Below are 72,089 nucleotides of genomic sequence, written 5' to 3'. Positions count from 1 at the left end.
GTGAAAGGCAGGTAGCACAGGGCTGAGGCAACCGTGTCCACACAAAGCCTTTATGTTGCTGATGAGCATAGCAATGTCTGGAGGAAGAGGTGGGGTCAAGTAAGGGATTTGGAATGGTGTGCCGCAAGTGCCTAATATACCTGGGGACACTGTGGTAAACATGTGCCATCTTGCGTGGCTTCCTTTCTATTTTTGGTAAGAATGTCATCTTATAAGGCCAAGCTTACCTCTTGTTATAGCAGCTGAAAGTGTCAACACCCTAGAAACTAAGTAGGCTGGGAACATAAAAGAGAACATCTGGGCCCATGTGCAGATGTCAGAAGGAGAACCTACCCCAGGCCTAGATGTAACAAATAAGAAATGCCAATATACTGTTCTGGTGTCAGAAATATTGATATAAACAGGCCTCAGGTAGAACAGGGAAGAAAATCACTCCTTTCCCCTGGGTGTCCTGCTCAGTTGCCTCATTTTCTGTTGTTTCCTGATAGGGTTTCTCTGTACAGCCCCATGTACAGGACTGCCTGGCTTAGGTCTAGAACCCAGCACTACCTTCCCTCTGTAGCTCTTAGCACTCGTTCCTGATACAAAGCTTCTGATTGGCCCATCTATTATTTTGAGTCAGGCTACAAGCCTCTCTCTAGCTCATGGATGGACTGCCCTTGGGTCAAGGGTCCATTCTGGCCCAGTCGGTTATATTTGGGAATGGGGTCAGAAGGCATTCCCATTCTGGAGAATAGAGGCTAAGAGTAGAGATTCCCTCAGAAGAGAGGGTACAGAGACAAAACAGAATATTCAAGTAAAGTATTTGTAGCTGAATATTGTGGTGTGCACTAGGAGTCAAGAGACTTGAGTTCAAGATCTGCTTTTGTCACATGCCTTTGTGAACCTAGGGCAATGAGGTAAACTTCCCAATCTTCAAATCTTCCACATAAAAAAAAAAAATACGGAACATGGGTCTGCAAATCTCTAAAACCCCTTCCAACTCTAGGATCTGCAGGACTCACCTAGAACCAAACTCGTCTCCTCACGGTGGAGGCAGAGCTGTGTTGTCACAATCTTGGCCTCTTTTAGGGAAGAGGGATTATCAGAAGGCTGGCACAGGTCCAGAGAAGCCACCTTTCTCCAGGAGAGCTCCCTAGTAGAAATCTGCCAGAAGCCCCTCATCCACTTCTCCAGGACTCAGAAGACCTCACTCTTCTTCCTTCTTCCTCCTTAGAGTCATAAACAAGATGCAGATAGCTCTGTTATTAGTAATACAGGAAGACTTCAGGATGTTCCAGCTTAAATCCAGGTGTCCTCAGCTTTTAAACTCATTCTGAAGAAAATGGACATATTTGCTCCTTTTAACAGTTGCTACCATTTTGGCCATCAGTGAAGGTAAATTCATAGAAGGGAGGCCTCTTGAAAGAGGTGGGAGCCATGGCATTGGTGAGAAAACCTGACATTGAAGAAATCGTTATCACTGTGTTCAGACTGTATGTTTAACTACTCCTCAATTATTTCAACTTGGAATGGGCCCTTCTCGCATTCTGCTATTGCTGAAGAAAGTCTTGATGAGGTTGTAAGACTCAACAAAACATTTTTCATGAGAAATTCTCTCCTTTAGGTAACAACAGCATAGAAGTCATCTTGCTTCACTGTCTGACCTCAATAAGAACACATCTCTCAGCTTAAAAGCAGGGATTGACCCTTTTCCCAGGAAAGATATTCCCATGGTCACTTGAGTCTAGCATCTAAGTCATGTAACCCATCACACAGAAGGCCATAACCTTGTTTTGCCATTGATTCAGGTCATATCACCTTTTTCTGACCTTTCTGACCATTTATTATGTTCTTTACAAAAATGCTTAAGGCTAGAGTCACAGTGTGCTCTGGTTTCTAAGCCAAGGCTACCCACATGTGCAGCTACAGGGGTCAAGTTGTCTCTCAATCATCCCTGCTATTCCTAAAACTGTTCTTTAAGTTTCTTAGGTACTTCATGACAAGGAATTGAGTGAATGAAAATTGCTCTTCTAGAAACCCGACCCTTAGGGAGGGAGCTTAATTTACCGCATCTGCTGTTAGCTCCAGGTGGTGCACACTCCCTCCCACTAATATTTCCAGGAGGTCCAGCTGGCCCCACAAAGGTCTGCATGGACAATGGACACTTCCTTCAAGGGTCCGTTGCCTGCTGAGTTCCTGTCTCCAGGGACTTTCTGGGAAAAGGTCGTCACATGTCACAGGGGTCTCTGTGAATTGTACCACCCACACAAGGTCTCAAGTTGTCCTTGACTTTCCCACCATAAGTTCTAAAATAAGAGGAAAAGCTACCAGGAAATAGGTCTGATGAACTGTCTGACTAAGCAGAGGGGCAGAAATTGGTGGTGAGGAGATAGAGGGCGATAAGCATTGTCTCTGTTCCTGCTCCACCCTGCTGTTCTGGCTGAATGGACAATCTCATCCCCGGCAAAGTAAAAGACTTGGGAGGATCTTGAAGATCAAGTTCATCTTCAAGTTCATTTTACTAATATGACTCTGGAGGCTCCCAAAATTTGTGTTCATGGCAGATCCTTGAACACAAATGGCAGCTTGCAGTTCAGGTCCAGCTCAGGTATAAAATTCTATTACATCACACTGCCCTCTGTATCATGACACCTGCTCCCAAAGGAGGAAGATTGGACACACAAAGCAGCTCCAGGAAGACTCTTTCTAGCTGTTGACTCTTTGTTGACAACGATCAGCCTGAAGCTTTTTTCCCAACATGAACTGTTAAATGTTTGTAGGTCCACAAGACTAAGCCCAAGTTTGGGAGCCATTTCCTTAGCTCTTTCTACCATCCTCCCTTCCTCCACCTTGATCATCTTTTTCCAGGCATTGGTCTATTCCAGTGTGGAGGGAAATGGATCTTGGTGGTAGGGGCATTGGAGCTGTGTATGCAGGGCTCTAGGACAATTTTGCCCATTTCACAATTCTGCTAAATATAGAACATAATTTTCACCCTAATTTGTACTCTCCCTTTCCTATCTACCCCACCTTTGCTAGTGCCAAGGAATTGATGTGATGACACCTCATCTCTTTTTGTTTTCCCTTGTAAGATGGACCTTATCCCCAAGGAAAACCTTAAATAGACTTTCCTTTTCCAAACCATGCCAAAGAGAGTAAAGAGAGACTAGCAAGTATAAAAGGGAAACTTTAATGAAAAATGGGATAGAATTGGAGATAGTGTCTAGTGCAATTTCATATGCTACTGATGAAGAAACTGAGACCCTGAGATGTCATCTGAATTCTGATATAATTAGCAGAGCTTAATAGTTCTCTTTGTACACAGAATGAAGTACTTTAGAGGTAAAGGGCTATTTGTTTCTAGCACAGGCTGAGAAGAGGAGGTGAAATATTAGGTGGCCACTTTCATATTTTGAAAAATTCTAAATGTCTCTTCCATTTTCTCTGACATCATACTTTAGAGTTATTTTTTATATCACAAACATGCTATAGTGAAAACCAGGTGGATAATACCAAGAAAATGAAAAGTTATCATTCTTAATGCTCTTTAGTTTGAAAATATAGTGCAATTATTATTATTACTATTTTATTGTTTTGGTGGAGGCATGGTGAGGGCCAGCCTAAGAGTTACCATATGAACACATTGTTCCCAGTTGACATAGGACCATTAATTTCTTGGACATGTCAACATCACTCTGAAAAGAAGGTATTAGTCCTTGGGGCTGGTGCTGCTATCAAAAAGAAGGTCCTGAAGCCCCTGATTGGCTTGGTCAAGATTTTCCCAGTTAGCATTTGGGCATCTTTCTAGCTCTGGGTGACTCACCAGTGTTTAACACCTAATTTGGCCACCTGTCTGAAGTGAATATGCTTGATCTGAAGGGGAAAGTCAATTTATTATTTTACCTGCAGAAATGTAAGTATCAAGCAAGCTGATATTTCTGTCCTGGCATAACTAGGACATATTTAATAATAGTTTATGATGTGAGCAGCTCTTTTCTAGCCATTACAGGGAATGCAAAGACATATAAGGCATGGTGTCTTACAAAAAAAGCTGGACATTCAGTAGAGCAGATGAAGAGGTTAAAAGCACAAGAGTTGAATGGTAATTATGGTAATATAGTCATTTGAAGAATGACACAAGAAAATAGAAAATAAAGGAGACATTGCAGGGAACTGTAGGGGCTAGATGGTTCATGGAGAAAGTGAGGTTTTGGCTGGGTCTTTGAAAATAAGTAGACCACTGATAAATGTAGTTGCAGGGCATAAGAGGAGTGAGAGGTGGAGGGGAAAGTAATTGCTCTGCCATGTAAGACTGAGCTGGATGAATACAATGGTCTGATCCTTATTAAGGAAGCCGAAAATTTCATCTTCCATCCTTGCAGAGCTAGAGCCTTATCTGAAGAATTGAGAGGGAAACGCATCAGCCTGCAGGCTCAATCACCATCCACTGTGAGGTTAAAACAAAAGCCCTTCCCTAGGCAAACCAATGCTATGATAAAACAGGACCATCACTCTGGCCCCCTATCCTTCTGACCTCTTTTTTGGCTTTCCAGCAATTTAGGAACTCACTCAAATTGGGACGTTTGGAGACCTGTGCCTGCTGGCTGGCTTGGCACAGACAGGCAAGAAAGGATGCTACCTAGAATGCAAGGTAGAGTGGGCTGGTCCATTGGGGGCACTGGGTGCTTCTCAACAAACTGTAAATGAATGAAAGAGGCTCCAAAAAGTCTCTAGTAAAGATGGATGGGGGAAGGGTCTTGGACAATGAGTGTCATTAATCCTTCATCTTTTTCTCTAAGACCAGGGTCAGCAGCCCAAATAAACATGGTGCCCCGCAGAGATGGTGCCACAGCTAAATGGCTCTCAGCGGCTTGACTCAAATTCACCTGGACAGGCCTGATGGAAATGCAGGACAGCCCAGCCCTTCCCTAATGGGTTTTCCAGAGTCAATCCATCATTCTTCCCAGAGAAGGAGAGAATGAAAAATAGATCAGGTGCCACAGGACTGTGACCTGTGTTTCCTTGGAAATGGAAGCAGGTGAAGGAGAGAATGATAGAGTTGGGGGCCCTGGGGGATGCTGGCAGCAACACATTCCCGGGTTCAAATGAGGAGGCTGAGATACTGGCCTGGAGGAAAACTGGCACTGACTGCCTCCAGGCAGGGCTCTTTCTGGGCACCGGGCAAGGCCCGTGGCTTTGGGAGCTGCCCTGGGCTGGCAGTGGTGCCAGGGCTCTATTCACCCTGTGAAATGTATTAATTAGTAAGTGGTTTTGGCCCAGAGAAGGTTGCTGTGGCTTCGGATGTGTATAGCAGAAAAGAGGCAAGTCCATCTACAGGCACCTCTAAGAAACTGCAAGCTCCTGTATGCTGAGAACAGCTTCCACTAGAGAGAAAGTGAGACCCTGGCAAAGCTGGATGGAGAAAATTCAGATAGCCATGCAAAGTAGTACGAGTCCCCCCAATGCAGGGCAGTAAAAACACCAATACCAGCCGAACAGAATCTGTGCTGCAGATAAGTAAGTTTATGGGAACAAAATGCAAAATAAAACAAAAACCCCTGCAAAGGGGGCTTCTCTGAGCTGCTTCTGCCCTCTGCTTCCACTCTCTTTTATAAAATGGCTACAGAAAACGTTTTGGTCAGGTTTAGCCATGGCTTGTCAGAGCTAGAAGACACCATCAAGACCTTCAGTCTCACTTTAACTGTCAGAGGGCAAGCTGAGGTCCAGAGAGCAGGATGGACTTTTCCTAGACCCCGTAACCAGCTAATGGCAGAGCTGGGAGGGGTGGGGTGTGGAAACAAGTCTTCATTCCCACCCCTGGATTCTTTTTCCCACCTCACATTGGTACAATAAATATGTTCAAATTTACCTGCCCAACCGTGCACACACAGTGGTTTCCAGAATAAGTAGGGCAGGATCTCAAGAACTACTGGCCTGAACGTGTTCCTGAATCTCAGGGCTGGGCAGACTCCGGCTGGGCACCCCTCCAGCCCCTCTCTCTGGGCTCCTCCTGGGTCTTGACATTGACATTTTTCAGAACATCTGCCTTAAACGTGTCTTCCCCTCGGAAGAGGCAACTTCCCCGGCATTCAGGTCTACCTCAGTCCGTCCAATTCAAGGACATAAATCCTGCTGAAAACTCCGGCAGCATCTTTATGAGTAGAGAGTAAAGGTTAAGAGAAAAGCAGGGAATTAAGTTATAAGGAAGGAAAAAGAGAAGAGGAGAGAAACAAAGAGAAGAATGTGAGGCAATTCACACTCACTGACTGCTTCATGTACACCAGGCCCAGATGTATAGGTATTTCATTTACTCCTCAAAATAATGCTATTGTCATGTGCGTGATTACAGTTGTAGTTGTATAATTTACAGAAAAGCTCACAGCCAGAAAATGGCAAAGAAGGACTTACAACCAGAGGGGATGGCTTTCTGGGTCTAGTGCTTTTCACAATAACAACGAGGAGAGGAAGGCAGACACCTTGGAGCTAGGACTAAGGCAAGAGAGGGCCGTAGGAGAGAGGAGTGGGGCTTTGGGGCACCTGGGCTCTGAGACTGACCCCTACGTCCTTCCTTCACGTGTGGTATGGATGTTGTCACATGTCTACTATGACCCTGCCTCGTTCTAGGCATGAGGGTTACTGTAGAGACTGAGAGTGATGCTGACGGTGGGAGGAGTCCATCAATATGGTGGCTTGAGTTAAAGAAATAAGAACTTCAAGTCAGGATAGTGCTGTGAAGAAAACAAAACAGGGCAGCATGCCACAGAGAGAGCCTGGGAAAGGGTGTGGGATCACGTTTGGGAAGGTTGTTGGGAGGGACCCCTGGGAAGGTGACATTTGACCCAAGATTTGAGTCATCAGAGTTACTGGACATGTGATGTTGCATCAGAGAATTTCCTTGGAAACGGAACAGCAATGTAGCCTGACCCTATCTGGGGGCCATGCAACCTATCCTGGCTGATGAACTTGGGCACAGGCATGCTAGCTTGAGTGAGATGGGTCTTCCACAGGTGTGGGCAAAAGGGGAGCCTGGTCTGTGGAGAATTAAAGATCAGTAATCAGTTCTAACACCGGGGATGATAACGTATTCCTCCCACCACCTGCCCCATGGAGGAGTGGAGGAGGGCCATTTGCCTTCAGGGGCAGCCCAGCGGGCAGGAGTTGGTACCTGGGGCTGCTTTAGAACCTGCAAAGGGAAAATTACTTAGGGATCTCCCACCCCTTTTTATACTGGGAGGGAAGATTCACTCAAGGCCAGTGAGCCCTAAGGACCCTCGGGAATTGCCTCCACGATGCTGACCAGCCTCTAGAGGAAGACAAGCCACAGAACTGGTCCCTCGGGCCCATGGCTGAGGCCCACCTGCCCATGCTTCCTTCTCAGCATAACTGCTGTGAGAGGAATTTCCCATTCATGAGAGGAAGTCTATTTCTCTTTGCGGATGTCGGTGTAACCGACATGTGTTAAAGGTCCCTTGCATCAGTTCTCTTAAATAGCAATGAAGCAATTGTCTGAGCAAACCAGAGGCATCCGGAGCACAGGCTTCCCTCAAACCTTGGGACCTGGGAGAGGCTGTGAAAAGAAGAAGAACAAGGAGGGGGTTGAGGGGAGGGGCTGCGGCTTCAGGAAACTGAGTAGAACTCCCTGAACCGTGAAAGCAGAAGTGTCAGCAGACGGAGGGGGCCATTCCATGAATGCCTCAGTGAGGCGGCTGAATACCAGACTTTGCCCATCACCTGCAGTCAGGCTGTCCCTCCCTCTGTGGGCCTTGCCCTCCCCTCTCATTCTCTCTCTCTCTCTCATTCTGTTTCTCTTTCCTCCTCATTCCCTCTCCCTCTCCTTCCTCTCTCATCTTCACTCTCCCCCAGATCCTGTTCTACCAATTCTCTCTGGCATTATCCTCTGGAAGGGTCCTGATCCGGAGGGGTCTGACCACCTGGATTTAAATGTCAACTCCACCGTTTTCTTAGCTCTTGGTCTTAGAATAATTTCCTGAGCTGCAGTTTTTCTCATCTGAAAATGAAGAAAATCATGCCCAGCTCAGGGTACTGAGTTTGTTGGGAGGAATCAAACAGGTAACATTTACAAACTGTGAACCACAGTGCGGCCATGCACAATCAATGCTTGTGGATGATAGCTCCTTTCTTAATGAGGCTCAGGGAAGTGTAGCACAGCCTTTGAAACCCAATAAGCATTCAGTGTATCTTCACCAAATTCCCATGAGGGAGCTCAGGATCTTGTCTCTATTTTATGAATGAGGAAACTGAGACTCAAAGACGTTAAGCACCCTGGACAGGTACTTTATATAAAGTCTATTTTTAAATAAATCAATTCCACCTATGATATCACCAGCTAAGGTGCTTAGGGAGACGTCTATGCATTAGGCTCTATTCTGCTTCCCTGATTTCTTCCCCCAAACACCATTTCCCACATATCCAACAATACAGCATTTCAATTACAACCCCAAGTTATGGTAACCTAAGATCATCCTCTTCCAACTCCTGCGTAATTCTTTTTATTTTTGCGGTACGCGGGCCTCTCACTGTTGCGGCCTCTCCCGCTGCGGAGCACAGGCTCCGAACGCGCAGGCTCAGCGCCCATGGCTCACGGGCCCAGCCGCTCCGCGGCATGTGGGATCTTCCCGGACCGGGGCACGAACCCGCGTCCCCTGCATCGGCAGGCGGATTCTCAACCACTGCGCCACCAGGGAAGCCCCCTGCGTAATTCTCGAAGAAGCTAAAACTCGGGTTTCTCACTGGTAAGAAAACTCAGGAAGTGAGCCGACTTCTCACACGCCCCTCTGTCCCCGCCTCCTCTTCTCCAGGCTGAAACAGCTGACTCCTCCGTCTCTGTCTCAGAGACCCTTCTTGGACAATCCTTTCATCCTCTTTATGGTTTCTGCCCCAATTTTACTTATTTTTTTTTTTAATTTAAAATCTTGATTGAATCTTGCAACTGTTTGTATTGTTGCACAACCAAAGTGTTAGTCACAATTTATGGAGCTGATTACATGTAACTGAATTCTACGGTGTTTATTACTGTTAAGTACCTTCTTCCAGAAATTGGAGAGATGCTCCATTCTCTACGACGCACACATCCTCCACCCTGTTCTCTTCCTGTGTAGCCGAAACCACAATTTGTAACTGAGTGTTTATTTTGTGTTTAATGTTTATCTCTTCTCCCATGCTCTAAGGCACTATGAGGGCAGGGATCACATCTGTTTTGTTTCCCCAGCATTAGTTGTATACCCAGCATCTTATACTCAATAACTCAATCGTCTGAACTCTGGCTGCACATTAAATCATCAGAGGAGTTAACGAGTAAACAAACAAGAAACTTACTGACGCTTGTCCAGACCTTCTGAACCAATCAGTCTGGGAGGCACCTGGGCATCTGTAGTTTTAAAGGTCCTGTAAGTGATTCTTCTTGCTCAAGTAGAGCCACTGGTTCTAGGCACAGTGACTTGCTGCTCTGTACGTTTTGTCTGCCTGTCTCCTCTCACCGGCACCAGTTTCTGTTCCTGCGTTGTTGGCTCTGCTCAATCCCTCACGCGCCCGCTTTGGCCTGACACGTTCTTGAACCCACCCTAACACATTGCTCCTTTGCTTTAAACCGCTGTTTACGGCTGGCTACCTCCAAGACGCAGCTCCTGATGAAAACTGTGCAGACCCTGGGCCTCCTGTGTAATTCCGAGCCTGGCCCACCTCCTTAAAATTCTTTTATATTATTTTCCACAAGCATGTGCTTCTGTTGACAGTTTCGTAAGTGCGATTGATCTTGAGTTCCTTGACCTTTGCTGTGGTCCAGATGCTAAGATGGCAGGAACTGCTTCCATTTCCACAGTTTGAAATGTGTAACTGGAAAGTCGGACAAGAGGAGACTCTGGTCAAACCTCAGAAACTAGAGATGGGAGAGCAGGCAGGCAGAGTGGGTGTCTGGAACCGGACTATTACAGATGATGTGCCAGAGGAGGCCGAGTGTGGACAAGAAAAGGGTCTTCATGGCCCTTTCCTGGCTTTGAGGATTTAAATCCAGCCTATGGAAGATCAGACTTTCAGCCTACCACTCAGGAAGATACATCCAATTTAAAGGGTGGATGCTATGGGGGCAAACTCAGCTCAGTGAAAGGAAGCACCCGATTGTCAGAGCTGTCCTGTAGGCCAGTGAGGGTTTCCCAGAACCAACCATTTGCAAACCAGTCTCTCGATTTGTGCCATATTTCTGCACCACCTGTGCTATTATTTACCTAATATTTTATATTTATCTAGTATTTTCTTTAAAGCAACTTTAAACCAATCTGCTTTGTTTTATTTATTCTTGTCTTTAAAAAATACCTATGAAATCATAGGTTAGATGTGTAAGTGACTGATACATACATACGTATAAGGTAATATACACATATATGTTTTTTCTAAATGTACGGAAGGTGATACTCCAGTATAGATACTGGTGGACTTTGATGGGAAACATGGTGGTCTTCTTTACTCCCATCATGAACCTGGGCCAGTGTGATAAGGTCAGATGAATCACTGATTTCTAGCTTGGGGACGTTCCTCAGCGTCCCTGAGCTTCAATTTTCTCAAACACTGTATTCATCTCATGGGTTCTTGAGAGGATGAAAGGAATGAATACACATGTAGCAGGTATCGGTTATTAGCCGTGACACTCAGAGCCCTTGCTGTTCCTCACTTTCTAGCTCAGATTAGAAGGGTGAGGGCGTTCCTGCAGGGGGAGAATACAGTTCTGGAGCTGGTTCTGGTGGGAGTATAGGGGGTCGAGAGCAGAGATTACAAACCAGCCTCCCATCTTCCGCTCTCTGTTATACTTCATTTGGCTTTAACTGTACTTTTAACGTCTCGGGATGTGAACGCATGCCTGTAGCCTGGGTATGCACCTTCCTCCTCACTGCCCTCCCTTTTCCTACTGTCTTTACAGGGGTTGCATCCTTCCTGGACACCCAGCCCTCATGACGTGTGAGTGTGCCTGTGGGATGTTTCTATGTGTGGTGTGTCTGTGCACAGTCTCTGTGTAGTATGTGTGTGTGTATATGGTATGTGTGGTCTTTGTGTATGGTGTGTATGTGTGCTCTGTGGTGTTTTCGTACATGTGTGTATGCATGGTAGGTGCGTATGGTATGTGTGTGTAGTGTATGCGGTGTGCTGTGTTTGTAGCAACCCTGGGGGCAAAATCCCCTGAAGACACAGTTTCGGCCACTTCTGGGGCCTCTGGCCTCCCTTAGTCCGAAGCTCTTCCCAGCCCGTCCTCCTCGGCTTCTCCCACTCCACCCCCAGGAGTGCTCGTCTTTCTGCTTTCAGCCCCAAACCAAGATTCGCTTTCACAGGCCCTTTATGTTGCTGGAGCAGTGCCTCTCCTGGAGCCCAGCCCTCCCTCCTTTTCTGAAGGCCCTCAACCCCTGGGCAGGCTGTCAGAATTTCACTTTGATCTGTTGTTCCCTGGAACCAGAATCACTTAATCTCATCAAGGGGAAAGTCAGAAAGTGTGCTGTTTACCTAATAATAATAATTAGCTCTGAGCAGCTGCTTGTACACACACAATTGTTTAACCCAAATACAAGACAGTTTCGCTGGGGGTCCCCCAGATAGGAAGCATGCTTTAGGGCATCAGCAGGGCCAGGCATGGGGAGCGATTTGCCAGGGTTTCACTTGGGGTTAATAATTCCTCCACCACCACGACCAGCGGTGCTGGCTAACCTCAGGTTTCGATCCAGATTTTCTCCAAACTAGGCCCCCATTTGTCACTTTCCCTCCCTGAGTCCTATGATTTTGTGTTGCTGTTTCTGTGTTTCTAAAAAACTTACTCATGAACTATGTGTACTTTTCCCCATGAAATGCCAATAGAACTTTGAGGACAAAGTGAAGAAGATTCCTCCCGTTTGGATTCCGGGCTGTAAACCAGGTTTCTGTAGAGACCAGTCATTTAGGGGCGATTAAGTGTGTGTGTTTAGAACCTGCACCTTAGCTAGAATGATCGATTAATATAACTCCTGGACTTCATGGTGTCTGGGGGAAAGTTGAAGTCAAAAAATGTTCCACAGGGCTTCCCTGGTGGCGCAGTGGTTAAGAATCCGCCTGCCAGTGCAGGAAACACGGGTTCGTGCCCCGGTCCGGGAGGATCCCACATGCCGTGGAGTGGCTAGGCCCGTGAGCCACAACTACTGAGCCTGCACGTCTGGAGCCTGTGCTCCGCAACGGGAGAGGCCGCGACAGTAAGAGGCCCGCGCACCGCAATGAAGAGTGGCCCCCGCTCGCCGCAACGGGAGAAATCCCACGCACAGAAACAAAGACCCAACACAGCCAAAAATAAATAAATAAATAAATTTATTAAAAAAAAAAAAATGGTCCACACACAAATGTCCAGTACTTCGGGGTTGCAAATAGTTTAAAGACTTTCATTATAGCCTTTGTGAGCTTCCAGCCTGGGGTCTCTGGCTTGTGACCACGGAAGAACCATTGGGGTTGGTCCTGGGAGAAATTCCACTAAAAGGACAAGGGCTCAAGGGAGCTTTCCTGTATCTGTCAGGAATCAGAGACTCGTTTGCTCATTAACTCCTTGGAAAGCACTTTGGGGATGGATTAAGAGTCAGGTACTACAGTGGCAATCATATTGCAATATATAAATTATCAAATCAACATGTTGTAATCCTTAAACTTACACAATGTTACATGTCAAATATTTTTCAATTATAAAAAAATGTAAAAAAATGTCAGGTGCCCTGTGTTCCATAGTCATGGATCTCACTGGAGAAGATGTGGAAAGCGGGAGATGTCACGCAAAAATCTGGATTTCTGGCTTCTTCTTAAAAGTCCTGAAAGTCGAGCCCCCCTGGCCCACATTCCCACTCTCACCCCTAGTAAGATTCCCCCTCCAGCCAGGCATGGACCTGTGGTTGGCCTTGGCTCCCACCCTCCCTCCCATCCCTGCTCTGGCTGGCTCCTCTCCTGGGAGTCTGAGGTCCTACCAGATGAAGCTGACGGGACATCCCCCCCAGGATGAGAGAGTGATGGAAAGTTGTGAGTATCAGAGGCTGAGCGGGTGGTGTTGATGCCCCAGGAATGAAAGTCAGATGTTAAGAAACCACTTCCTGCAGCCAGAATTGTGACAGCCTGTGATGAAAGGCGAAAGGAAAACTACTGAGGGCTCCATCCCTAAAGAAACTTCAGAAAGCAGAGGCCAGCTGTTTGACACGGTCACAGGGAGGTCTTGCCCCGAAGCATGAATAATTCCTCCCAGTTCCTTTCAGCCATAGGGTTCTTTTTTTTTTTTTAACATCTTTATTGGAGTATAATTGCTTTACAATGTGTGTTAGTTTCTGCTTTATAACAAAGTGAATCAGTTATACATATACATATGTTCCCATATCTCTTCCCTCTTGCGTCTCCCTCCCAGACTCCCTACCCCACCCCTCTAGGTGGTCACAAAGCACCGAGCTGATCTCCCTGTGCTATGCGGCTGCTTCCCACTAGCTATCTGTTTTACATTTGGTAGTGTATATATGTCCATGCCTCTCTCTCGCTTTGTCACAGCTTACCCTTCCCCCTCCCCATAATCCTCAAATCCATTCTCTAGTAGGTCTGTGTCTTTATTCCCGTCTTACCCCTTAACGGTTCTTCATGACCGTTTTTTTATCTGCCTGTCTCAACATTTCTCATAGGATTCTTATTCTAAGAGAAATGTTGAGACAGGCAGATGAGAATTTGCTCTGATTTCTTTAAGAAGTTGCTAAATAACCCTTGGTCCCTACACATTTTTCCCTTTTGTGCTCAGCTTAAAAAAAAGACTTGATTTTTTCTTCCAGAAAGTGCAGTTAGTATCACACTGTGAAGAGGAAGAGAAGACTAGAGGATGAAGATGGGGCAGAGGAGAAGCCATGAGCAGGCTGCTCTCAGGGAACGACACCAAGCAGCAAGAAATGTAGGCATCGTTGCAGAGAAAGCTCCCTCGGAAAAAGCAAGTTTTGTGTCAATGCCAGTGAACGCTGCATATTCATCGAAAGAAATATGACTTAATTAATCTAGGGAAGGAGTATGGACTGACCTGGCCACCAACTCATTCAAAATAAGACTGTACTACGTTTTATGGGAGAGCTGCTAATGTCCAGGTGGAAGGGAGGTAGTGAGGGAGACAGGTCAGGCATTACATGGATAAGGATTCTCGAGGGTTCCACAGTGGGGTGGCCTCCATGACTTGTGGAAGAAACTAAGAGATATTTGGGGCAGCCTCCCAGCATGTGGACTGGAGGGCAATGGCAGTGTAAGGACTTCCATTTTTTTTTTTTTTTTTGGAATGAGACCGGGCTTTGAAAATATAAGAAAAGGAAAAGAGAAGGAAGCAGAACGTAAGAATGTCCATGGGAGCTGGTGAAAACAGAGCCGGGTACTGAGGCAGGACTGAGATGGAGAGCATGTGTCCCAGGGCAACTGTCTCCACATTCTCACCTGAGATATCTGTAACTATCTCACGTAGTTGCAACCAGATACTGTGGTCTATATATTACTTTTCTTGTGATTGATTTTTCCTTCTTAGCTTAAAGGACTGCACTCAGAGTGATACAGATAAACTGATAAGCAGAGTAAGCACTTGCTAAGGGTCACCGAGTAGAAATAGAGGGGGGGGGGGAGCCTAGAGAGAGGTGGCTGACATTTCAGCCTTTGTTATATGATTTTCAAGTCAGATCCTTCTAGGTCTTCCTGTAAGGCTGGTGCCTCCTGGGCTGGCAGGGGAAGATGAACCAGACTCATCAGTAAGAAGGGGCACCTCAGTGAGGGGAGGGTAGCACAGCCAGGGCAAATGAGGCCCTGGGTACTTCCCAGGAGGCAGGGAAGTTATCATTCATTTTTAAGTCCATTTAGTCTATGGTTGTTGAAAGGGGGACCCAGAGATTTGAACTAATATGTCTAATTCACGTGGCTACTTGAGGCCAGGGCAAATGGAGCCTTTTCGTTTGTGGAGAAGGTGTTCTCTGAGCTTAACACAAGTGATCTTCCATATTGAGAAATGCACTGAAAACCATCCTTCTGAAGTTTGAGGTCCTGGAAGGGTCAGGAGCTGAGAAAGTCCTAAGGACTGTGGGTGCTGTGGCCCCTTTTTCTAGGGACAAAGGCCAGAACTTGAAAACTGTTCTGGACTTGGGACAGGACCACACAGAGGCCGAGGGTTCAAGACTAGGAGCTTTTGACTTTTAACTCTCTGTAGGCTGACGTATGGGTGGGGTGGAGGTCTGAGGCCCCTCTCAGCTCACAGAGGCAGTGGTTCTAGACTTCTCACCCTCTCCAAGCCAGCAACACTGTGTGTCCTGGGAACGCAAGAGTCACTCTTGTAGGACTGGAAAAGAAGACACCTGCCTTTTCTGGCACGATCTTTAATAAGTAGACTCAGGAAATTCGGTATAAGTCAGAGTGCTGATTCTATGAGCTACGTGACCTCAGGCAGGGGACTAGCCTCTTGGAGCTCAATTTCATCAGAAACACAAAGAGGGTGGGTTGAATGATGTCTAAGCAACCTTCTGACCACAGTATTTTATGATTCTGTGTTCTGTGACCCCTGTCTTCCTTAGGAGGATCTTCAATCATTCTTTTCATTACTATTGCCTTTGTTCATATTAATAATTGCTTTTTATTATTACTCCTCAGTCTGATTGACTGATTGGAGCACAAGGACAATCAGTCCTTATGACAAGGACAGCAGCCAGGCATGGTTTAAGCAGTCATGGTTGAAACAGAAATTCTGCAGGAGCTGAAGTGACGGTCACTAATGCTCCCACCCTCCAGGCTCATCCACCAGACTTTTTCTCCTGGGTAGGGCAGGAGTCTGGGGTGATCCAAGGTTGCATGAGGGAGGCGTGACTTTGTCATTTGGGGAAAAAGGGTCCAGTGTCCTATTTTTGCTCAGGGGAGATGGCAGCTCTTTTAAATTTTATGCTTAAGTTTAGTGCTGATTTGGGAGGATTTTGAAGAGGCAGCATGGAGTACTGGATAAGAACACGAGCTCTAGAGGCAGAATGAAGGATTGCATATTCCAGCTCCCCTACCTGATTAACTGTGCATACTCAGAGAAGTTATTTCTTCTCTGTGTCTCAGTTTTCTCATCTGTAAAATGGGCATAATTCCAGGTCCTATTTCACAGGGCTATTGGAGGATTGAGTGAATACATGTTAGCGCAAAGCCTGACTAATAGTGACTATTGTGATGATCTTCTCAACCACCTTGTTACACAAATAATAGGAGTGAGGCTGAGAGAGAGAGAGAGAATGAGAATGACTTGACCATGAGCACATGGCCAGTGGTGGCAGAGTTGGATGAATGCTTTGTTATCCTGATTTGGTGGTGGTCTTGAGGGTCATGCTACCTCCCTGGATTTCCTATAACATACTCCAAACAATTTTTCTAAACGTGTGTCACCTACTCCCAGCACTGATCACAGTCAGCTAGCCCGGCTGTCCCAGTGTTGCCTGCACACAGGCAGCAGTCCAGCTTCCCCATCTCTACCCTGGGATTTCCTTCCTGCTTTTCTCTACCACTTTGGGGAGCACATCCAGGCCACTCCTGGAAGTGTGGACACTTCCCAGACTCCTCCAAGGCACAGCCCCCTCTAAATGCCCTTATTCCTATTGCCTGTGCTTCACCTTAAGGTATGGGTCACCTTTCATGGTCATTGCCACCTGGTCCCTGCTGTCAAGAACTTTGTGGGCACTCTCATTTGGGGCTTAACACCTACTGAACTTCACCCTCTCTTGCTGGAAGCTTCCCTCCTGCACTCCCATGACCTAGTAGCCTGCCCTAATTCTCTCCTTCCTTTGCTGCAAATGAGATGGGTGGTGGCAGAGCCCACTGCTCTGTACTCCTTTTCACACTGAACACTTCTGCTTACTTGCTGATGAAAATCCAGCCAAGCAGCCCCTCCTTCATGAGCACAAAGAGAAACTCAACTAATGGAGACATAGACATAGAGAATGAACTTGAAGACATGGTGGGGGAGGGGGAATCTGGGGCGAAGTGAGAGTAGCAGCGACATATATACACTATCACGTAAAATAGATAGCTAGTGGGAAGCAACAGCATAGCACAGGGAGATCATCTTGGTGCTTTGCGACAACCTAGAGGGGTGGGATAGGGAGGGTGGGAGGGAGATGCAAGAGGGTGGGGATATGGGGATATATGTATGCATATGGCTGATTCACTTTGTTGTACAACAGAAACTAACACAGTATTGTGAAGCAATTATACCCCAATAGAGATCTATTAAAAAAAAAACAACTAGGGATCTCTGTGATTCTAAGACAACCCAGAGCTCATGAACCCTTATAAAAGGAAACATTTACGATAGGGTTGGAGTTAAAAGTATTTTCCCCAGCACACAACTATGTGTTGACTCTTTTCAAAGAAGCAGGTTAAGGAGCAAAGAACTGAATTTCCATTTTAAATACTGGTTTGCAGTTGCACAAGTCATTTTCCAAACTCTTCTTTCTCTCTTTTTTAATTTAACATCATTATTAGAGTATAATTGCTTTACAATGGTGTGTAACTTTCTGCTGTATGACAAAGTGAGTCAGCTATATGTATACATGTATTCCCATATCCCTTCCCTCTTGCATCTCCTTCCCACCCTCCCTATCCCACCCCTATAGGTAGGCACAAAGCACCGAGCTGATCTCCCTGTGCTATGCAGCTGCTTCCTACTAGCTATCCATTTTACATTTGGTAGTGTATATATGTCCATGCCACTCTCTCACTTCATCCCAGCCTACCTTCCCCCTCCTCGTGTCCTCAAGTCCATTCTCTATGTCTGTGTCTTTATTCCTGTCCTGCTCCTAAGTTCTTCAGAACCATTTTTTTTTTTTAGATTCCCGATATATGTGTTAGCATATGGTATTTGTTTTCCTCTTTGAGACTTACTTCACTTTGTATGACAGACTCTAGGTCCATCCACCTCATGACAAATAACTCAATTTCGTTTCCTTTTATGGCTGAGTAATATTCCATTGTATATATGTGCCACATCTTCTTTATCCATTCATCCAATGATGGACACTTAGGTTGTTTCCATGTCCTGGCTATTGTAAATAGTGCTGCAATGAACATTGTGGTACATAACTCTTCTTGAATTATGGTTTTCTCAGGGTATATGCCCAGTAGCGGGATTGCTGGGTTGTATGGTAGTTCTATTTTTAGTTTTTTAAGGAACCTCCATACTGTTCTCCATAGTGGCTGTATCAATTTATATTACCACCAACAGTGCAAGAGGGTTCCCTTTTCTCCACACCCTCTCCAGCATTTTTTGTTTGTAGATTTTCTGATGATGGCCATTATGACTGGTGTGAGGAGATACCTCACTGTAGTTTTCATTTGCATTTCTCTAATGAGTAGTGATGTTGAGCATCCTTTCATGTGTTTGCTGGCAATCTGTATATCTTCTTTGGAAGAATGTCTATTTAGACTTCTGCCCATTTTTGGATTGGGTTGTTTGTTTTTTTGATACTGAGCTGCATGAGCAGCTTGTATATTTTGGAGATTAATCCTTTGTCAGTTGCTTTGTTTGCAAATATTTTCTCCCATTCTGAGGGCATTTTTTTTGTGTATGTGTCTTGTTTATGGTTTCTTGGCTGTGCAAAAGCTTTTAAGTTTCATTAGACCCCATTTGTTTATTTTTGTTTTTATTTCCATTTCTCTAGGAGGTGGGTCAAAAAGAATCTTGCTGTGATTTATGTCATAGAGTGTTCTGCCTATGTTTTCCTCTAAGAGTTTTATAGTGTCTGGTCTTACATTTAGGTCTTTAAACCATTTTGATTTTTTTTGTGTGTATGGTGTTAGGGAGTGTTCTAATTTCATTCTTTTACATGTAGCAGTCCAGTTTTCCCAGCATCACTTATTGAAGAAGCTGTCTTTTCTCCATTGTATATTCTTGCCTCCTTTATCAAAGATAAGGTGACCATATGTGTGTGGCTTTATCTCTGGGCTTTCTATCCAGTTCCATTCAGCTATATTTCTGTTTTTGTGCCAGTACCATACTGTCTTGATTACTGTAGCTTTGCAATATAGCCTGAAGTCCAGGAGCCTGATTCCTCCAGCTCCATGTTTCATTCCCAAGATTGCTCTGGCTACTCGGGGTCTTTTGGGTTTCCATACAAATTGTGAATTTTTTTGTTCTAGTTCTGTGAAAAATCCCATTGGTAGTTTGATAGGGATTGCATTGAATCTGTAGATTGCTTTGGGTAGTACAGTCATTTTCACAATGCTCATTCTTCCAATCTAAGAACATGGTATATTTCTACATCTGTTTGTATCATCTTTAATTTCTTTCATCAGTGTCTTGTAGTTTTCTGCAAACAGGTCTTTTGTCTCCTTAGGTAGGTTTATTCCTAGGTATTTTATTCTTTTTGTTGCAATGGCAAATGGAAGTGTTTCCTTAATTTCTCTTTCAGATTTTTCGTCATTAATGTGGAGAAATGCAAGAGATTCCTGTGCATTACTTTTGTATCCTGCTACTTTACCAAATTCATTGATTAGCTCTAGTAGTTTTCTGGTAGCACCTTTAGGATTCTCTATGTATAGTATCATGTCATCTGCAAACAGTGACAGTTTTACTTCTTCTTTTCTAATTTGGATCCCTTTTATTTCTTTTTCTTCTCTAATTGCTGTGGCTAAACCTTCCAAAACTATGTTGAATAAGAGTGGTGAGAGTGGGCAACTTTGTCTTGTTCCTGATCTTAGTGGAAATGGTTTCAGTTTTTCGCCATTGAGGATGATGTTGGCTGTGGGTTTGTCATATATGGACTTTATTATGTTGAGGTAAATTCCCTCTATGCTTACTTTCTGGAGGGTTTTTATCATAAATGGGTGTTGAATTTTGTTGAAAGCTTTCTCTGCATCTATTGAGATGATCATATGGTTTTTCTCCTTCAGTTTATTAAGGTGGTGTATCACATTGACTGATTTGTGTATATAAGAATCCTTGCATTCCTGGGATAAACCACACTTGATCATATTGTATGATCCTTTTAATGCACTGTTGGATTCTGTTTGCTAGTGTTTTGTTGAGGATTTTTTGCATCTGTGTTCATCAGTGATACTGGCCTGTAGTTTTCTTTTTTTGTGACATCTCTGTCTAGTCTTGGTATCAGCTGGATGGTGGCCTTGTAGAATGAGTTTGGGAGTGTTCCATCCTCTGCTATGTTTTGGAAGAGTTTGAGAAGGATAGGTTTTGACTCTTCTCTACATGTTTGATACAATTCGCCTGTGAAGCTATCTGGTCCTGGGCTTTTGTTTGTTGGAAGATTTTAAATCACAGTTTCAATTTCAGTTCTGTGATTGGCCTGTTTATATTTTGTATTTCTTCCTTGTTCAGTCTTGGAAGGTTGTGCTTTTCTAAGAATTTGTCTATGTCTTCCAGGTTGTCCATTTTATTGGCATATAATTACTTGTAGTAATCTCTCATGATCCTTTGTATTTCTGCAGTGTCAGTTGTTACTTCTCCTTTTTCATTTCTAATTCTATTGATTTGAATCTTTTCCCTTGTTTCCTTGATGAGTCTGTCAAATGGTTTATTAATTTTGTTTATCTTCTCAAAGAACCAGCTTTTAGTTTTATTGATCTTTGCTATCATTTCCTTCATGTCTTTTTCATTTATTTCTGATCTGATCTTTATGATTTCTTTCCTTCTGCTAACTTTGGGGTTTTTTTGTTCTTCTTTCTCTAATTGCTTTAGGTTTAAGTTTAGGTTTTTTTATTTGAGATGTTTGTTGTTTCTTGAGGTAGGATTGTATTGCTATAAACTTCCCTCTTAGAAATGCTTTTGCTGCATCCCATAGGTTTTGGGTCATCGTGTTTTCACTGTCATTTGTTTCTAGATATTTTTTGATTTCCTCTTTGATTTCTCCAGTGATCTTTTGGTTAGTTAGTAGTGTATTGTTTAGCGTCCATGTGTTTGTATTTTTTGCAGATTTTTTCCTGTAATTGATATCTAGTCTTATAGCATTGTGGTCTGAAAAGATACTTGATAAGATTTCAGTATTCTTAAATTTACCAAGGCTTGATTTGTGACCCAGGATATGATGTATTCTGGAGACTGTTCCATGAGCCCTTGAGAAGAGAGTGTATTCTGCTGTTTTGGGATGGAATGTCCTAGAAATATCATTTAAGTCCCTCTTGTTTAATGTGTCATTTAAAGCCTGTGTTTCCTTATCTATTTTCATTTTGGATGATCTGTCCATTGGTGAAATAGAGTCTTAAAGTCCCCTACTATTATTGTGTTACTGTCGATTTCCCCTTTTATGGCTGTTAGCATTTGCCTTGTGTATTGAGGTTCTCCTAATGTTGGGTGCATAAATACTTACAATTGTTATATCTTCTTCTTGGATTTACCCCTTGATCATTATGTAGTGTCCTTCTTTGTCTCTTGTAATAGTCTTTATTTTAAAGTCTATTTTGTCTGATATGAGAATTGCTACTCCAGTTTTCTTTTGACTTCTAGTTGCATGGAATATCTTTTTCCATCCCCTCACTTTCAGTCTGTATGTGTCCCTAGGTCTGAAGTAGGTCTCCTGTAGACAGCGTATATATGGGTCCTGTTTTTGTATCCATTCAGCCAGTCTATGTCTTTTGAGTGGAGCATTTAATCCATCTACATTTAAGGTAATTATCTATATGTATGTTCCTATTACCATTTCTTAATTGTTTTGGGTTTGTTTTTGTAGGTCTTTTCCTTCTCTTGTGTTTCCTGCCTAGAGAAGTTCCTTTAGCATTTGTTGTAAAGCTGGTTTGGTGATGCTAATTTCTCTTAGCTTTTGCTTGTCTGTAAAGGTTTTAATTTCTCCATCAAATCTGAATGAGATCCTTGATGGGTAGAGTAATCTTGGTCGTATGTTTTTTCCTTTCATCACTTTAAATATGTCCTGCCACTCCCTTGTTTTTGCAGAGTTTCTGCTGGAAGATCAGCTGTTAACCTTATGGGAATTCCCTTGTATGTTATTTGTTGCTTTTCCCTGCTACTTTTAATATTTTTTCTTTGTATTTAATTTTTGATAGTTTGATTAGTATGTGTCTTAGCATGTTTCTCCTTGGATTTATCCTGTATGGGATTCTCTGTGCTTCCTGGACTTGATTGACTATTTCCCCTCCCATGTTAGGGAAGTTTTCAACTATAATCTCTTCAAATAGTTTCTCAGACCCTTTCTTTTTCTCTTCTCCTGGGACCACTATATTCAAATGTTGGTGCATTTAATGTTGTCCCAGAGGTGTCTGGGACTGTCCTGAATTCTTTTCATTTTTTTTTTTCTTTATTCTGCTCTGCAGTAGCTATTTCCACTACTTTGTCTTCCAGGTCACTTATCCATTCTTCTGCCTCAATTATTCTGCTATTGATTCCTTCTAGAGAATTTTTAATTTCATTTGTTGTGTTGTTTGTCATTGTTTGCTCTTGGTTCTTTTAGGTCCTTGTTAAACATTTGTTGTATTTTCTCCATTCTATTTCCAAGATTTTGGATCATCTTTACTATTAGTACTCTGAATTATTTTTCAGGTAGACTTCCTATTTTCTTCATTTGTATGGTCTGGTGGGTTTTTGTGTTGCTCCTTCATCTGCTCTGTGTTTCTCTGTCTTCTCATTTTGCTTAACTTACTGTGTTTGGCATCACCTTTTCGCAGGTTGCAGGTTCATAGTTCCCATTGTTTTTGGTGTCTGCCCTCAGTGGTTAAGGTTGGTTCAGTGGGTTGTGTAGGCTTCCTGGTGGAGGGGACTGGTGCCTGTGTTCTGGTGGATGAGTCTGGATCTTGTCTTTCTGGTGGGCAGGGCTGCATCTGATGGTGCGTTTTGGGGTGTCTGTGAACTTATTATGATTTTAGGCATCTTCTCCGCTAATAGGTGGGGTTGTGTTCCTGTCTTGCTAATTGTTTGGTGTGGGGTGTCAAGCACTGGAGGTGATGGTCATTGAGTGGAGCTGGGTCTTAGCATTGAGATAGAGATCTCTGGGAGATACTACAAGGGGTCGGGAGGTCTCTGGTGGACCAAAGTCCTGAACTCAGCTCTCCCATTTCAGTGACTCAGGCCTGACACCGGCTGGAGCACCAAGACCCTGTCAGCCACATGGCTAGGTACGTTGGGAGTTTCTTGCCTTTTGGGAAGTCTGAGGTCTTCTGCCAGCATTCTGTAGGTGTTCTGTAGAAGTTGTTCCACATTTAGATATATTTTTGGTGTATCTGTGGGGAGGAAGGTGATCTGCACATCTTACTCCCCCACCATCTTGTAGGTCCTCCTTCAAATTTTCTTTCTATAATTAGAGTAATACAATGGCCCCACTCACAATGGTTTGCAGCATTTAGTTTGTTTTTCTTCACATAAATATTACTCACAAATTTTAATTGTGTAAGAAATCATAGTGGTAAGGAAAGATAAGTCATGTGAATACATTTATTTCAGTATATTTTTTAAAAAGTGGTAATTTTTTAAAAGCAGTGAATTCCTGGGTCGACCTAGTAGCAGAACCTGGGGGGGGGGTGTCCTCTGGTACCAAGTATACATCTATTTCCCTGGGTTCCTGCCTGCAGAGTGACCTAGGTGAGTCCCTCAATCATTTTAGGACTTCATTCCCTTATAAGTAAATGAAGTTGATGACCTGCCCTTCTGATTTCCCCAAGCAACTATAAAGATAAAATGAAATGGGCTGCAAATCATAAAGCACTAAGCTATGATGCTATGATATTTAGTACTGTTTCAGTCCTCTAGTTTGCTTTCAGTCCAGTTATGTATACTTTTTTGATTGAGAGTGTGACGTACAAGTTTGAGTCATATCAGTTTGTTTCTTTAAAATATGTACAGACATACATTTTTTTTCTCCTTTTGGTTGTACATATCCCCATGCATTTTAAAACTTTCTAAACTTTCTAAATTTCTGAATGACCTATGTTTAAATTTTTGTTTTTATATACTGAAATTATACAAATTTTGTGTGTGTCAAGAACTTGTTCCATATGACTGTGGTATTGAAAATAATGTGAATAACTTTTGAAATAATATAACTATGCTTAATTTGTATTAAGAACTGGTACCACTATATAATACTTTTTTTCCCCTGTATTAAATCTTTTAAATACCAAGAAAAAAAAGGGACAGAGTATAAATCACAATTGTGATGTTAAATTATGTCTCAAATGTCATGTATAAGGGACAGAGTATAAATCACATTTGTGATGTTAAATTATGTCTCAAATGTCATGACTTCATCTTCAGGACCTTTCTGCAGGGGAAATCTGAGACAGCGGTTCTATTGCCTGTTTCTCTTCAGCCTTTGAACCTGCCCACCTGCATTGCCTCCTTCTATTCTTTCTGCCGCTGCTGACATGGGTTTGTGACCTCCCACCACTGGATGACATTATTGATTTCTCCTCACATTCTTTGCCATGAGCTTGCAAATACTTTCATTTGTCTCAGGGGCTCTGAGCCTCACCACCTTGCTTCTCATTCCTGCCTCCTCCACCCTTCGGAAAAGCTTTGCCTGTGAAACTGGCCTCTGCTACCCTCCCCAACTTTTTCATTCATGGGCTTGCTGGGCCCATCTCCTCTGATGTGCCTCTTCTCCTCAGTGGGTTCTTGTTGTCTCAGCTGCTTGGGATGCTTGTGTGACTTCCCTGACCCGGGACAGACTCCACCTGCCTTCTTTCCTCTCCCACACTGATGAGAACCCCCATTTTACCCTGCTGGGGATGCATCCCAGCCAAAGCTCAGCAGGCTGAGGCTACAGACCCCATGTTGAAGAAGGAGTCCTGCCTCTTCCTCTCTTGGGCCTCCATTTGGGGAAGCCACCAGGAAGGAAAGGGCCAATCTGTGGTTTTTCCTCTCTTTTCTTTCCAGTTTAACCTGCTAGTGTGCTGGGAAAGAGATCAGGCCTTTACCTGCAGAACGAATGAAATGAAACCCCAGGCTGCACATTCTCTGTGGAAGACCAAGATAGTTAACATCAGAAGGGAATTTGGGGAGTATCTTGTTCAGCTACCTCATTCCACAGGTGAGAAAGTAGAGACAGGAAGTGAAACGGCCTGCATGAGGGCATGATGCCAGGCCCGTGGTAGTACTGTGTATCTAAGATGATTAACATATGGTTCCTGTCCTGAGCTGCTCACACTCATGAGACAAGGACACATTTACTATATTGAGTGGACAGACATTGCTACCTACTGATTAACTAGTCCTCTCTCATAGTTTCCTTTTAATGAAGTCCTCCACCTCTCCAAAAGCAATCTACCATCTCCCTTCAGGTCTAGCTCCCAACCAATCTGTATGTAGATCTCAAAGTGTCATCAAAGGGATCTCCAAACCATGTCCTTTTCACTCCAGGCTGCTCCTTTACCCTCTGCCACACTTCTCCTTGGAGCTTGTGAGGATCTCCAGTGGGGATAGCATAGCTGAAGAAGACACCTCTCCCCCACTCTTTGCAAGGACTGAAGACCCTCTCACTACTCAGGGCACCGCAGGAAATTCCCAGCACTTTCATCAGCTCAGGGCCTCTGGAAGTGAAAAGAGACCTCTTTTTCCAAAAAATGATTTGACCTCTTTGGTCTATAATGTTACTGTGCATTGCTTGGGAGAGCCCAGGGGGTACCATAAGTTACTGGAAAAGTCCCTCTCTATTCTGCTTTTCATTTCATGAGCCCTTATTTCTTCTACAGGAGCGATGAGGAGAAGCTGGTTTAGAGATGTCCTTGGAGAGGGTGAGAAATTGGTAGGAAAAAACCTGTGGATCAATCATTGAGCACTTAACTTTTCAGGATCCTACATCAGTTATCTATGACTGTAGAACAAACTACTCCAAAACTCAGTGACTTAAAACAACTACTTTATTGCACATTGTTCTGTGGGTCAGGAATCTGGGCAAGGCTCAGTGGGATGACTTATCTCCACTCTACATGGTGTCCCCTGGGACTGCCCACCTGGGGCTGGAGCATCCAAAATGGCCTTATTTTTGTGTCTGAGGCCTTGGATATTTGTTGGGGTGCCTCAGTTGCCCACATGGCCTCTTTCTCCAGCAGGATAGTCTGGGATTCTTTACCTATTGGCTAAGTTTAGAAAGGAAAGCTTCTGTGTAAGAGCTTACCATGCCTCTGCTTGTGTCACTTGATGTCATCTCTTGACCAGGGCAAGTGACATGGCCAAGCTCAGAGTCAGTGTGATAAAGACTACACGAGGAGGCGTGATGCTTTGGGGACCATCTGCCGCCCCTAAAATACACAGTTGATCACCAAACAGTTCCTTGTGACAGAGACTATAGCTATGCAGTTCACTTATCCTCACCCCAGCTTGCAAGACTTTTTGAATCTCAGCCCATCCACCAATACCCACTCCCCTCTTTTACCCTGTCTGCTCACATTTCAGATAGCATCCCTGTACTCTGTACTAGAGCAGGTTACTTAGTTTCCAACTCATGTCAGCAAGCATGAGTAAAGAAGAGCTCTGGCCTTTTAGGGTGGGTTTAATAAACACTCTTCTCAAAATAAAATAATCTCTAGATTTTCCATTAGTGGGCATAGTCTGTGCAGAGGGTCAGGGTGAGGTACAGAGATATGGGCACCTGGCTGCACCCTGGCTTCAAGGGGCAAGGACGTCAGGGAAATAATATTGAAGCCATCTAGTCACAAGGAGTGGGTAATTGGCCTTGGGTTGCCAAGGAAGAGTGATTCAGAGTGTGATGCTAGAGTCAGTCCTGGGACATGTGATTAAACCATACTTAGTAACTCTGGAAAAACTAAGTACCCTCTCTGAGCTGCAGTTTCTACCTATGGAAAATAGGAACAATATATATCAATCAATCAACCAAGATTGTTTTGAAGATCAAATGGTAACACATGTCAGATATTTATCACTATGCCTATTACATAGCAATGTCTCGCAAGCTTGACTATTTTTATTGACACTAATGCAAACTTACCCATCTCCCCACTATTCTCCTTAAAAAATGAAATCCAAAAATATGTATATCCTAGTGCAGAAGAATAGGAGAAAAAAAGGAAGAAAAAAGTGAGGAAGGAGAATGAGAGAAAGAGAGGGTAAGAGACCAAAATAAAGGGAGAGAAGACAAAAAGGAGACAAAAAGGGGAGTGGGGAATAGGAGAGAAACAGAGACAAAAAAGAGATGGCAAGGCTGTGCACACACATGCTTTAAGACATCATTTTCCAAGAAGGACTCGCATCTCTGGGGTTACCCAAAGCTCACTTGGCTCCTGGCAAACCTAAAGCATTTGCCAGTGGGAGAGGCAGAGGGGTGTATGTCAGAGAGTAAATGAATGTTGCCACCCTAGGTGTCTGTACCAACTTGGACGGGATTGTATGGACAAAAAGGAAGGGAGTGGTAGTGGGGGAAGGGAACTATTTCTCAGAGCAAGGCTGAGTGATTGGCTGGGAATTCAACCATGAGACCTAGCCCATTAATAAGTCTGCAAATAATACATACAGCTTCTCCCTACATTTCCAGATCCCAAAGGAAAAACAGAACAGCCCAGCTCTCCACGTGCTTTTCCAGACCAAGTCCTTTCCAGTTTATCCCTCCTGCTTTGCACCTCTTTGGTCCCTTTCTTCCACCAGGGACCTAAGGGCTGGGTGTTGGTATGGATAGAAAGGGAAATTCTTGCCAAGAATGAGCAGGAGCAGAGTGACTTGAAGGTCCCATCCCTGATCCAAGATCCATTCTCTGTCATAACGTGACTCCTGGGCTGGGATTGCAGACTCCATCCATGTGCAGGTGGAAGAATTAGTGATGACTTAAAACCAGGATATGGATGGTGTGAAAACACCTTCTCTAATTTATGGAGCTCAAAACTTGGGATGATAAAAAGTGCTCCCCTTGGCAGGCAGGGTCACAAGAACTCTCTCTGGACATCAGCATCTCCAGATCTCCCCTTCTGGTTTATGTCACTGACCACAGTGCAGGCTCAATCACTTGAGAAGGACCCTCCTCCAAAATTGTTTGTGATGATATATTTCTTTCTTTCATATATAAGTATCTTTTAATAACTACTTTAAAAGATTTAGAATTAAGGGTAGAATATTTAGATTATAAATTCATATTATTAATATTTTTGTATTTAGAAATCTGTGCATTTTTGATACTTTATGTTCTTATCATATTTAAGGGAATTTGGTCTATTAGAATTACAGACTAACCTTGTAACTTCAATTTACAATAAGTAATTGAATGATTAATTTAGATATGAGTTTTGGTTGAAATCTTAGTTTATATCATATTCAAATAATTAAGAAAACTTAATCACTATTTTAAAAGGTTAATTTATTAGATTTATAAGAATCATTTAAGTAATTGAGAAAATTTATTGGACAATCAAAGTTCTTTTAAGTGAAATCCAATATATTAAATTTATCAATGTAGCACAGACTGTTTTCTTTAATAAGTTTGTAACTGGGATCAAATCTCCTTAAAAAGTGATGGTTAAACTCACTAACTCCATAATGAGAACTGTAAGATGTATAAATCAAAAGTAATAGATTAAAGAAGAGCTAGATTTTTGAACGGGAACCCTTAATTAATAGAATATTTTTAAAGTTTAATTTTAAAATGACCTCTGAATAACATTTTCTGCTCATAAAATCTACCTGGAGAACATAAAAGACATTGCATTAAGATTATTTTGTTCACGGTGATTATCAGCGTATTGGCTTTCTATTGCTGTATTAAAAAATTACCTCAAATTGAGCAGCTTAAATGAATGCCAATTATTTATTATGTCACAGTTTTCATGGGTCAGTAATCCAGGCACAAATTCACTGGGTCCTTGTCTCAGGGTTTTACAAGGCTGCAATTGAGATATCAGGCAGGGCTAGGGTCTCATCTGAGGATCGAGGTCCTCTTCCAAGTTCACATGAGTGTTGGCAGAATTCATTTCTTTGCAGCTATAGAACTCACAGTGGCTTGTCTCTTCCAGGTCAGCAAGAGAAAGCATCTCTAACTTCTAAACACTGTTTTAGTTTTAGCTTTTTATTTTATATTGGAGTATAGCCGATTAACAATGCGGTGATAGTTTCAGGTGCACAGCAAAGAAACTCAGCCATACATATACATGTATCCATTCTCCCCCAGACTCTCCTCCCATCCAGGCTGCCAAATAACATTGAGCAGAGTTCCCTGTGCCATACAGTAGGTCCTTGTTATAAACCCTGTTTTAAAGAGTTCATCTGATTAGGCCAGGCCCATCCAGGATAATCTCCCTCTTAATTAACTCAAAGCCAACAGACTGAGTGAAAGGAGGAAAGAAGTAGATGAGGTAGATTAAGAGATAGAAACTTCCAGTTGCAAACTATGTAAGTCATAGGTATGAAATGTGTAATGTGCAGAATATAGTCAACAACTATGTGGAATCTCTGTTTGGTGATATATTGTAACTAGACTTCTCATGGTGATTGTTTTGAAGTTTATAGAAATATCGAATCACTATGCTGTGTAACAGGAAATAACAGAGTGTTGTAGGTCAATTATACTTCAAAACAAACATACAAAGAAACTCATAGAGAAAGAGATCAGATTTGTGGTTACCAGAGGCAGGGGCTGAGGGAGGAGGAATTAGATAAAGTCAGTCAAAAAGTACAAACTTCCAGTTATAAGATAAATAAGTACTAGGGATGTGATATACAGCATGATGAATATAATTAACACTATGTTATATATGAAAATTGTTAAAAAAGTAAATCCTAAGAGTTCTCATCACAAGGAAAAAGTGTTTTCTGTTTTTTAATTCTGTTTTTTAAATTTTTCTATATGAGATGATGTTCACTAAACTTATTGTGATGATCATTTCACGATGTATGGAAGTGAAATCATTATGCTGTACACCTTAAACTTATACAGTGCTTAATAATACGTCAATTATATCTCAGTAATACTAGAAAAAATAAAATAAAACATTTAAGAAAGCCAACTGATTAAGGTCCTTAATTACCTCTGTGAAAGTTCATTTACCTTTGCCCTATAACGTAACAATCACAGGAGTAACACCTCATCATACTCACAAGTCCCACACACACTCAAGTTGGGAGGAATTCTACAGTGTGTGGATGCCAGAGGGCGAGGATGTTGGGGCCATCTTAGATTTCTGTCTGCCACAGTTAATAACAGTATCTTTCTTTCTTTACCATGGACCCCCACAGGGCATCACGTCTACCACGCTAATATCTTCCTCACACTCACCTCTCCTCCTCACATCCTATCAATCAGAGTATGATTGATGCTGTGTCCCCATCATTTCTTGACCACATACCTTCTTCTCTAGAACCACTGCTTCTACCTGGGTTCATTTAAGGCCTTATCTCTTGCTGGCCTTTCAATGTTACCAACCTGGTTTCCTTGTGTCCACTCTGACTTCCTCAATCCCTTCTCCATCCTGTAGCCAGGGAGATCTTCCTTCAGTGTAAATCTGATCACCTCATTTCTCAATTTACAATCTGTGGTATGATGGTTACATTTCAGACTTCTTCCTTGCATGTTTTTTTCCCAATCCAACCCCTGCCTTGTCTCTAACTTCACCCCTCTCCAATCTCTCTTCTATAGCCTACTCCCTATTCATTTCTTATGTTGCTATCATTCCAAACTGTTGCAACTTCCCACATGGGTCAAACCTCATACTTGTTTTCATGACTCTCTCTGCCTGCTAGTTCTGTCCCACACCTGTAGTGGTAGGTCTCAGTCCATCTGGTAGACCCTCAAAGACTTGGCATGAGGTTAAACTTCTCTCTAAGGACTTCCATACTCTCTACTGGTGCACTTGACTATTCTTTTTTTTTTTTTTTGCTCCAGTCCCTCATAGCCTGTATAGACATTATGACCCTGTAACACTTTACTGCATATATCTGTATAATAAATCTATATCTATCTATGTCTTTCCATCTTTCTCCTAGATAACAAGACCCTTGGAGACAGAAACAGTTTCTTTTTATTGTGGTAGCCACAGTAATTGACACGGTGTTAAGGATATAATAGACAATTTATGCTTTTTAATAAAGGAAGGAACCAAGAAGTAAATAAAAGCCTCAATTCTCAGAACTTTAGTTTTCTTAATGAAGGTGATATGATCTATAACCCAGGGCTAACATTAAGTACTAGGGTTGTCTCAAAGTCTGTCTTTGTTGCCGGTATAGCTCAGGGATGGCAGGAAAATTGACTCCATCTGTATGTACTGAATCTTTTAGAATTATATGGCATGGCTTGGCATGATAAATTAGCAGAATTGTAACAGTGCGACAATAGCTTTCTTCATGATAACAAAATGTAGCTGTGGTGGCCATGTAGCTGTGTCTCACAGATCTCCTACTGTAGGAAGCTTAGTTGACTGAGGGCCTTGGATGCTGCATTCTAAAATCCATCACTGGGGCTTCCCTGGTGGCTCAGTGGTTAAGAATCTGCCTGTCAATGCAGGGGACACGTGTTCGAGCCCCTGGTCTGGGAAGACCCCACATGCCATGGAGCAACTAAGCCTGTGCACCACCACTACTGAGCCTGCACTCTAGAGCTCGAGAGCCACAACTACTGAGCCCATTTGCCACAACTACTGAAGTCCACTCGCTTAGAGCCCGTGCCCTGCAACAAGAGAAGCCACCGCAATGAGAAGCCTGTGCACCGCAACGAAGAGTAGCCCCCAATGCCACAACTAGAGAAAGCCTGCTCACAGTAACAAAGACCCAACGCAGCCAAAGATAAATAAAATTAAAAAATAATAAAAAAAGAAAATTCAACTGAGTAAAATTTAAAATAAATAAACAAAATCCATCACTGTATTTGCTCTGAGGCCAAGCCTCCCACACATTGCTCCCAGCTAATGGTTCAGTGCACTGGGACTAAGACAGATCCATTTCTAGGAGTCCCAGGATTTCTCTGTCAGCTCATTTCAGTTCAGCGATTCCCAAACGCCTTTGCCAAAACTTTCTTAGACTTCAGGACAATCTAGGACGCTTTACCCCAACACTCCTTTCCTCTCTCCTTCACAAAGGATTAGACTTGCTTTCTGGTCTGCAGGCTCTCCCAGCCTTCTCTAGGTCTTTTCTGATTTCCTTTCACAGAGGCATTTCCCCTTATAAAGTCCTTGCATGTTTAAACCGATCTTGGCATCTTCTCCTTGGAGAAGCCAGACCAAAAAAGCAGTATACTATAAGGACATTTTTGTTTTCTGTGAGTTAATGCTTAGCAATAATAGATAGTGTCCTTCTGGCTTAACTGTGGTCAGAGAAATGAGGAGAGGACTTTTGTCCTTACTTGGGAGAGAGTCTTAAAAAAGAGGGAGAACTGGGAAAAAGCATGTTAGTGGTCATGCAAATCAGCGAGGGAGGCTGTAGGGGGGAAGGACACAGGATAGTGTCGGGACAGACTGCTTTTCCTCACCCAGAGAATTTCCTTAGAGAGCACATTTCTACTCTGACCTAAGCAAGCTTGTGTTCCCGAACAATAGCACTTGAGTGCATACACACGCACGCACACACACACACACACACACACACACACACACACACACACCCCTTGTATCATTCAAGGTCCAAGTAGGAAAGGAGAATTTAAGAATGAGCTGTTTCCAGAGACCCTGGCATGATTTTCAAAAGTAGTGAAGAATGGTGCCGTATCCTCCAGGTTAGTCATATCCAGGAGTGATGAAGGAGCAAGGGAAGGGAGTGGATACTAGAAAACAGAGGAAAAAATAGCCTTATAGGAGTTACAAGCTTTAATGGAGAAATACAGCTGTCTACAACATTAAACACCCAACTATCACTCTGCTCTCTCCCTCTAATCTCCTGTTGATATCCCCAGTGGCTAAATCCAACCAGAAGCCAGAAAGCATAAGGTAACTGATGCAGTCCATACATTTGAGGACGTATAAAGCAGAGTAGAAAAGAATGGGTACTATATATGGAGGACAAAAGGCAGATATATCTCAAACACCCCAAATAAAGGTGTAAAATTTCAGAGGGCATGCCTGGAAGGCTCAAAAAGGACAAAGAATGGAGCTCATCCGGGGTTGCTGTTATGTCCACTTTATTTTTTAAAACATCGACCAACAATTGTCTGGTAACCACTTTTCAAAGATTTTAATATGAAACTTTTGCAGTGAAGTTGAAAATGCACAGATTTGTTTCCACTCTCTGGGTTGACCCCTACTATCTGTGTTGACCTCATTCTCTGGTGTACAACATCCTCTGTGTTGACCCTCACTCTCTGGGTTGGCCCCCACCCTCTGACCAGGAACAGCTGGCTGGCACCCCACTCACTTCAGTTCCAGAGCAGATCTAGCAGTCCTTACCCTTGGCTGAGAAAGAGCACAGCTCCGTGCGTCTGGAAGGGACGGCCCTCAGCAACGACTCTTTGTAGAGCATTGCTAAGACCAGTCACCTGGCTTCCCCAGCATGACTCAACAGCATGGCTCATCTTCATGGCTCACTGAAGAGGGTGGAGGAAGAAAATGTCACCAGTCTGATAGATATCACAGTCTTATCCCCCACATGTGATGCCAGCAAATCTCAAAATAAATATGCTTTCAGGTGAGCTGGGATGACGCAGCCTGCTGAGACCTGAGCCCACATCACGGTTGGTAATATCCACCTTCACACCTCAGGTGGAACCCACAGCTACACTCAGGCCTGGACACAGAGAGTTGGAAGGGACTGGCATTCATGAACTAGAGGTGATGGTAGAGGGAGTCCTCTCACAGTGAGGTTTCTCTGAGTGAACCTGATGGACTTGGCCGGAGAAGGTGAGGAAAATATTCACCAGTTGCTAGAGGGGGATAGGGTTTGCAGGTTCATTTTGCTGCACAGGTTGCCTCCTTGGGCCAGGCCCTCTGAACTCTGATGTGAGCAACACTTCCCTCTAATAAAGTTTGTGTTGTTTCCCCTCTGTGCCTACCCTTCACTTAGGGTTGTGATCTCAAACTCTGCAGCACATTAGAATCACCCAGGGAGCTATTAAAAACTCAGTGAGTAGGTTGTACTCTACACTAATTGAATCAGAATCTCTGGAGTAGGACCCAGGTTCCATTCAGTGTTTTGTAAAGTGCCCAGGGGATTCCAGTGTGTCACTAATGTACTGAGGTAGGACAGTCAACTTTGAAGTTTCCCCAAATCTTCCCTTCTTGCCCCAATTCACTCACAGCTAATTCCCATTCCCTGAACTTCTAAGTCATTCACTCCCTGACCAGTCTTCCCATCTCATTTAGGGCCCACATCCAGGTTTATGCTCCTTCCACTTCTTCTGAATTTCAGAGCCAGAAGTGATCCCTGAATCCATTTGACGTGAAGTCTTCATTGAATGAATGGAAAACTTGAGGTGCAGGAGAGGAAGGTCAGGTGGTTTGGTAAAGTGAAGAGGGGCCTGGGCTACTTCCTGCTCTAACTGCTTTTCAGTGCCTGGAAATCCCCTCAATGGTCACTGACCCCCTCTGGGAAAAGCAACAATCTGTTGGATTGACTTTCTGGAAAGGCAAGCTGTGGTCAGATTATGGGAAGACTTATGGAGGGAAATCCACATCAAGGATTTATTAAGAGTTAAGATGGTAGGCAACGGGGAGCCACTGAAGATTTTAGAGTATCAGAGTGCTATGCCTGGAGCTGAACTTTAGGATGATCATTCTGACAGTGGTGGTTAGGATGGAGCAAAGGGAGACTGTTGGCAGTAAAACAAGTTAAGATACAAAGCCAAGGCAAAGGAGAGTCAAGCAATTCTGAAGGAGGTGAGAAGCTGAAGGAAGGACAGACATGAAGAGTACCAGGGAGATAGATAACCAATAGGTATGCTTTTGACCTCTTCTCCATTTTGCCAACCGAGTCATGACCAAGACCTGGCTTCTGAAAGGCCAGAGTTGGCCCGAACCCTATAGTCCTTAACAGACATCTGGAGCATGGGATGAAGACCTAATGAGGAGAGAGAAGATAATGTTCTTTTACACAAACATGTGAGCCTTGGACTCTTGTGCTGATGCCGCCCTGAGGGCAGGGGCTGGTGTTTCATTCTAGAGATGGCTGGTGTACAGTGAAGCTGGTGACTGTTGGCCTATGGACTGACAGGCTGAAGCAGGAACAACTGAGCCATGTCATCTCTGGACTTTTCCAGAGACTCTCAGCTTAATCCTAAAGCCCTGTATGTGGATCTGGATGAATCTAGAGGGCATTGGGAGGAACTGACCAAACTTTCAGGCTGCTCCCAGGGTTGTTCCTCCTCAACTTGGCTTGGCAGCCTGACTCCTTCCAATCTGATGGAAAAGAGAGGGGAAAAGAAAGAGAAGAGAGGAAAAGATATCTGCTTAACTCTTCAAATTCATGATTTTCAGCTATAGATGTGGCTGAGACCACAGTGCCTTCTAAATTGGCTCATCACCAGTTTTATCAGGAGATAAAGCATTTTATCAGGAGATAAAATCAAGTGCACTTTGTTAAAAGTGATCTCATGGGTCAAAAATCTGACCTCAAAAAAAAAAAAAAAAAAAAAAACAACCCAGATCTCAGAGATTTTCAGGACTCTGTCCTTGAAGCCCAAGGCTGATAGTTTGGGGGAACCAACAGAGAGACACACATTGCTGTTGTTCAGAGTTCCTGGGTTTGAAATCTGACTTAGTATCTTTCTAGCTGGGTATCCTGGGACAAATTATGTAACACCTCTGTGACTAAGTTTCCTTACCACAAAATGGAAATAAAAATTATATCCAAATCATTTTTACCCAAATCATCATTATGGAAGATGAAATATATTGAAACAGTAAAGCACTCAGAAGCATGCATGGCTCATAATAAGTGTTCAATAAATATTAGCTATTACTATTATCTTACCATTCAGGGATTTCTGAGGTAGTATCTCATAGCAAAACATCACTGGACTGGGAGTCTGGGTGCCTTGGTTCTTGTCTTCGTTCTGCCAGTGACTAGTTTTCTGAACTTTCAAGTCATGTTTAACTTCTGTGAGGCTCAGTTTCTTTATCTGTGCAATGGGGATGATCATAGTCTACGTTGCTGTGTGATTGTGAAGATCAAATGTGAAAATGGATGGGGAAGCATGTTGCTAACTAGAGAACCCTACACAGATCGAGGAGACCATTCTTATTGATTTGCCATCTGGGCCTTAGCTGATTTCTCTTGTCCCCACCTCCATGACCCTGCTCCCAATTGTACACAGAGCTGGTCGAACAGAGGAGGACCATCTGGGACATTGTTCTCCCACAGTGGGACCCTGGACAGGAGGTTTATCCTATAAATCTTCCATCTCCTCTTTATTCACTCCACCTCCTGGTGCCCATCTTGGGCATTTTACTGAGGCTTTTTGCGCTGTTTGGAAAATATCTGACATTTAACAAGAGTAATAATTAGGAACCAATTTAAAGTCATGTATTCTGCACACCAGAACTTTAAGTCTCAAAGGGCTATAGCTTTTATGATGGAATTTGGTCCCAGTAGACTGCTGGTATGATGATCTACTCATCTGGAATAGTCGGAAAGCTTGGATTTGAGTCCAGTCCACAACTCTGACTTTCCCTGGGATGTCATTTGGGAACTCACTGCATTGAATGGGTTCCCTGGAAAATGAAGGGGCTAAATTGGATTCCTTCTAACTTCCATTATGAGTCTTTTTGTACCCATGACTCTAAAACACCAATAAAATCAGTTACTACAAAGAATAGGTATTTCATCGCAATTAAAAAGAAGAGCATTCTAATAGAGTTGAACAAAGAAGGAATGAAAACTATGAGTTCCCTATAGCTAGAAGTTTTCAAGCAGAGGCTGAATGACTCTCTGCAGGTAGAATCCTGCAGAAAGAATGGGTGGCTGGATATTAAGGTCTCGGCCAACTTAGAGATCAAGGGATTATGTGAATTTTAGGAAATAGGAGGGACCACTAAAAAACCTAGTGAGAAATATTGAGGAATGGAGTATTGTGACCCTCCTCAAAGCTTGCCCTGCTGGGGACTACATACTGAATCTCTTTGAAAGATCAGCCTTGGTGAGGAGACTCCCAACCAGGTGGAGCCCTTGACTTTGAATGGGCCTCCTTGAGGAAGAAGGGTGGAACCTGAGCTGGCCCGGCTGGCAGGTCCTGTGTCAGAACAGGGGCCCAAGTGTCAAGAGGAAGCATTCTTCCCCACTTAACCTGGGATGGAGATTTCAGAGAAGGCATCATGGGCTGTTGAGGGGAAAAAAAGAATCAATCTTTGAAGTTATTTTCCTGGTTATGGACCTCCAAGAGGAACACTTTTTACTTATTAGCCTGTCTAGACATAGGACCTCACCAACTGGGCTGGCCTTTTCCTCTTATAATTATCCTTGCTCTGTCACTCTTGCTGAGGATGGGGAAAAATATTGAAAGCTGATACCAACAATTATTCAGGGACAGCATGGAGGCTGTTCCATGGATCCCAGATTTGAGACTGAAATGGATCCAACACCATGTTCTTGAAGATTTCTGACTCTAGGCAGAGGGAACAGTCAAGCTGAATGAAAGCTGGGAATTTAAGAATATGTGTGGTTCTACTTGGACTCTCTGACACATGCTACATTTCACCACTGACATGACTTATCTGTGGGTGCTGTAAATAGGACTGTTCGAATGTGCTGTGATGCAGAGCTGTGGGCGGCCCAGGACAAGTGTCACATGTGAAGAGCATTGACTGGTAGAAAGAGCTGTCTTAGTCAGCTTGGTCTGCTACATCAAAATACCACAGACTGGGTGGCTTAAACAACAGACTTTTATTTCTCACAGTTCTGGAGGCTGGGGAGTTCAAGATCAAAGCATTGCCAGATTCAGCATCTGGTGAGGCTTGTAGACAGCCACCTTCTTGCTATGCCCTCACATGGCCTTTCCTTGGTGTGTGGGTCTGGAGGAAGCAAAATCTCTTTCTTCGTCTTCTATAAGGGTGCTAATCCCATCATGAGGTTCGTATCTTCAAGACTTAATCCAAATCTGAGTACCTCCAAAAGGCCACACCTCCAAATACCATTACATTACAAGTTAGGGCTTCAACATATAAATCTGGGTGGCGGGAACCCAAACATTCAGCTCATAACAAAAGACTTGGCCATCAGATTCCCAGAGTCCTTCTGGCCGGTGGATCCCCCCTTACATGAACTCTTGCAGCGCTGGTGCAGTGACTAAGCCTCTTCTTACCCACTTATACCCAGGGTCCCATGCAGCCCAGAACCACTATGGTCTTGGAGAACAGGCTCAAAATCAGGAGTTAGGAAGCAGGAGCTCTGGCTACTTTGTTGTTGTACAGAGTCATCATCATGGAGAGACGACAGTGAAATGTATAGAAGGACAGCTGGCCTCTCCATCTCGCAGGGGTTAATGATTTGGAGGGGAAGCATATTTGAGCTCCTGTTAGAGCCACGTCATACATGAATGGTTACTGACCCATCTATAGTCACACTGATTTGGGTCAGAAAATGGACTGAAATTGCCAAGCAGCTTTGGTGAAGGTGCAATTTGGGCTTTCTAGACAGACCACATGCCAAGAACCAAACTGGTGTAGAAGTAAAAAGTATTCATTAAACATCCATTTATAAGATAGGTACTCTGGGGCTGAAATATGATCACTGAACTGAATATTAACCCTAATTTGGGTATTGAAGAAAAAATTGTCTTGCACATAGCAGGCATTCAGTAAATGTTGAATTGAAGAATGTAACTGAATGGTGATTCAGCTGAGGTCTAAATAGAGGAAGGGAGACCCTGAATCTCTTCCAGTCCTGGAATCAGATAGCAAGTAAGGCTGTAGAGTGCAAGACTGGAGCCATAGCTTTCAAAAACAATTGAAATGTTATACAGTTGAGACACAAGGAGGGGAAGAAACAGCTTTTTGAATCCCTAATTGTTTCAGTCCTTAAGAGAGTAAGTTTATCTAGCAGCATGGAGCTCTGGATGGGGAGTCAGGAGAACTTTTCCTTCCTTCCTTCCTTCCTTCCTTCCTTCCTTCCTTCCTTCCTTCCTTCCTTCACTCATTCATCACATAATTATGAAGCACATACCATAGACTAGGTGCTGGGCTTAGCACTGAGGCTAGAGCAGCAAATAAGATAAACACAATTGCTTGCCCTCATGAAATCTCTAGCCCCAGGGAGGAAGCCAAACATTGAAAATGGATGTTTCAAGTGTGGTGAATGAGTTATGGGGCAATGAAAGGGGCTATGGATTGGATTTTTCATGTAATGAAATTTTTATTAACTCAAAATACGATTCAAACAAAAATGAAATGTTGTCACAAACATATTGTGGCCATGACTTTTCAAGTGAATTTTAGTAAGCATATTGATACTTCTATGAGCATATAAACGAGTGTTTTCTCCAACAAAGACTCACTCTGAAAGCGCATGTTCATATTTCAATGATACTTTTCTGATTACTGGTATGTATTTCTTATTCTTAATTTGCATTAGAGGTTGGATGCATTCTCCTGACTATTCTTTTGCTATTTATCCTTTGATCTTAATTCTGGCTCCTAGAGCTGCTGTGAGTGGTCATGGCTTTGTTTCTACCTAGCTGCTTGAGCTTGGCTAGTTATGTGATCTTAGTTTTCTGAAGAGCAGAATGTTCTCTGTGATTTCATTCTGTTCATACTGTTATCAACCTGGTGTCTTCTTTTGGCACTCCCACCATCTGAGCCTACAGACTGTTGTCTGGGAGGGAGGTCTCAGCGGACAGTAGATGTCATTCACCTCTACTATGCTGGGCACCTGTGCTGTATTAACTAACAGAGGGAGTGGCTCTTTTCCACCTTAGTTTTTCTGATAATTACAGGTGCAGACTTTATCATGTTTGAGACATGCTCAGAGTGACTGATACCTATCAGTGCTGGGATCCTCCCCAGACTCACAAAACAGGTGAGGCAACTGCTATCTGTGATCTTAGCCCAAAGACATGCCTCCCCAGGCCCCTGAGAAAATGCAGACTGAGATCCACTTAGCTGATGTGCTGAGGGTCCTTGGACCATAACAGGAAATGAGGTGCTGAGAGCCTCAGGGATCAGCTGGGTGTGCCTTCTCAATGGTCAAGCAGCACGTCTGTGAATCCATTGAGCAGGTCGGCCACGGACGTCCTCGGAATATCGGAGCTGGTGGCAGGAGGAGCCTTGCATGTCATCTGCTCCCACCTCATCATGTGTAGATGAAGAAATAAGTTAAGACACACTTTTGAGATGACACAGATCATCAGCAGCTGCTGGCTGTACTGAATTCAAGTTCTCCTGAACTAATGCTCTCAACTGGTTTCCTCTCCATCACTGATCTTTAGGCTCTCTGTTCAGATATCTGAAATTATTACCCAATGCTGCATGCATTCAGTTAGGAAGTTTCAACATGGAGGCCTATGAGCTGTACCCCACATGCATACCTGATTTTACTTGTCTGCCGAGTATAAAAATTGAGATACTATATTAAAAACCATGACACATTTACATAAAAATCCAGAATTTTAGTTTCCCTTGAAAATATAGAAAACTCTGGAACAGCAACTCAACAATCATGAGGAGCCAGATTTTACACTCTCTCCAGATTGCCCGTATCCCCACACTCCCACAATTGTGCTTATTCTCTCATAAAAGTTGCACTAATAAGAGTTATTTGATGGCCCTATGGGACCTGCTTGATATTGCCGTATAAGTGTATGCTTCAGGGCCCTCATCAAGCTTCTACCACACCCCAATCCATCTGTCCTGACTCTAAACAATGCCAATGCCCCACCCCCTGAATCTAGCCAAGTCCATTCACTACCATCCCCGATGCCACTCTGACTGGTCCTTTCCTTCTGTCCTTTGTAGAGTGACTCACATTCCCATTTGTAGAAGATGTTCCCCCTTCTAATGAATATTTCTACCAAACTGCTTTTTTTTTTCTTCAGAGTCCCTGGTAAGACTTTGGCAGAGGATATTAAACTTGGATTCATGGATAATCCTCCAGAAGACAAAAAGTTCTCAGACTTTATATGCAAAATTTTGAGTGTGTGTGCATTTTTAAAGGAAATTATCCATGGTTTTTCACCTTTTTTACAAGGCCCTTCAAAATACTCGTTTTCTTCTCTATGCCTGCCCTTTATGAGCCTATCTTCTCTTTGTAGGTTTCTTCCCCAGTAAGCAGGCTCTGTGGTCCTAAGGGCAGTGTTGCCAAAGGTCGGTGAAACTGGGAAGAATGTGGTTCTTGCTACATAAACTGAGAAGTTTGCATGTTTGCTTAAAACCTAGAATACGACCCTCCAAATATTTTTTTTTCTTTTAATTGTATAAAAACACCTTACTCTTTGATTTAGGGTAAATCTTTTCAGAAGAATTATTAGTGCTGCTTCATACCCATCTATATTCCAGACCTCGTAAACCTTTTAAATTCTCCATTACAAACCCAAGAAGTGAGAGAAAGAAGAGAGAGTTTCTGCACTGTTGCAGAGTAGCAGAGAGCAAAACTGAAGGAAATAAATATTTGTTTTGGTAAACTGTAGACTACTAATTAAGAAATGATAAACCAAAAAAAAAAAAAACACAAACCAAAAACACTATGGTCTCTCCTAGCTCTGACAAGCTGCATATTTTATGAGGAATACACAGCTGCAAGTAGCAACAATAATAAACACATCAACAGTAGCCTAAAGGATGGACAGTTATTGTTTACTTTTGAGATAGATGTTCTCCAGGTTGACTTGGTAGCTCAACAGTGTCACCAAGGACCAGGGCTCATTTGACTTAATTCTCCAACTTGCCACCTGATGGTTGAAAGATGGACATTGCATAAATGAATATCATGCCCTTAAAGGTCAGAAATAAAAGAGAGGGGTACAGAACTGGGATTTTCTTCTTTTTTTATTAAACACTTAACATGAGATCTACCTTCTTAACAAAATTTCTGGTGTATAATACAGTATTGTTAAGTATAGTCACTCTGTTGTACAGCAGATCTGTAGAGCATATTCATCTAGCATAACTGAAACTTTATTCATCAAACAACTCCCCATTCCCCTTCCCCCAGTCCCTGGTAACCACCATTCTACTCTCTGCTTCTATGAGTTTGACTATTTCAGATTCCTCCTATAAGTGGGATCACGCAGCATTTGTCCTCCTGGGACCGCTTATTTCATTTAGCATAATGTCCTCCAGATTCATCTATGTTGTCACAGATGGCAGGATTTCTTTTTTTTTTTTTTAAGGTTGAGTAATATTTCATTGTCTGTATATTCCACGTTTTCTTTATCCGTTCATTCACTGATGGACAGTTAAATTGTTTCCATATCTTGACTATTGTGAACAATGCTTCCATGAATATGGCAGTGCAGACATCTCCTTGTGATGCTGACTTCAATTCTTTTGGATATATACCCAGAAATAAGATTGCTGGGTCATATGGTACTTCTAATTTTAATTTCTTGAGGCACCTCTGTACTATTTTCCATAGTGATTGCACAATTGCATTCCCACAAATAGTGTACAAGGGTTCCAATTTTTCCACATTCTTGTCAACACTTGTTATCTTTTGTTTTTTTGATAATAGCCGTCCTTTAGGTATGAGGTGATATCTCATTGTGGGTTTGATTTGCATCTCCCTGATGATTAGTGATGTTGAGCATCTGTTTATATACTAGTTGGCTGTTTGTATGTCTTCTTCAGAGAAATGTCTGTTCAATACCTACGTCGACTTTTTAAAATCAGTTATTTGTGGGTTTTTTTGCTATTGAGTGGTAAGAGTTTCTTATATCTTTTGGACATTAACCCCTCATCAGATATAGAGTCTGCAGACATTTTCTCCCTTTCCAAAGGTTGACTTCTCATTTTGCTGACTGTTACCTTTGCTGTGTAGAAATTTTTTAGCTTTTTTCCTTCTTCTATTTCTCTTTTCTCTTACCAGGAAAGGAAAACTTTCCCAAAGTTCCTCAACAGACTTGCCCACTGGCTACGACTGGGTTCCATGGACACCTCTAACTAACTGCAAGGGAAGCTGGGAAAATGTGGCCTGTGTTTATCAGTCTGTCTTGTAGGATTCGAAAAAGGGAGGGGGTATATACATAGCCAAAGCATGGCCAAACGACATTACGCACTACAGCTGCTGGTCTCTCTCTGGGTTAGCCCATAGGAGAACTAGGATCTGAATTAGGCATTAGTGACAACAACTGCTTCATCAGTAGGCTGGTCTCTCAATCTCCATCCCTTTCCTTGACTTTGTTCTGTCAGGAATCAATGAGTTAAAAGGTCTGCTTACATTCTCACCCCACCTACTAGATTCCCTCCTTGAGGGAAAGAGCTATGAGTTATTTAACACCCAGAACCTGACTTATGGGAGTTTTTTCTTTTTTTTTTTTTAAGGGAGGAAATCACAACTTCATTGATAAATATTCATTAATTGAATAAATTATTTAATTAATTAATGGAGGCTCCCACTGACAGAGACACAATATTACCAAAACAAAACCTTATCCTTAGGAGTGCTAAAACTGGAAAAGTAAGATAAAGGCATAGTAAACAGTAGAGGGAGATGCTTAACAATTCCAGAGGAATAATCATTTACATGTTATTTTAAGGAGAAATTCCTCCTATCCTCTATATTTTTGCCTTCCTTGGCACCCAGGAAAGGGAACTTGTGCCAGACATTTTAGAACTGATTCACATAAAAATACTATATGTGATTTATGGTTTTCCAAATCAATATCTTATTTGTTCTAAATAACAAATGTGTAACACAAGCAAGGAGAATTTAGAGGTCTCATATTTAATGTTATGGGACAAAAATTAATGATGCAAGGTTAAAAATCAATAATTTAGGATCGTTTGCAGACCCATTCTTTATCCAACCTCACCAAAAATAATTCTGTATATGCTAGTCAAATTTCCACCTCCTATGCTCTTACAAGAGGGAAGATCTTTTTGCTGGAAGAAGAGATAAATTGATCTAGATATTACAGTACTCAGAGGTGGGAAGGGAGGAGGAAAATGACAGAAAGATTTATGAGTAGGGAGTGAAAGAGGAAGCTTTTTATTTTCCCCCTGGAGACCAGAGCCAGAGAAGCTATGTTAAGAAAGTAGGTTAGAGAGGAAACAGAATTTGAATGTGTCTCTGAAAACCATGTATTTTCATCCCCTTTAATGTCTTCAGAGAGTCATGAATAATAAATGGAATTTCATCTTTATTACTTTTAATTTTGGAATGTTGCTTCTTAAATCTGCCACTTCTCTGAGCCTGAGTCACATGGTCTCTGAGTTTATTAGGGTTGCATATCGGTGATCAAAGGAAGGCTCAGAGAGGTTAAAAGACTTGCAACAAATCACTTATGTAGGTAGTAGAACATAACTAATGTCTACATTCCTATTTCATACTTTATCCTTCCATTTAATCCTACAAAACAAAGGTGTATACATTTGATTTTTCTTGTCGTTGTTGTTTCTATTTGTGTTTTTTTCTGTTTTTTTTTTTTAAAGGGATATATTTTTGTGCCCTGCTTAATTCATGGAGACTTGTCAAGTTTTCAGTTTGCTTCTATCAGGCAAATGCTTTGTAGGATCAGGAGTTTTTATTTCTTTATTTCTTTTTTACTTTCCATATTGTTGGCATCTCACCTGAGACCTGTGAGTCTTTCTGAGGCGTGTGTCTCAAAGTGAAAATTGCATTTCTCAGGGTACAAGTTACTGGGAAGTCGAGTTTGTGCTATTCGGTGGCACGACCTTGGTGGCAGAGACTTGGTTGGTATCTCTGTCTTTGGGCATCCCCACCCTCTCCCAGGCTGAGTCACGGCCAAAGTCTTCACACCAAAGCGTGAGAGAATGAGGATCCAAGGGTGATTCACTAATCAAAGGTTTAGGATTACGATACACACTAGTTATTTCCTGCCTACACTATCTACCCTGAGGTTCTGGGTAAGGTTAGCCTGCTTGCTCACACCTTGTTAATTCTGACTGATTTAAGGGAGAGCTGTAGAAATGTCTTCAGTGTGTGTTTGTGCTTTAGGTAAATCAAAGGTGTTTGTCCCTGTCAGCTTCATAGAGTAAACAACTGGGTCTGGATATAGCCAGGTACAGACTGTGGTAGAGATATTTGGATGCCTGGGCTCCTATTTGAGGAAAGGTATAAGCTTTTATATACCTTTATATAAGGTATATAAGGTATAAGGGGGTGTCATTACAGTGGTTAGTTGATATCTTGAGGAACTGACTATGGATAAGGGTATGGAGAAGATATATTGGCTACTTGCCCCTCTCTACAGTGTTTTGTTTTGTTGTGTTTGTTTGTTATTTAGATCTGAATGGTGGTGGGGCTGGTGGAAAAGTTGCAAAAGAAACAGGAACTTCCAAAGAGCATGAGGACTTAAAGAGGTGGAGGGGGAAAAAAAAAAGAAAGAAAGAAAGAAAGGAAAAAGTGCTGCCCTAAGAGGAGAGGTAATGTCAGAGCACTCAGGGAAGACCTGGAGGAGACTTCTGCAGTGGTCCAGCTAAGATATGATGAGGTCTGAAGTGAAGCCATGGTGGAGAGGAAGAGGAGGAAATGGAATGAATAGAGAGAGGAGGGAAGGAAGGGAATACGAGAGCTGGAGCCTTCTGCATGAGCATGGATAATTCAGACTGGGGCTGCTGATGTCACTTATCATGATTTATTGTACTTGTGTGGGTGTTCACACAGGGACATGCACTCACTCCATACTCCTAGTTCCACATAATCTGGACTCCAATCTAATGGATGCCTGACAACAGCAACAGCAGCACAGCAAAAGACACAGGAAACAGGATCCCTGGAAGTTCACAGAATCTGTCTCCTTCACGTGGAGGCAGAATGTGGGAAATGAGATTGAAAAAAACGAAGAATCAAAAATTAACCTTTACATTCACAGGCTCTCCAGGTTAAATAGGACCATGATCCATTCCTGTAGGTAAAGCATTGTTATGTTTTGTTTGTTTTTTTCTAACTGAAAGATGAGACTATAATATGGAAAGGAGTGCTGAGAGATCTTGGGGTATTCAGAAAACTGCAAATAGGTCTTCATGGATAAGAAGAAAGTGTGTGGGGAGAGATGTGGCTTGGGGGCAGAGAGAGGCCAGGCTGTGGAGGACCCGTAAGTCATGACAAGGATGTGTATTTTACCTAGTAAGTTACAGGGATCCATTGATGACTTGTGAGAAGGAGTTACATGATCAGATTTGCATTTAAGAAAATCTCTCCAGGTGCAGTGTGACAAGTGCAAAAAGGGATGGCAAATGAGAGTGGGCAAGAGGGATTCATCTCTATTCCATGGCATTGAACTCTGAACTGCTCTAAGGTTCTAAGATTGGGCTTGAGTCTTTCTTGGGCCTGAAATACAACCTCATTCTGACTTAGATGGATCTCCTAGAGATAGGGTTAAAAGCCCTACTAAGTGTCATGTCCATATATCTAAGGCATGTAGGTAGAATATTCTTGGAAATCCAGCCAGAAATAATGATTAAGAAAACAAGGGTTTCAGGAAAAGCATGTCTGGGATTTTATGGAAGAGCTCTGGATTCTGGAAGTAACTGGAAAAAGGTAAAGCAATCTGTCACTGGGAAAATCCCAACATTCCTAGCTCCACCCTCTTGAATAGGTACCTTCATCTCACACCAAAGACCAAAACAACCTGGAGAAGGAGGATGTCCTCTCACTTTGTACAGCTTCCCACCCTTTACAATTTATTTTTACAGGTGTGTTTCACTCCATCCTCACAACTTCTTTGTGAGTCTGGCCAGCTGGATAAACTCCCAAGGTCTCAGTTTCCCTGTCTGTTCCAAAGTGGGGGTAATATGTGACCTACTCATGGTTAGATGGCTAATCAGCACAGTCAGAAACCACTCTCAGGACTCCTGGTCAAGCCCACCCTCTTAGCATCACCTCTGAAGCAGGAAAGGCTTGATCATGCATGGCTGTGTGCTCACTTGCAAGTGAGTCGGCATGTAACAAAAAGGAGACAGAGTGCCTGGTATGGGTTGAGTTGAGTCCCCTCCAAAAAATACAGTCAAATCCTAAACTCTACTACCTGTGGATGTGACATTATATGGAAATGGGAATTTGCAGATAAAACCAGGTTAAGATGAAATCTTTATCATGGGCTCTAATATAATTTGTTTCCTTTTAAGAAGACAGAGACACAGGGAAGATGCAACGTGATGACAGATGCAGCCAAGGAATGCCAAGGATCAATGGCAACCACCAGAAGGCGAGAGGGGATTCTACCCAGAGTCTTAGAGGGAGCATGGCCTTGCTGACACCTTGGCTTTAGACTTCTGGCCTCCAGAACTACGAGAGAATAAACTTCTATGTTTTACGCCACCCAGTCTATAGTGCTTTGTCACAGCAACCCTAGGAAACTAATGCAGTGCCCTTCATCCTAAATACGTCACCACTGTGTCCTTCAACAATTAAACCATTGTACAGGCAGAGCTAATGACTAAACTCCTCTGCCCAACAAAAAAATGCATTTTGAAGACCTGTAAATCTTGGGGAGAAGAGTTAGTACACCAGAACCTGCCTCTTAAGCCAACAAAATGAGAAAAGATGATTTTATTCCATGCATCACCCTTCAGGCTGGGTGTTTTTCAACACTGATATGGCCAAGAGATTCTAACGAGGGGGACAATTAAATGACTATAAACCACTAGGAATGTATCCATACTGCTCTGGGTCTTATGGATGGGGAGATGAGGAACACAGTATATGAAGTCCTTGACCTTCTGGAGACTTCATTCTAGTCAGGGAGAATGCTAACTTGTTGACTGATTAACTGAATTGGTTTCTTGACATATTCTATAAAAACAATTTATGTTAAGGTCAAAATGGTCAGGTATCTCTTGCTCTACTCATATGCTAATGGCATAAAGCTAGTTTTTATCTAGGAGGGTGTAGATGTTGTGGACAAAGTGAAATTACATGATCAGGCAATTATGTAGATCTTAAAGCAAGGGGAATCCTGTCCTCTGATATGGAAAATAAAAGGGAGCTCTGGGAAGTCTGAAAAGCTAGAGATTTGACTCTTTTCTTCAAGATCCCCTAGTATAATAGAGATTTTCAGAGGTCCTACCTGCAGACCTGGAGATGATATGGGGGTCTCGATGAACACCTGTAAGGCCTGATAAGGACACCATAATTGAGGTCCTTTGGGATTTCATTCAATAAGCTTGAATCCCACACTTCAGACCATTACGAAAAGCCTTGTGCCTCCCTTAGCTGGCTATTTAACTTGATTATGGGGTGATTGACTTACTATGATGGGTTTAATGGGAAGAGGGGAATAGAAATATTATCTTCCCTCATTTCTCTCATGGAAATCATGAGATTTAAAGTTCTCTAGCTTGCTGGGGTAAAGAGAGGAAGGGGAAGAGGATGGTTGTTGAACAGAAGAAGTATAGAAAAAAGAGAGAAAGTAAGGATAAGAGTAATCACATTTAAGTTCTACCCAGAGAAAGCGTGCATATATGAACATATGCACACACATACACACACACACACACGTGTTCTAAGGCAAACCTAACGGGGAGAAGATTCTCATTGTTAGCACAGAACTTTCATCTATGGTTAACCTCCTAGTGACCTGAGTTAAACAAGACCCTCGGGACAAGGGGAGCTTTGCTCCTTCAGGAAAAGACATGATCTCATTCTGTGTCAGGACCCTGGAGGCTCTTTGACGTCAGAACTTCTTGCCCTTCCTCCCAGTGCCCTTGGGCAGATGCCTGCTCCCGGACACCCTTGGAAGTCCCATCCTTCACAGAGGCATTTTTACTGCTCTTGTCTTCCCACAATGTACCCCACTTCCATACCTGAGGAAATCTAAATAAGGTGAGTGACAAGGTTCCCTTGTAGAAAAATGAAGTCCGCTTTGTCCCCCCAGGTGCAGAAGCCTGGGGCGGTTGAGAGAGAGGGGGTGGAACAAAGGGGTAAGGAACACCAGGTTCTTCAACCAGTCTCATGGGTGACCAGAAGGTCGCTGGTGACCCCACGCCCGCATAGGAAAAAGGAAAGAACCTTGTCTCTGGTTACTCTTCACCAGCTGGTGTTGGTGCAGTGTTGCTGGATCCCAGTTTTCTCTGTAAGGCAGCTCAACCAAATCTGTTTACCAAACTACAGAAATGTTGGAAGGAATGAGATCCTATTGAGAAAATGTTCTGGGAACTTAGAACAAAAGGGTTTGAAAATATGGGAATTTCATATGGGGCAAAAAGACTCCTTGCTTTCTCCTCTAACAAAACCTACGCCAGCCTGCAAAGCTTCTCTTTTCCTATTGCTGACACCAGTAGATATGCCCCGAGAGACTCTGGCTCTTAAAATTTCTGTTTCCTCCCTTAACACTGCCTGCTCACCAAATCCTTTGGATTCACCTCTGAAATGCAGCTCCTACACATGCTTTTACTTAGCAGCTAAAAGCCTCAGTTTCCACACTTCAAAATAAGAACAATACTAGTACCTACTTCATCGTGTTGTTGTAATGAAATGTGATCATGTAAATAGAACCCTTGGCACAATAGTTAGCACATAGTAAGCACTCAGTAAATCTGAGCTATATTATTACTTTTATTATTACCCCCATTGTCAGCCACCTCTCCCAGCTGTCACTGCCTCAAGCCAGGAATCTTTCAATATACTCCTACTAAAGTCTCTGCTTGCCATTTCTCTTCTCTTCTGCAAATTAAGCCTGCACACTCCTGACACGTTAGTATTCCTCAAACACAATGTTTGCTATATTATCCCTTTATCCCAAAGCTTCCACTGATTGCCTATTACATTGAGTCAAGATTCTTCAGACTAGTATCTGAGGGTTTCCTTTCCCGATGCTATAATCCAATATAGAACGTGGACTCCAGCCTGGTTAGTACGTCTCTAGCCTCACCTTAGCCTAGGCAGTTCATGTGGCCTTTTCTCTCCCCCTAATCACCTTTTCTTAGTACTGAGATATATCCTGCCTTGTTCCTTTCTCCATCCCAAATGCACTTTACCTAGCCCAGCTGCAGTCCCAGAACCTCAACCCTCTTTGCTCCCAAGAATGATCAGAGGGGTATAACAGTATAGATAGAACAAGATATTGCCCTGGTCAGAGCAACAGGATTTTATAAATATAGCAGGTGGGGTCCTGAGAGGATGTGTGTGAGTGATCCCATTCTTTATTCTTGGACTCTGATGAGGTCATCCTGATTCAATTTCACCTTTGTCTCTTTTCTCTTATCTGCATTAGTGAAATTCTAGTCCTTGAATTTAAATCAGTTTAGTATGAGAAAAATTCACCAGATTTCAAATGGGGGATGTGAAATGAAAAACTTTGTGGGTTCTGTCCTTCTTATGAAGATTTCTTGGTTTGATCAGGGGAGAAAATGGCCAAATATAGGAGAGAACTATAAATCCATGAGAAAGTTCCCCAACTCTTAGTGAGGAAATATCTCAGTCGTTTCTATAATTTGAGGTCAGCTATGAGAAAGGGAAATCTTGAGACACAGGAAGAATCATTCCAATCTTCTTTTGTTGTCAGGTAGGACTTTGGTTATACATTTGTAAAGAATCTAGGGATAAAGAAAGTTAGGTTCTGTTTTTCACTCCATCATCAAGATGTACTTATTGAAAAGTTGCCTACAATATAATTTATGTCACTGATAGCTTGAATTTCTCCCTTTTCCCCTTTATCTTGGTTTCTTCACCCAAAAAAAAAAAAATGAAAGAAATAATCTCTAGAGTGGCACCTTAATAATACATACCTAAAGTGAATAGATATTCACTGTGTGTAACAAATTGAGTGAAGATGGACTTGAATATACACAGAATAGAATGATGGATCTCTAACAAACAATACACAAGTATCATAAACTATCACCTTGGGATACTTACATTCAACATAAGAAATTATATCCCATCCCTATCATTGTCTCTGTAGGGCTTGAGACACAGAATAGCTTTGCACCTACCTAGTGGATTCCAGCCATAGAGGAAGGAGATGGATGCAAAGATTTCTCAAGGCCCCTTTCAGTATTGATGTTCAATGACTATCTGATCCCAAAGGAATGATCTGTCTGCAGCAGAACATTTTTTACTGCCTTCTTCCTCTCTCCTCCGCCTTTCTCCACCCGCACCCAATTTTTATCCCTAAGGGATAGAGGCTATGATAGAAGATAATAACTCAAGATGATGCAATGCATTTGTCTTGGCCCCCACTTGGGTCTGTGTCTGTTATTAGAGGGTGTGCTAGGTCTGGCCTTCCCACTGGCTTAGTCCCAGGTTCAGGACCCACTCTACCAAGGCCACGACTCACCTCTGAGTTAAGAGGTCTTCTTGGAATCATGGGCTGTGCTTAGGTACCTAAGCCCTTGGGGTCCTGGTGGCTCTCCAGGGCACCCACCCAGCAACTGAAGTGTTGTGGGCTCTCTGCATCCACTCTTATTTATGTCTGCATGTGACATTTCCAGATCCCTGTGTTTCTCTGTCTTCCTACTGCTGTGCAAGTTTGTGTACATTTCTGGTCATGGGAAAAAAACCTCAATTACACGATAGTGTTTCAATTAAATACAATAAATACTTACTTTATGTGAATATTGCACTTTGGGGTAGGGGTGGAGTTTGTGACCACAGATACAGAAACAACCACTCAAAAAATTTTGTAGCGGGGTGGGATAGGGAGGGTGGGAAGGAGGGAGATGCAAGAGGGAAGAGATATGGGAACATATGTATATGTATAACTGATTCACTTTGTTATAAAACAGAAACTAACACACCATTGTAAAGCAATTATACTCCAATAAAGATGTTAAAAAAAATTTGTAGCAGATTGTCTATTTCAGAGGAAATAAAAAATGCAGAAAAGCAAAAACAATAACAACTGTAATTCCATTCCCAGAGATACATATTACTAATATTTTGAGTATATTATTTCTACCCATAGACACATTTTAAAATAACGTAAGTGTAGGATCAAACACTATTACTATTACTATTTTCCTTTTTAACCATATGGAGTAGGTAAATATTAAGCATCTGTAGTTCTAAACTTAGATATATTAGCACCTTGTTTTAGAACTGTACTGTCCAATAATGTAATTAATAGCCATATGTGGCCTTCTAAATATAAATTAAGTAAAATTTAAAAATTTAACCCTTCAGCCATTCTAGCCATATTTCAAGTGTTCTGTAGCCACGCGTGGCTAGTGACTAAAGCACAGATATAGAACATTTCCATCATCGCAGAAAATGCTATTGCAGTGTTGTTCTGAAAGACACATTTTCACAAAAACCATCTTGAAGACAGAAGACCCTAAGAGCATCTGTATACCATATTTCCACCTAATTTATAATCACTGTTGGAGAAGAAACTACTCGATCTAATCTTTAAATCCACATTTCATTATTTATTCTTCTTTTTCTAGATTATGTCCACCCACTCATTGATGATACACCAACCTATATCCCCTACATTTTAAGCATATGAAAAGAAAGTTGAAAAATCATACAAGAGATTACTGAGCCCCAGTTTGTAGAATGCTGTTGTGGGGGTTCTCTGTGACTAAGGAGAAAGGACTCTAGCCAGAGTTCTTTACTTTTTGAAGAGAGGAGGGAAATTCTTGGTGATTGACTGAGGTTGGGGTGAGGGGCAAGCAATGAATAAGCTGCCTCTTCTCTACAGTTTCCTACTGTGTTGGCTGCCATAACTTGGAAAACAGCTATGGTTTGTTGACCCTGGTCAAGATTAAATCTTTGCTGATATAGGTGGTGTGGAAGGACAAACATCTGGACCAGTAATCAAGAGGTCAGAATTTTAATTCTTGCCTTTACCTTGACCCAACCTTCCCCATCTCATGGCCACAAGTTTTTCCTCTGAAAAATACAGAATCCGTATATTTATAAAATGCCCTCTTATGTTCACTCTTTCATTTGATACTCACCACAGCCCTGTGAGTTGAACCATACTTTGGGGTCTTAAATTGCAGAGAAGCAACCATTCAGGTGGTCAACTGACTGTTTAGTCTACCCAATGCCAAAATCAAAACAAAAGGTCAGAAAGATTTTTCAACACCCTCCTTCATATTTCTTTACTGAATCAACCAGTGGTTTGGTGGAATTGACTGAACCAACTTTTCGGTCTTCAACATAGACACAAAACCACCCGAGGCCACCTGTGCATACACACATAAGACATGGTTGTAAAGCTGTTTCCAGGTGGTGGAGACAGCAGCCATGTATGTAGGATGCAAAACTGGCTGAGAATCAGAACCAAGAAGCTTTCTGTGTGCCCTTGAGTCATGCCCCACTCCAATTGCTGGTGTCCTTATCTGGACACAGAGGGGAGTGGTCTAAATCTATTGCTTTCAAACTTTGCTCCTTGGATCTTTCCTCAGAAGTGACAAAGGAGGAAAGTGTGGAGACTGCCCCACCTGCTCTACCAAAACAGCTCCATTTTTACAATATTTGACTTTCGTTCAGGCTTTTGTAAGAATTCTGTTGGACAAGAGTTCCCTATCTTAAAAAAAGTTTGCAAACAACTAGTTTGGATCATCTTTGAAACTTCTTTCAACCCTAATCATTTATGAGCCAATGTTTCAAAATGCTGTAATGGTTGATGTAGCAGAGAGTTTTTAACATGGCATCCATATTTAGATCTTTTACAATGAGTTTATATGGTGGAGTCATGCGTTAGTGGGCAAGGGGCAGGGAGTTAAGTTCTAAAGACAAGGTTCAGGCAAAAACTGAATTTAGTTAAAATTAGCCTTGAATTTCTTTAAATCACTCTTTTTGGTAATACCTTTATAAGGACACAATTCATACACCATACAATTCACCATTTAAAGTGTATAATTCAATGGTTTTTAGTATATTCACAGAGTAATTAAATAATCATAACAATCAATTTTAGAATATTTTCCTCTCAAAAATAAACTCTATACTCATGAGTAGTCACCCCTCAATTTCCCCCAAACACACCCCAGCCTTAGGCTACCACTAATCCATTTTCTTTCTCTATAGATTGACCTATTCTGGACATTTCATATAAATGGAATCATACAATATGTGGTCTTTTGTGAATGGCTTCTTTCACTCAGCATAATGGTCTTCAAGGTTCATCTATGTTATGTTATGCATCAGAACTTCATTTCTTTTTACAGTTGAATAATTCCATTGTATGAATATACTATATTTTGTGTATCTATTTATCAGTTGATGAACTCCTTAAATCATTCTTAAATCATCAGAATCTGGGCCCATGGATGTTCAAAAGTCAAAAATTAAGTAATTTTGGTTTCCTTTGTATTTAAAGAGCCATTCTGCCTCCCTACGCCCCCCACCCCCCTTCTCCAGGGAAATGGAGGCTGGATTCTAATTCAAAAAGGAAAATAAGTTAATGTATTTATTTTATCTTTTATTGTCTAGCACTTAGGGTTGAATTTGGTTATGCTAAATAGGTGTGTGTGTGTGTGTGTGTGTGTGTGTGTGTGTTCATGAGAATGAACCCCATTCTATCAATGCTGGTCAAACTCTGGCGTGCATCAGAATCACCTGAAGAACCCATTAAAACACTGATTCCTCTGCCCCACCCCCAGACATTCTGATTCAGTAGGTGCAGTGTAGTGCCTGAGGATCTGCATTTCTGTCAAGTGATGTTGCTGCTGCCTGTCTAAGGGTCACACTTTGGTACCACTGCACTATATCACTTTTATAATCAGAAGAATAATATACAGACATACCTCAGAGATATTGCTGATTCAGTTCCAGGCCACCGCAATAAAGCAAATATTGTAATAAAGTGAGTCACATGAATTTTTTGGTTTCTCAGTGCACTGTATGCACTGTTATGCATGCAAGTTATGCTTGCACTGTACTGTAGTCTAGTAAGTATGCAATAGCATTATGTCTGAAAAGTAGTTACGTACCCTAAATAAAAAATACTTTAGGCTAAAAAGTGCTAACCATCATCTGGGCCTTCAATGAGTCATAAGCTTTTTGTTGCTGGAGAGTCTTGCCTGGATGTTGATGACAGTTGACTCACCAGGATGGTGGCTGGTGAAGGCTGGGCTGGCTGTGGCGATTTCTTAAAATAAGACAGCAATGAAATTCGCCACATGCATTGACTCTTCCTTTCGTGAAAGGTTTCTCTGTAGCAGGCGATGCTGTTTGATAGCATTTCATCCACAGTAGAACTTCTTTCAAAATTGAAGTCAATCTTCTTGAACCCTTCTGCTGCTCTACCAACTAAGTTTATGTGATATTCTAAATCCTTTGTTGTCATTTGAATAAACTTCACAACATCTTCACCAGGAGTAGATTCCATCTCAAGAAACCACTTTCTTTGCTCATCCATAAGAAGCAGCTCCTCATCTGTTAAAGTTTTATCATGAGATTGCAGCAATTTAGTCACGTCTTCCAGGCTCCACTACTAATTCTAGTTCTCTTTCTATTTCTACCACATCTGCAGTTTGAACCCCTCAAAATTGTTCACAAAGGTTGGAATCAACTTCAAAACTCCTGTTAGTACTGATATTTTGACCTCTTCCTATAAATCATGAATGTTCTTAATGGCATCTAGAATGGTGAATTCTGTCCAGAAGATTTCAATTTACTTTGCCCAGATCCAACTGAGGAATCACTAACTATGGCAGCTATAGCCTTATAAAGTGTGTTTCTTAATAATAAAACTTGAAAGTTGAAATTACTCCTTGATCCATGGGCTGCAGAATGGATGTTCCGTTAGCAGGTATGAAAACAACATGAATCTCATTGCACATGTCCATCAAAACTCTTGGGTGACCAGGTGCATTGTCAATGAGCAGTAATATTTTAAAAGGAATCTTTTTTTTTTTTTTTTCCTGAGGAGTAGATCTCAACAGTGGGCTTAATATATTCCATAAATCATGTTGTAAACAGATGTGCTGTCATCCAGGCTTTGTTGTTCCATTTGCAGAGCACAAGCAGAGTAGATTTAGCATAATTCTGAAGGGCCCTAGGATTTTCAGAATGGTAAATGAGCATTGGCTTCAACTTCAAGTCACAAGCTGCGTTAGCCCCTAAGAAGAGAGTCAGCCTGTCCTTTGAAACTTTTAAGCCAGGCAATGACTTCTCCTCTGTAGCTCTGAAAGTTGTAGATGGCATCTTCTTTCAATAGAAGGCTGTTTCCCCTACATGAACATTTTTTGTTCAGTGTAGCCACCTTCATTAATTATTGTAGCTGGATCTTCTGGATAACTTGCTGCAGCTTCTACATCAGCACTTGCTGCTTCACCTTGCAATTTTGTGTTATGAAGATGGTTTCGTAAACCTCGTGAACCAACCTCTGCTAGCTTCAAACCTTTCGTCCACAGCTTCCTCACTACTCTCAGCCTTCCTAGAATGGAAGAGAGTTAGGGCCTTGCTCTGGATCAGGCTTTGGCTTAAGAGAATGCTGTGGCTGGTTTGATTTTCTATCCAGAGCACTAAAACTTTCCCCATATCAGCAATAAGGCTGGTTCACTTTTTTTTTTTTTTTTTTTTTTTATCATTTGTGTGTTCACTGGAGTACTGCTTTTAATTTCCATCGAGAACTTTTCCTCTGCATTCACAACTTGGATAACTGTTTGGAATAAGAGGCCTAGTTTTTGGCCTATCTCGACTTAATCATTTCTAGCTTTTGATTTAAAGTGAGAGATGTGCAATTCTTCCTTTCAGTTGAACACTTAGAGGCCACTGTAAGGCTATTAACTGGGCTAGTTTTAATATTGTTGTGTCTCAGGGAATAGAGGTCCAAGGAGAGGGAGAGAGATGGGGGGATCAGTTGGTTGGTGGAGCAGTCAGAGCACACAGCATTTATCCAATAAGTTCACCATCTTATGTCGGTGCAGTTTGTGGTGCCCAAAACAATTATAATAGTAATACCAAAGGTCACTGATCACAGGTCACCATAACAAATATAATAATGAAAATTTGAAATATTGGGGGAATTACCAAAATGTGACACACAAACATGAAGTGAACAAAGGCTATAGAAATATGTCGCTGATAGACTTGTTCAATGCAGGCTTACCACAAACTTTCATCTAGTGAAAAATACAATTATCTGGGAAGTGCAATAAAGTGAAGCACAGTGAAAAAAGTTATGCCTGTCGGTGAGTGTTTCCTGCACTATACCATGTTACTCTTTTACCCTAACAATGAATGTGCATAAGAAACTTCTACAATCTATTATAACCACAGAAACCCTGTTTGTGAGCTGCTACTATTGGGCTGGCCAAAAAGATCGTTCAGGCTTTTCGGTAACACCTTATGGAAAACCCTAAAGAACTTTTTGGCCAACTCAGTAGATGCCAGGTACTGTGCTAAGGTCTTTACCCAAATTCTTCCAGGAAATCCTCACTGTCCACATATAAGGAAAGTATTATTAACATTCCAATGGCAGATGGAGAAACTAAAGCTTGAAGTGGTTAAGCAACAGACTTAAGGTAACTCAGGGTTGCCTCTGGCAGAACTGGGATTCTAAGCCAGGCAGTTGGACTCCTACATTAAAAGAGAAGTCAGTTCTAAAGAGTTAATATTTAACCACAGAACTTCTGTTCACTTTAGGAGACTTCAACTGAGGACCTACTATATGCTAAGTGCTGAGATTTCTACTCCTAGGGAGCTAACATAGAAAATAATTTCAAAGAAATTATCTTACTTGATCACATATTTTTATATACTATCCTTTTTATGGGCATTTTGTCTGATCTTTGCAAGTCCATTACAAATGCCTTGAGGACAAGGATATGACCGCTTGCCTTATCCCCTTTTCTCTGTCCACCATTATATCTGGCAAAGTTTTGAGCTCATTCATTCATTTTTTTAAAAGATCAACTTTAGTTTTCAGAGGTTTTAGGCTTACAGCAACATTGAGTAGAACATACTGAGAGTTCCCACATATTCCCTACCCCCTGTCCTCACACACACAAATTTCTCCACCATCAACAACCCTCACCAGAGTGGAATGTTTGTTACAATTGATCATCCCTATATTGACACTCCATTATCAACCAAATCCATAGTTTAAATTACATGTTAGTGTTGCATATTCTAGAAATTTGGACTAATGTATAATGACATGCGTCTACCATTACAGTATTATGCAGAATAGTTTCATTGCTCTAAAACTCCTCTGTGTTCCGCCTGTTCATTCCTCTCTACGCTCTTCCCCACTGGCAACCACTGTCTCCACAGTTTTGCTTTTACCATAATGTCATATAGTTGAAATTATACCGTATGTTTTATTTTCAGATTGACTTCTTTCACTTAGTAATATATAGTTATGTTTCCTCCATGTCTTCTCATGGCTTGATAGCTCATTTATTTTTACCATTGAATAATATTCCACATCTGAATGTTCCGCAGGTTATCCATTTACCTGCTGAAGGACATCTTGGTTCCTTCTAAGTTTTGGAGATCATAAATAAAGCTGCTATAATCATCCATATGCAAATTTTTGTGTGGATATAAGTTTTCACCTTTTTTGGGTAAATAAGGAGTATGATTGCTGGATTGTATGGTAAGAGTATGTTTAGTTTTTTAAGATTCTGCTAAATTGTGTACAAAAGCGGCTGTACCAGTTTGCATTCCTACCAACAAGAAATGAGAGTTTCTTATGCTCCACATCCTCACCAGCATTTGGTGTTGTCAGTGTTCAGGAGTTTGGCCATTCTAATAAGTGTGGAGTGGTATCTCTCTCTCTCTGTCTTTTTTTTTTTAATTCCCTAATGACATACTATGTTGAAAATCTTTTTATATGCTTATCTGCCATCTACATATCTTCTTTGGTGAGTTGTTTGTTCAGGTTTTTGCCCAATTTTAATCTGGTTGTTCATTTTATTATTGTTGAGCTTTAAGAGTTCTTTGTATATTTTGGATAAAAGTCCTTTATCAGATATTCTTTTGCAAATATTTTCTCCCAGCATGTGGTTTTTCTCTCATTTCTTGACAGTGTCTTGCACATAGCAAACATTTTTAATTTTAATGAAGTCCAGTTTATCAATTATTTCTTTCATGGACCAGACCTGTGGTGTTATATCTAAAAAGTCACCACCTTGGACTTCCCTGATGGTGCAGTGGTTAAGAATCCGTCTGCCAATGCTGGGGACACGGGTTTGAACCCTGGTCCAGGAAGATCCCACATGCCATGGAGCAACTAAGCCTGCAAGCCACAACTACTGAGCCCGCATGCCACAGCTACTAAAGCCTGCGCACCTAGAGCCCGTGCTCTGCAACAAGAGAAGCCACCGCAATGAGAAGCCCAAGCACCACAGCGAAGAGTAGCCCCCTCTCGCCGCAACTAGGAAAAGCCCGTGCACAGCAATGAAGACCTAACACAGTCAAAAATAAATAAATAAAATAAATAAATTTAAAAAAATAGATTAAAAAAAAAGTCACCACTTTACCCAAGGTCATCTAGATTTTTCTCCTATGTTGTATTCTAAGAGTTTCACAGTTTTGCTTTTTATGTTTAGCTCTGTGGCCCATTTTGAGTTAATTTTTATGAAGAGTGTAAAGTTTGTGTCCACATTCTTTTTTGTTTGTTTGTTTTGCATGTACGTGTCTAGGTTTTCCAGCACCATTTGGTGAAAAGACTATCTTTGTTCCATCGTATTGCCTTTGCTCTTTTGTCAAAGATCAGTTGACTATATTTATGTCGGTCTGTTTCTGGGATGTCTATTCCATCCTATTGATCTATTTGTCTGTTCTTTCCCCAATACCATACTGTCTTGATTACTACAGCTTGAGAGTAAGTTTGAATTTGGGTAGTGTCAATCCTCCAACTTTGTTCTTCTCCTTCAATATTGTCTTGCCTATTCTGAATCTTTTACTTCTCCATACAAACTTCAGAATCAGTTTGTCAATATCCACATAATTTACTCATTTTCTAACAAGTGTCCACAAGCCCCAGTGAGTTACAAGGTCATGGAACATAAAGATAAAAATGGATGTTGCCTGCCCTCAAGACCCCTAAGTCTAGGTGTTTTTGAAGTATTGTTGACTAACTCTTGACTTGGAAATCTCCTTTCTTTACCATATGCTTCCACAAACAACTCTTGAAGTCCTGTCCCATGCTCTCAGTGCCTTTTAACTGAACGCTGTAAACTTCAGTGCATACAGGGGACAGTGCTTACAGGGAACCATGAAAAGGAACAAAGCCAGCTACATGCAATTCAGAAAGAAGTAGAATTTAGGCCACAGTAAGCTGGGGAGCACATACTGAAAGAGACATTTGTTTTTGGGAAGGGCAGAACCTGCTCTGCCTCATCTTCTGGTTTTTCAAAAGATACCAGAAATCCAGAATTTGATGTGAATTCCTCCAATTATTAATTGTTAGAAACAAAGTAAAGTTAATTTTTTTGGCATTTCATCATTTCCTTTATTTTTAAAAATTAGTTAATTAATTTTTTACAGTAGGTCTTTTATTGGTTATTTTAAATATAGCAGTGTGTACATGTAATAGCTGTTCAACCCTGCCTATGAGCCGTCAGTTTGCCACCTCTATTATAGCTCCCCAAATCCCTCCAACCTGTCTCTTTTTTTTTTTAACATCTTTATTGGAGTATAATTGCTTTACAATGTTGTGTTAGTTTCTGCTGTATAACAAAATGAATCAGCTATATGTATACATATATCCCCTTATCTCCTCCCTCTTGCGTCTCCCTCCCACCCTCCCTATTCCACCCCTCCAGGCAGTCACAAAGCACCGAGCTGATCTCCCTGTGCCATGTGGCTGCTTCCCACTAGCTACCCATTTTACATTTGGTAGTGTATGTACGTCCATGTCACTCTCTCACTTCAACCTGTTTCTTAGCAAGTCCGGAACTAGTAGGTTTTTGCCTTTCTAGTGTCTCTCACCTAATCCTTTATGCAAATATTTTTTGCATCTAAAGCTTCAGTTCCTTTCTCCTTTCTCACATCTCTCTATCCCTGCCTTCAGACAGAATAATGACTTTTTTGTCTTAACAAATGAGCATTTCAAGTTAGGTTTCCCTCCTTCTCCCCCGTGACCCCTCTGGTTTTCTTTCCGGTTTTGTGCTCTTCTATTGAATGACCAAAATTATATCCTAAGATGGGGGGAAAAATCTAGTAAGTCAGCTCACAGACTGACCATAAATCTAAAATGCTTATCACTGTTTTAAGTCAATAATTAGTTTATTTATTTATTTATTTTTTCGCTACGCGGGCCTCTCACTGTTGTGGCCTCTCCCATTGCGGAGCACAGGCTCTGGACGCGCAGGCTCAGCGGCCATGGCTCACGGGCCCAGCCGCTCTGCGGCATGTGGGATCTTCCCGGACCAGGGCACGAACCCGTGTCCCCTGCATCAGCAGGTGGACTCTCAACCACTGCGCCACCAGGGAAGCTCCAGTTTAGTTTTATAGACTGATGAAGACCAACTCTGCTGTAGGAGAAATTTTGGCTCCCAATTTTTCTCAAGGCTTTTAGTTGAGGTTCAGGAAAATAGGATCAGCTAAAGGAATGGTTTTCTGGAACTCATTTAAAACACATTCTTAACTCTTAGCACTTGCTCTTACCTGGGCTACATAAAAAATTTCCTGCACAAAGGAAATAAAAGTACAGTTTATCATCACCTTCACAATTATTAAAGACTTAACATGTACTGAATGCTTCTATGTAGCAGTTATTATACTAAGATGCTTTATTCTCATTTATTCCTCACAATAAACAATGGAGTCTTTACCCCATTATTAGTCCCATTTTTAACAGCTATACCCCTGTTTCCGGTTTTGATGTTCACAGAAGCATAGGAAAATTAAATTCAAGTTTAAAAGACTTTGAGAGTTTATGTTATCCATCTCCTAACCTCCAGGCAGGGTGGAATCCTACTCATTACAGAACTGTGAGGGAAAAAAAGTATTTAAAAGTAATTTAAAAGATTTTTAATGAATCCTCAGCCTCTTTCATTTACTCATTTTGGTATATAACAATCATTACTGCCAGGAATTCTTTTATTTGAATTTCACCTGGAATTTTGCTCTTTTCTAATTGAGATTTTAAACTAGGTTATTTACTTGTCCTGGGACCCTCCTTTTACAGTACACAGACTTCTCTCTGAAATCCCCAGAGTATCATTTGAAATAGTATGTGTCTGTACATGTGTGTGTGTAATTCAGAGATAAATAAGCACAAAATGAAAATAAAATATTTGCCTAATGTCTATTTAAGCCAGTAGTGTTATTCAGGGCTGTGGTCAGAATCTTGGTATTTATTTGCCATTATCACTCATTGTACATCAACCATGAACTAAGTAGTTGTGATAAACAATGCCAGGGGCTCTTTTCTGTGAACTGGATAGAAAGCTTAGCATGTCAATCCCTAACATTCCTGTCTTCACACAGCCCTTGCTTAATTATGTGTCTTATATCCTCCGCTTTGATGGGCTTTTTAATTTTTCTTGGACATGAACAGCAGTCATAAACTATAAAGTGCTACTCATGTATTGATTAGTCATTAATTTATCATTGTATTCATCTAAGAAACTGTGTTTAGATCAGAAACTATTTTCTCGTCACTTCAAAGATCAGTAAAACAAAGACCCATAAAACAAAGCTGATGACAGTGAAATGCACTTGTCTAAGTTTCTACACCCAGAAAATGAGGGAAGAGAGTGTATATGTATGTCTGTGTGCATCTCTGTGTGAGTGGTAGGACCATCAGGTTTGATGGGGTTGGGGCTGATTTACAGCCTCTGATTTTTTCTCTCCTATACCCTCTCCCTTGATGCCCATCTATCTCTACTCATCATGCAAATGGTTTGGGGTAGTGAGGTCAAGGACCCCCCAAAGCAGGCTATTCAATAACCTGGACAATGTTGCAAGGAGAACTGATTACCGAAAACTTGCAACTGTCTCTCTGGTTTCTCAAGAAAAGACCAAAGACTGTGAGTCCCAAAGAACAATGGTATAATGAGGGATTCAAGAATCCTGAAGCAAAGGGAAAATGCTCAGAGAGAGAGAAAAGGATGGTCCAGGCAAGACACACTCTTCCAGTAGCCAGCAAACCCGAACTAAGAGCTGGTGTTTCCTGCCAGGCCAGACCTAGCTTCAGATCTCAGGGAACTCAGCCAGGGGAGTCAGTCTTACATAGGAAGAACAACAGAGTGGAACCAGGAGGACAGTGTGGACTTACTCCTCTCCCTACAGCATGGAGGTTCTAAGCTAGAGATATGCTGGTTAGGTTGGATCAAGCTTAAGAGAGAGCCTTATCTTCTGAAAGGTGGATGCAGGTGCAGACTTATCCTCTGTCTGAATGACGTTGTTTGTGTGGGGTTACATAGGGGTGCAGAGTTATTTTCATTCCACTTTTTCTTCTCTTAACTGCCCAACCCTGGGTCTCTGACATTTTTTTTTCCACTCAAGCTTATTTTTAAAAATTTCATTCCCTATTTGCTAACTTAAACAGATTTAATTTCAGCCTGAAACTTAAAAGAAACCCTCTTCCCTTGATTCTTTGTTCAGATTCTTTATTACAAAGACATAATAGAGAGACACCGTCAAACCCTGTCTGCTGGGTCACCACTAATATGTCCCCTGGGCACAAGTTGTTCTCTATTTTCAGGTCCCCAGGACCTAAAAGATGTCATTGAACCCCTCATCCTCTCCACCAGGAATCCCTGCACCACTTATTTCTTAAGGGAGTGGTGATTTTCTTTATTTTTATTTAACAGGCCCTTCTATAACACCTGTTATATGCCAGGAGCAGTTTTGAAGTACAAGTATTAACTCATTTAATTCTCACTGCAAGCCAGTGAGGTTGGTACTATTATTATCCCCATTTTACAGATGAGGAAACTGAGTCATGGAGAGGTGACCTGACTTGCCCCAGTTGTGTAGCTCATAGTGGTGAAATTGGAATTCCAGCCCAGGGATCCTGGCTCCAAGTCCTTCACTCTTAACCATCACTTCATGCCAAATCTCAGTCCTGCTGATATTCACCTCTTGTATTTGTTTTTTGAATTATTTGGTACTACATTTTCCTACTTATGTGAGGGGATTATATAATGGGACCCCCCCCCCCTTATTTATTCAAGTAAAGCCTCTGGTGTTCAGTTTCCCCTTGGTTCTACTTGTCTTGTGTTGAAACTACCTCGACTGTGCTTTTAGCTCAATCCTTTATGCTTAGAGTTGCAGGGTTGTGGGGGGCTCTGAGGGCCCCGCATGACGGTTTTACAGGGTTTGAGGATGGATATGACCAAACCTGGCACCTTCCTCTGGGCCAAAACTGCACAAGGAAAGAAGAGAAACAGCTCAATTGTCAAGGGTGCTCAGTTAACCCACACAGTTTAGATTCTTGGAATCTGGTATCATCTGTGCCACCCATGATGATTCACTTCCAGGCAGTCCCTGCCTTCTTATGGACTGGAGCTTGGTCTTGACAGCAAGGAATTTCAGCATGAATGGATGTCACCGGCTCCTTATACAGTCACAAAACCACCTCTGTTGGTTTCAGAACCATGAAGCACTCATACTGCACTCCTTCCTGCCTGTGAAGCTACCATGGCCTCCCCAACACCCAAAGGAAGAGAGGGGGGTGGGGAGGGGAGTGCAGGGAAGGGGAAGAGAGGAGAGGAGGAAAGGAAATCCTTTTCATTAGGCCCCAAATAGGCCATCAACCTCGGGACTGCTCTTTCTGATTCCCTTCCAATATGTATTCTACATACTGTACTGTAAAGCTCCCTTCTAACCTCAGAATTCTGCTGCTTAAGACCCTCTGTGACTTCTGATTGCCTCAAGTTCAAGTCCAAACTCCCAAACATGGGGGACAAAGGTCTTGATAATCTGGTCCCTAATTTTTCCTTCTGTTTTGCCTCTCACCCTTTCCATATTCCCATATTCTCTTTCCCCTCTCTTCCTCTCCCTTCCCCTCCCCTTTCCTCTTCTCCTCTCCCCTCCCTTCTTTCTCCTTCTCCTTTCCTTTTGTCACTCTATCCCAGCCCATCTCCCCTCTGCCCCTCCCCCCTTACCCTCAATTCACATTAGACTAATTATAATCCTCTAAAACAACTATCCTCCCTCTTGCCTCCTGATCCACTCTGTGCCTGGAATTCCTTCTCCTATTCCCTTAATCTATTGATTAGCTCCTCCTTAATCTCTAGGACACCACCAAGCTTTCTGCCAGGGAGACTATTCCCTGACTCTCCCACCCCCTTATGACTCATGTTAACCCCTGTAATGTAACATTGCACCTCATGGTATTTTATTCTCCAACCTCAATGTTCTTCCCTCCTGCTTCTCAACGGAAGGGATGGCATCCTTGTCATGTTATGTCTGCAAAACACAGTGCCTGGTACATGGAAGATGCTAGCAAATATTAGTTGAACAGTTGACATCAATAGTACATAGCTGCATAAGCTGGTACCCATCCCAGGCAAGGGTCTCAGTCTACTTTCCTCATGTTACAGATTAGGAGTCAGGCCCAGAAAGAGGTCAGGTCATTTGAACAGAGCATGAAGCTGTTCATATTTACAGCTGGGACTAGAGCCCAGACCACTGGGCTATGAGCTTCTTGATGATGATGAAGAGAAACACATCTTATTCATCCTGTGACTCCAGTGCAGACCATCAAGTCTAGAAAGTAGTAGATGCCTAATCAATGAATGAATGAGTACAATGGCACCAAGTTCTTTCCACTGCCTGGGGCAACGTGGAACAGCAACTTAGCAGTATTACGTTTGGTTTGATCCTGCTCGACAACTAACCTGAACAATTAGAGCTCTATGATTCAGATTAGCATGCAAGTTACCTGCTGTCAAGATTTACCAGTCGCGCTGACAATTGTCAAATTGCTTTGACTTTGTGTAGTATTGACATAAACTGCATTTACTTCCTGCATTCATGCATTACAATAGCTACTTTGGCATCACATACAGACATGGCCCAGATATACTGTTACCACCATTCCAACACTAAGAGGCTGCTGCTATTTTTAAACTTCCCCTGGAAAGTAGATGATATGATTCCCTTGCTTATCCATTCTGATGTCACTCAAACCTCCAGGGAGGAAAGTTCCTCCTTACATCCTGCTAAAATTGCTTCCACCTTGTATTTGGAATGTTTCTCCCTACAGGTCAGATGACAGCTGATAGGACAGGCTTCTGCTCCAATGTCTGCCAGTGTTCCTGGCTGAGTAGACAGCACAGATAAGAGAACGTTGCTAACACAGACTGCAGCATGTATGCAGAGACTAGTTAGCACTGACACCAGGGCAGCGTTCAACAGGCTTGCAGAGGAGTTGCATGAAGGGGTCATCTTGTTGCTTTTTTTAGTACAAACTTGAAAAAGGGACCATAAAAGAGTCAGAGTTTAAAATTTTAGCTTTCCACTTAAGGAACTTGCTCCAGGTTCATATACTTATTTACCTTCTCTGGACCTTTTTTCCCATCTGTAAAATAAACCTGATAATAATATAACTAGCTTAGGTGTATGTTGAATATAATTCATATAACACAGTTCATATAATGCCTAGCACATGGTGGACAGTAAATATTACAAACATACACACACACACACACACACACACACACACACACACACATGCCTCCCAGGGCTGTGAGCAGTCATTCTAATAGGTAAATCAACATCTGTGCTATGTCTTTTTATTTGGGGACTCACGTTTGAAAATACTGTTTTTTTCTGTTCATATCTTCTTAATCCCTCTATTAATTATTCGCAGCCCTTGGACATGCTCTGAGGATGACTGCCCAATATCTTCCAATTTCCCCAGGGCCTTCCAAAGCATATTTTATGTTCCTGGCCACAGCTTGTATTTTAGCAGACTATCCCAAATGTGCACCGTGAATTTGCTGAAAATCAGTCCAGTTGTTTTATTTCAACATGATAATAGAGGTCGTAGAACGAGGGGGAGAGAGAGAGAGAGAGAGTTTCATTTATGTATATGGAAGATAGCAAAAGGACGGTGGACAACCCACCTGCCTTTCCCTGCTTCTCACCAAAAGCACAGATGTAAGGCAGAGATCTGAACTTGGGAGCATGGGAGGCCCAGGCATCAGACAAAAGCCATTCTCAAATTAATGGAGCATCTTAGCAAGTATTTCAGTGAAGAAAACTTTATATAGAAGTCAACGGAAGTAAATCTTGGTACTCTAATGAGCGCTGAGCAATCACATCAGCAAAGACTGAGAAACTAGGGTCCCCATGGAAGAAAGTCAAGTCCTAGTGTCCACTGCAGGGGACAGGAGAGCTATGATTGTGACAGAGAAGGTTCCTCTGTAGCAGGATCTGGACGTAGAGAAATCCCTCCTGATCCTGGTAGTGAATTCCCTTGGACCCTGATCGAGGGTCTTCATCAGATCCTGGGTAAAGAGTTGCTGGAGAATGGCTACCAGATCTCCAGAGACTGGAAGTCACATCCTTTTATACTTCATGCTGAAATAATTGTCAATGGTTTTCATTCCATGTTCGAAATGCATAGCTGATGAATACTTTTGTCAACTTTAATAACTTTTGAGTAGAACAACCTCTCTAGCTTTGTTCAGTCCAAGAACTCATTTAAATAAAGATTTTCTACCCAGAACAAGAAAAATCAAGGTTAACAGCATCCTTTAATCTGTTCAGAATCCTGTCTTAACAAAATTTTTTTCTATCATAATCATCTCTTAGATTTCTAAGTGAAGACAATGATGGACTTGCCACTTGCTGCATAAAAAGAGTAATTAAAAAAACCCCAATATAAGGTAGCATTGCATGGGTTCTACCTCTCTAACTAGACTTTGATGTCTTTACTAGTAGAATGTTTACAGCTTCTAACCTCTAACTAGGACTTCTTTGGCTTCGTGGTGGTTGCGGAGGAGCTGGAAGAGGTGATGAGAATTGTATGGGTCTCTCCCTCCCTAGGGACATTGCAGAATAGGCTTTCCTCTGCAGTCTCTGGAATGCTTAGTCACAGGCCCACCTGACCCCTAGATAAAATGACTGATGGGGGCATTTCAGCATTGGCAAACTCACTCAAGTGTTCAGCAGACTCCTGAGCTGTGTGGAGCACATAGTTCAGGTGTCTCTGGGTGGGTACTTAGAAAAGTTCTCCGACTTGCTTGTTTCCCACAATTCTCCCCATCAGAGAACCGTGCTGACACAAAGCAGAAGTTGTCTCTGTGGGTCCAACTGTTCGCTGCAGCTGCTGGCTTTGAATCTCCTTGCCTCTTTCCAGGGATATGGTTCAGACTAGAGGAGTAGCTTTGACAAGATGGGGAGGAGATGGGAGAGGAGGCTGGCTCTTTAGAGCAGGGAAATATGGCCAGAATATTGGATGCATTAGGACACACGTAGCGGACTTGGCCCACAAATCTGCCCTAGTTTCAGTGTTGCCAAAGATGCTTGGTGAAGTAATTAAAACATAGGTTTTCTAACAACTCAGACTTTTCCAAAATTCCTTTATGCTCAGAGCTCCATTTTGTGCCTGAATCAGCCTAGGATTGCAATAATCTCATGTTATAAATGAAGAAATGGATTTCAGAGAAGTGAAGTGTCTTCTTCAAGATCACACAGTAAGTTATCAGGGACTTAATGTGAGGGAGTCTCTCAATGATATATTCATGTCTTTTAATTTTTTTATCCCAGTACCTAACACAGAGCCAGGCTAACAGAAATGTGTTGAATAAATGAGGCTGGGCTGGAAGCCAGACTTCTCTCTATGATTAGAGTTGCCAGATTAGGCAGGTAAAAACACAGGAGTCCCAGCTAAATTTGAATTTTAGATAAACAAAAAATACATTTTTAGTATAAGTGTGTGCCATGTATTTCATCTTATGAAAATCTCTTCTCTCTCTTTCTCTCTCTCACTCACAATTTGTTCAGTGCCCCCTTTATTTGAATGGGATGCATTTCAATGTCTTCCCATTTGAAATCTTTGTCGTCAACAACTAAAATTCAGTAAAAACTCCAAATGCTGATATTTTGGCTTTCTACACGTTGAATACTTTAATAAAACACTTTCGATATATTTTGAGTCAAAGACAAACAAAATTAAGAGAGCTCGCTCACAAAACACCTAAAGGCCCTTAAGTTGATTTACTAAGTAATTCCCTAACAGATTAAATATTTCTAAAATTTGACTTATGAGGAATAGCAAAGAGTAAACGCATGTTCTGCCATGTTAAACTATTGTTTTGTATTAAATGTCAGCTTTGTCACAAAAATTTGTAGTGGGATTTTTCTCTGTGTATATTAAAATAGTTCTAAAAACGTCCACTACAGCTGTTATGTTTAATAAAGTTTTTATTTTAGAATAGTTTTAGATTTATGGAAAAGTTGCAAAGATAGTACAGACAGTTCTCCTATAACCCTCACTCAGTTTGTCTCATTGTTAATATCTTACATAATTGTGGTACATTTGTCACATATGAAACCAACATTACTATTAACTGAACTCTATACATTATTAAGGTTTTACTAGTTTTTTCTACTAATGTCTTTCTTCTATGCCAGGAACCCAGCTAGAATACCACATTACATTTTGTTACATCTCTTAATTTCTGATCTATGCCGATTTCTCTGTCTTTCCTTCAGAGTTTTAGGACCAATTACTTTGTAGAATATCCCTCAATTTGAGTTTGTCTGATGTATTTCTCATGATTAACCTGGGGTTATGGGTTTTGCGGAGGAAGACCACAGAGACGATGTGCCCTTCGCATCACATCATACAAGGACACATGCTATCAACATGACATCACTGGTGAGATTAACCTTGATAGCTTGATTAACTTAGTCTTTGCCAGGGGCCTCTACTCTAAAGGTATCTTTTCTCCCTTTCCATAGTCCATGTAATCATATATTAAAATGTGTTTCACACACACTATACATGACCACAAAGGAAGATGGAAGTCCATAACAGAATTCAAGCAAACCCTTATGCCTTATTTTAAGGCAACTATTAATGATGACACTATGTTGGAAGATGAAAAATCCAAAACAAATGTTAAAACAGGATAAGACCCTAGGACAGTAAGCATAACAGGAACTGTCCTAGGCAAACTGGAACATATGGCCAACTTATTTTAAAAGTCTGTCTGCCACTGTATAGGCCTCTTGGAATCCAAGGTTTTGGTAAGACTCACAGCAATTATCTCTTTTAGGATGCTGAGAACCTCTGCTAAAGTTCATACACTGGTAGAATTTTTCTCTCAACTCTCCAGCAGCTGGCACCTTGTACAGTTAATCTGCCATGCTGGGCTCCTGAGAGGAGCCACACAGGGGATTCTCCAGCAAAATGCTTCCCCATCTGACCAGTATTCTGTCCCAAATCATGTGAGCTGGGCTGGACAGCATGGACTCTTTGAAAATGTCCCTCTTATTCTCTTTGATTCTTTTCCCTTAGGACAGGATCTGCCATTGATCTTAAGCTGTCATGCTTTTGTCCCTTACCTTAGGGCTTTTAGGGTTAAGGATGGTCCCATTGAGAAGATTTCCAGAGTTCAAGTCTTACCAAGGAGAAAGACAAAGAGGAAGGTGAGATGAGTTTTGCAAAGCCCTTTCTCCCTTCACTGAAGGAGAAAAGCTCCATTCCTGGGGAAGGTGGTGGGCAGGGCATTGCAATACACCAGCCTCATTTTGTGTACGTGTGTAAGGCTGCCATTTTGTCCTTTGCTTTGAATACATATCAAAGCCAGGCCCCAGCTAGGTAGAGGACAGTGTGTGTATGTGTGTTGCAAGGGTGGGGGCAGAGAGAGGACAGCATATACCACCAACATTCATAAATTCACGTAAGTTATTGAACATTTATCATGGGGTATGCACTGGGCTACTTCTTGGAGATAAACAAATACAACACAAAACCCCTGACCTTTGGAAGTTCAAGGTTTAAATCAGAATCCTTCCCTCTATAACAGAAAACTGAAAATTAGACTTGCTAAGTCCAATCACAATAACGTTGTATTTTCGGGAAGAGTCCATGGCTTGGAATCTGAATGGGAGCCAAACAAACCCACCAGCAGCATGCTTACTGTGCTCAGACTTCTGGTCCAAATTCAAATACAACCTGGGAATAGCTGCCTATGAGGAGCAGTAATGCTGAACCAGGGTGTCTTGGTTTACAGCTGGCGCTCAGTGGTTGGGAGAAATCATGGATTTTGGCTCTTGTGGTATTTGCTCTCTTGAGTGCATATGATGTTATGACAATCAATGGAATCTTTATGACAGACATAAATAGTAGTAAGAGATTTATATTTTTGTTGGTATAATTTTCTTTCATTTTCGTCTTTAAGCCTCTTCTGGTTTGGGCCTTATGATGGCTTGGTGCTAGGCCCAGATCATGTTTCACTAAGGGTTTACTTTGGGAATTAGGGATTGTTCCTTCACCCCACTAGGAAAATTAAACCCTTCTCACAGGAAGCATGGGTCTAGAAAAATCTATTCTGCAAATGTGACTGACCATATCCTATGTAAAACGTGTTGTTCTTGATATAGGTAAGTGAACACCTGCTGCCTATTGGTCCCTTTTGTTGGAGTCTACTGTTTCTCTTGATCTGAGCAGGACTCCGTGGAGGGGTGTGGGTCCCCTTAAACCAAGAGGCCAGGCTTCACACCAAGATGGGTGTTCTATGTGCAACTGTAGAATCACAGAATATCAGCAGTGGGTGGAAACACAGGGGTAACCTGAGTTAGGGCTTCTCACTTTACCTATGCAGAGATTAGTTTAGTGGTAGAGCAGACTCCAGAGTCCAGGCCTTAAGACCGCTAACCCAGGATTCCTTCCACTCAGCCATAGACCACGGGGTGATGTTCTGCTTTGCTCTCCCTTCGACCCAGATTAGTGTTGACCTTCAAAGGATTAAGAGGGCAAATAACAGCAACGAAACTTGAGTGAAAGGAAAACTGAGATTTTGAGAATAAAGTAGTGATTGACAATTTTAAGGGATAATTTAATAAGTCTCTTGCCTGTATAATATATCCCCTGAAAACAAAACAAACAGATTTACTTTGGAGCTTCATCCCTGGAGACTAGCTGAGGGACTACCCCATCTGCGAAATTACCCACCAACTCCTTAACCACCATCCATGCAGGGACTTTAGGATGGATCTCCTTTATTCTCTTTAACTTCCTACAGGGCCCAGGGTAGAAATATCAGCAAAAAGATGTTTCTGGTAAAAATAGAGTGGGTCAAATATTCAAAAGATATACTGACAGAGTACATGACAGAAGCATAAG

General features: G+C 42.0%; 1 long non-coding RNA gene across 1 annotated transcript; it reads left to right on the top strand.

The window, feature by feature from the left end:
• Positions 1–23,030: 23,030 nt before the first annotated feature.
• On the top strand, positions 23,031–47,291 carry LOC113628361 (uncharacterized). The gene is made up of 3 exons (XR_003436026.1): positions 23,031–23,082; positions 24,839–24,992; positions 47,053–47,291. It is a non-coding gene; the product is annotated as an uncharacterized LOC113628361 (long non-coding RNA).
• Positions 47,292–72,089: the final 24,798 nt, after the last annotated feature.

Source organism: Aethalodelphis obliquidens, unplaced genomic scaffold, assembly GCF_003676395.1.
Source record: "Aethalodelphis obliquidens isolate GAN/ISIS:26980383/991018 unplaced genomic scaffold, ASM367639v1 scaffold2, whole genome shotgun sequence".
Lineage (NCBI taxonomy): Eukaryota > Metazoa > Chordata > Mammalia > Artiodactyla > Delphinidae > Aethalodelphis > Aethalodelphis obliquidens.
The sequence above is the reverse complement of the archived record's forward strand: the minus strand, read 5'-3'. Positions and strand labels throughout refer to the sequence as shown.